The sequence below is a fragment of the Lissotriton helveticus genome, chromosome 5_1, assembly GCF_964261635.1.
Source record: "Lissotriton helveticus chromosome 5_1, aLisHel1.1, whole genome shotgun sequence".
Lineage (NCBI taxonomy): Eukaryota > Metazoa > Chordata > Amphibia > Caudata > Salamandridae > Lissotriton > Lissotriton helveticus.
In genome coordinates this window covers 1,496,040,772-1,496,112,860 of record NC_136065.1, presented here as the reverse complement: position 1 = coordinate 1,496,112,860, position 72,089 = coordinate 1,496,040,772, and positions in this window count along the sequence as shown.

Below are 72,089 nucleotides of genomic sequence, written 5' to 3'. Positions count from 1 at the left end.
TGGGTAGCAAATGGAAGGCAGATTGGACATCGCATTTAGCCATTTCTGCTCCCTCGCCCATCTTTGTAACTTAATCCATCGCCTCATCCACTGTCGTGTACGACACTGAGGTATCTAAAGCTGATATGAAATCATTGATGGAACACCCTTCGGGCCAGGAGAGATGTTGTATCATCCTATATTCATCGGTAGCCTTTTTGGGAATGACACCGAGAGGGGACACTATCAAATTCGGCAAAGGACAATGCTGAAAGGGGCCCGCGATCCTGCCTCTTGATCTCTGCGTCTAATATTTTACGGACCACCTCCGGCAATGCCTTAGCCGAACGCAAGTTATCCGCCCACCTCTGTTGTCGGGGGCCCTGATATCCCAACTTAAAGCCCTCTCGAAACCCCCAAAACAAACAAGCTGCTGCGTCAGTGTCAGGATATTTATCTAACCAAGGTGTCAGACTTGCTAATTTAACTGGAGTAGGCGCCTTTTGGAAAAGTAGGGAAAGATGCGCCCCTTCCCCTAACTGCCCAGCCACCCTGTTCCTGAAATCTGTGTGGATTGCTGAATCTGTGGCCGCTAAAACCACCCGCTGAGGAACCACATTGCGTGAGCGGATGACGCCCCCCGCACTGGGAACAATAGTACTTAAATCGGCACATAGGTCTAGTGCACATTCCCCGGTTGTAGTTCCAACAGGCTCCTGTACTCGAGGTGACAATTCTTCCCCCTGCACCTGCTCCAAAATGAGCGGGACGCCACAGAAAGGGCCGGTAAGGTTCTGGCAAACCACTTGCCGTGTGCGTTGTAGCCGATGGGTGAGACGTGGACATCCATTGGAGCCAAAGTTCGGAATCCACTTCCCCCCACGGCTTCTCAGCACAGATGCTGATTTGGGCTCGAAATTCCTCGTCATAGTTCAACCATGAGTATCCCCCAAAGTGCAGCTGCGTCTTCATGACGATATCCATGTACTTATATAGGGCAACAGACCTCTCCGGATATCTTTCGCAATAAATACTTGCATATATCAGGAAGGCTGAGGTCCAATTCTCAATTGTACGAGGCACCCTGGGATGTCGCGCTAACTCCCATTCCTCCTCCTTTGAGCCCTCTTTGGCTTGCACATCACGGTGAAGTAATTTGAAGATGTCAACAAACTCATGGTTCCATATACGTTGCTTGGTCTAATCTGATAAGTGTGACCCCAAAGGCATCGCCAGGCCCATGCAAGGAAGGCGTTGTCTAACATTAATAGAGACTATCTGATCTGACACCGCATCCTGTTTACGCCCTCCCTCCAGAGTGCCTAACCCCTGAGGGGACTCTCCTGCACCTAGTGCACAAAGCGGTGTCAGCACTCCAGATAGTATTGAATTGTCTAACGACACACTCTTCCTACCTTCCCTCTCCCCTACTATTTTAACCACAGGTAAATTTCAGACATTCGTCCCTCTATCCCGTCCATCATCCCACACTGCCCACCAATGAGGCTTACCGCATGGTAGCTGTACCGCTCGTTGCTGCAACTCCGTCGGAGACATCCGCTCTTGATAATCTCTTGGATGCAGCTACACAGCAGAAGAGTCCGCACTTGACCTCTGAAACAATAAAGAAGAATTTGTTGCCCCCCCCTGCCCTTTTCTGCGCTTTACCAGCTGTACCCAAGACGGTTTGTTTATTCTGCGCAATTTTCTTGCCCTTTATCGGTTTTCCAGCCTGACCTTTTTTAGCCTGACTAAAATCACCCCTCACCTCTGACCCCCCCACTAGTACCAGGACAAGCCCCATCCCAAACCCCGCCATCAAAGGTTGACCAAACCAGATCAGAACTCCGCTCTAGAGGTCTGTCTGACCGCGGAAAATCCGCTCTGGATTCGCTAGGATATACCTTACCAAGCCCCTCAACGTACGATGATACTGTAGAGGCAGCCGCGCGAACAGATGGTACATTCTGGAACCCAACCATCTGCGCATCAGCCATGTCGCGAGCACCTCGCGAAAAAGTGGAGTCTTCTGCGGAATTATGTCTCTCTGAGTGGTTGTCCGCGGAGCTTGGGTGCTCAACCCAAACCCACTGACCTTTGCCACTCCTGTTGCGCGTGCTCCTCATGTTTGTTGCGGCATACGGTGAAGGGCGAGCACGTGGAAATAAATACTCGGTATCCCATCTCCTGATCTCCTGACCTGAAAAGAATGTGTCATTTCTTTGCTCAGGTTCGCCGTCGTCCTCTCTTTCCTCCTCACCGTCAGAATCGTCGTCGAACTACGAATCACTCTCCTCCTGCGTCTCCTGAGGTACACCAACTAGCTGATTGGCCCGGGGCCCTCCCTGCGTAGACAAGGGTGGCTTTCCAAGCTAAACTCTGCTGCTCGCACTAACCCGCTACTATTCTGAGGTAATTGGCTGGGTATCGCGAGGTGTGGGGTAACCTGGGGGGTCTGCACTTCAAAATCTTCCTCATCGTCACTGTCACTGGAATAAGCCACCAAAGAGCCCGTCCGCCCCCTCACGATAAATTTCTGACTGACATTGGGTTGCCCATTGTCCATGCAAGAGTCATCAAAAACGGGCAAAACGCTCATTGGTGGGGGCAGCAAAGGTAATCCCTGGCTGCCCAGCCTATCTTGAGTAACTGCCAGATTCTTTACGACCTTTTCTTTTCCTTTTCTTTTGAGGGCAACCTGCGTAGTACCCTTAGAGGCCCCCATGTTTGCGCCCATGACCTGCATATCCACCTCAGAAATGTTTTGTCTACTATCAATATCACTCACCGCTTGTGGACGGGTGAGGGAGGTAGCCCTGCGTACAGCCGCGACTTTTCCTGTCACGCCAGGTCTCAATGCCTTGTCAACACCAGCGCTCAAAGAGCGAGCTCTCCTGCTCCCCTTTTTGATTGAAGCCGGCTGACGAGCCTCAATGGCATACTTCACCCCCTTTGCCGCTTTCCTCTGCGGGGGGCGCTTAGGTGGAAGCATTTCTTGAAGCGCCGACTGCGTCAGCATATCTTCTCTCCCTTCTTGCTGAATAACTCGCAAAACTGCCAACAGCTGCTCACTCATTTCCATTTTTTAACACTTCACTACTAAAACTAACCTCTATCTGAAACAAACCACTCGTAAATAGCCCTGCCTTGTGATGTATTCCTATAGGTTCTGTATCGATCCCCCTATTCCTGACCCTATTCTGGTTAACAAGTTAACTAGCAGCCATCCCATGAGGCAGAAAACCCCCATGATGCAGGAACCGTTATCTGATAAAGCCACACTACGGCACAGGAACGTGTTATCTGATTAGGTCATAACGCTTGCCATCTAATTAGACAAGCGATATTCCTCTAGCCCCTGATAAGGCATACGGAGTTCTCAAAACAAATCAAACCTATGACAGACCTGGGAAAAACCCTGCGGCCATTGTTTTGATTTCACCGAGAACTTCAGCAAAAGAATGTGCTAACGACCAGGTCGTATGACATCCTTATTGACGTATCTATGTCCATCCTTACGTCAATCTCGGCACCTTAAAGGTATAAATATTACCGATATTGCCCTATGCAAACACACGCGGTGGTGACGAGATCGGAGCAGCCAGACTTGCCGAAGCCCAGAGCAGAGCAGACCCCGCTGGCGCAGCCCCGCCTTCCTGACGCGCTGAGAACGAGACGCTGCTTTTCTCCTGCCGAGAAAATCCAGCTCCGGCGCTTCCGGGTAGCCCTCGCAGGCCGCCTGGAATATCGAGACCAGAGACGAGAGATACCATCCCTCATTCATCCTAGATTCCAGGTACAGAACTGAATAACCCCTCACAGAGAATTCTCTAGTCAGTCACTTGGCAAACCAAACTTAACTTAAACTGTAACTTTCTATTCCCGCCCACGTATTAGGCTTAGGTCAGGTACACGGGGTAGGCATAGTTAGAAACACCAGTTGAGTACGATTAGTCAAATGTATATGTGTATGTATTCATTTTATTCATTTTAAACCATCATATGGCTTAGAAACCATATCAATGTTTTTACAGTATTATTTTATACTTCTGCTTTTATTGTATGCAATTTACTTAACCATAAGTATTGCAATAATATCGATCTATTTCTCTTGTATGAGAAAAGAGACTGATCAATAAATAACATCTTTTATTGAACACGCCCGTCTCTTCCTTTCTCTACAATCTGGTGAGACTAAGAATGCACGTACTGACTGAGTAAAATAAGTCGTCTTTTGTTTTCACACGACTCTAGAGATACACTCTTGATTAGGGGAGAGCAAAGTTGTCATGTTCTATGGTTGTCAGAAACTAAATCCCTTCTTGTCTATCCAGGGAGGTTCAACTCCTCCTTGCCTATTCGAGAAAGTTTCTAGTGAACTCTGAGCTAGCTGGCAAAACCCAAAACTTTAAGTCAAGTTCAAGTTCAAGTTCAAAAGTGCTTTATTCGAGTATTACTCATAAAAGCAGACATACATACATGTAATAAAAAACAATTAAATTTACAGTGTCAATTAGACATAAGCACATTGATGATGTTTAAAAAACGATACACATATAAAATGTCAGGTGCAAGTTCATTATAAAAAAGTGCCTAATTGATAATCACAAAAGGCAATTTGTAAAAACATTCGTATCATAAAATTTCATACCGATGATACATTAAATTAGTATGTTACATTAAGAAAGTAAAATAGACACAAGTCTAGCAGTCTCTGGCCTACTAATCAACATCTACAGAGAATAAACAATAGTCTAGCAGTCTCTGAATTTACATTGAATTGTTACAGAGAATAGACATGTATCTAACAATTACTGTCAGCTAAGCGATAAATAGTTATCCTGCCAGCAATCTCTGTCTTATAATCCAGGCCCACCCCAGGTACTTTGCAGTAGCAATTATAATCCAATTAACAGAAGTAGATCTTACAATCCGCAATGCTACCATACTATTTTTTGTACCTAGGTTCCTGCACATGGGAGCCAACCATGCTCGCCTTGGTGCGGAATACATTGGACAAGAGAACAGAAAATGACCAAGAGTCTCGTTACCGACCCCACAGACTGGACAGATTGGTACACCCCCTGCTTTCCATTTAGATGTTAAGTTACAGAGGGGGAGGGAACCTACCCTCAATTGGAATAGCAATTTCCTGTCCATGGGGTTTAATATGTAATCCCAATACATTTCATACATTGGGTACAATTTGATCTCCAAGTAACTAGTGGTCATAGACCCACTGTTTGTGCTAAGCATACTCTTATTAACAACATGTTCCCAGTAAATGTTTTTTAGGGTGGACTTGGAAGGAAATAAAGCCCCAGCTGGATCAAACCATAGAGCATTAAGTCCTAATTCAAACAAAGCAATCTTTAATGATTTAAACCATTTTATTTTGTTATAGCAGTCGGCCTTGACAACATCTTTAAACCCATTCGCGTAGTGAGAGAGCTCTGGCGTGGTCCAAAGCCTGCGCCAGTATAAAATCGGGCGCAGTTTGGCTTTATCAGAGATCGCTCTCCTACCTAATTCGTATCTTAGGGGCAATAGCGGGCTGCTCTGGGGGGCACCTATCAGTGTCCTGTAAAATTTGTTTTCTGAGGTTTGGAGTTCCTGAAGGTTTTCATGCCCCCATAACTCCGCACCATACAAGGCAGACCCTATTGCTTTTGCCTCATAGATTATCAGTGGTGGTTTAATGGGCTTAGTGAGCGATTTCCTTTGCTCCTTAATAATTGTGCCAGCTAATTGCTTGTGCCTTAAAGTAGCAATATTAAGATGTAGCTGCCACCTGTTGTCATTAGAGATATGGATCCCTAGATAAGTGAAGGATTTTACAACCTCCAGGGTGCGACCACTCAGGGAAAATTTAGGGTTAAAATTTCTGTGGGGATTGAAGGCCATGAGTTTTGTCTTGGACCCATTTACCTCCAGTCCATGAACTACACAGAAATCATCAAATATTGCCAATGCTTTTTGCAACCCAGCTGGTGTTTTGGATAAAATTAAGGTATCATCGGCGAACATTAAAATTGGAACTTTTTCACCTGCAAGAGAGGGAGCATCCACTGCCTGAGATTGCATACAAGAAACCACACCATTAATAAAAAGGGTGAACAGAGTAGGGGCCATTGAACAACCCTGCCGAACCCCACGCTCAACTGGGAATTCGGCAGTGTCATTACCGTACCCACCCCAGCGAATTTTGGCGTAATTGCCCTCATGTAAACGCATAATTAAGGACAACAGTTCCTCAGGGACCCCAAGAGTCGCAAGAACTTCCCACAATTTTGCCCTCGGTACCAGGTCGAAGGCAGCCCGCAAATCAACAAATGCTGCATACAGGCTGCCTCCGCCTAGCACCACGGTCCTCCACTGAATCAGTTGGAGACGGAAGACTTGGTCCACAGTACTGGTTGCCCTGCGAAAACCAGCCTGATAGGGGGATAAGATGTTGTTATCCTCAGCCCAATCAAGCAACCTATTAACGATTACACGCCCCACTATTTTTTGGATAGTGTCGATCAAACTAATTGGGCGGTAATTACTAGGCTGAGCGCGGTCTCCTTTCTTATATATCGGGATAATAACAGCACCCCGCCATGTTTCTGGAATATCTACACCTCTGGCAATATGGTTTATTAACAGATGAATATATTTACACCATCTAGCAGTGTCGTTTAAAAAAACGTCTGCAGGAACTCCGTCAATGCCGGGGGCACGACCACTATGAACAGTTTTGAGTGCAATCAGTATTTCACACTGCATAAAAATGTCATCTTCTATCAAAGAAGAGGGTGGGCGTACACCTTCAATGGTCTGGTCACTAGAAGCGTATTGTTCGCGAAAGAATTTTACCCAGGCATCCTGGGGGACATTATTTGTAGTGGCGTCTTCAAGCCTGTCATGACCCCATTTGACTATATGCCAGAATAACCTGGAATGATTTTGGTCACAAGCACTCTGTAGCAAATTCCAATGGGCTTCATCCCAGTCTTTTTTCGCTTTTGCTATGGAACGTTTATATTGATTCCTAGCTATCCTAGTGGCCTCCTTATTTTTGTTCTTGATTGCATCACCCAAGCGGGCCCTGGCCCCCTTACAGTCCTGATTGTACCATTTAGCAGGCCTATAGACCCCGGGCTTCTTTTTATTTGCTGGTTTTAAGAAATGGCATTTTATTTCTTTAAAAAGATCATTATGGACCTTGGTAACATTATTTTGGGTAGGAGAATGCCCAGCCTCTCCTTCAAGGGTCAGTATAGCCTTATCAGCTGCCATACTTATTTTTTCTAAGACCAGCGGGTCAGTTCTAACACTAGTCCACCTCAGCCTGCGCATATCATTGGTGGGTACAGTCAACGGTGGAAGAGATTCAACACAAGTACTTGAAACAACATCAGACAGCCACCATTTATGGAAAACACATAAAGGATTATGGTCACTCTCGAGCCTTTCCAGAACAACCATATCAGTGACTGTTGGCCATAGGGGCATACTACATATAACGTAGTCAATACGGCTCTTATTTCTCCCATTATTGAATGTCATGGCTGGTACTCTGTCAGACTTTGTCCGACCGTTCAAGGCCCTTAACCCATGTTCGAGGCACATGGCGTTTAGGCCAAGAATATCCTCAGTCCAGCGTGTTATTGGGGTTGTATTAAGAGCGGGAATATCCCATAACATATCTTCCACCGAGCCCAAATGTGCATCACCAATGCCCAAAGGTTCGAAAGAGCGATTTAGGTCGCCAGCTATTAGTGTATTTTTCCCAGATGAGTGAGTTTCTAACAATTTATACAAAGACAAAAGGACCTCAGATTTTCCTACACTACCCCCTCTAGCATATACATTATAAATATCTATGGAGGTAGATGGGTTACCTTTTAGTCGTATGAGCTGGATGTGTTTTTGATAAAGCTCAATGTTTCTCACATCAAACCTAAGAGACTGGCGCACCCATATAGTGAGTCCGCCCATCGGTCGCCCCTTTGGGCCCTTGGTGGCTGGAAGATAAAAGTTCAAATAGACCAATGCAAATACAGGGTCACAGGCCCAGGTCTCTTGAAAAACACAAACATCATACAGGCTGACAAAACCAAACAATTCTCCACAATCCATTTTGGAACAAAGCCCAGCAATATTCCAAGATAATAAATTCCCGGTAGCATTTACCATTATTGGATAATTACTGTGAGCTGGCCCTGTTGGCGTTGAATCAACAATACCAATTTCATTTATATTTACTGCAGTTAATCCAGCTCTAGGTACATTAATAACTGTCACATTTTGTAAAAGTGTTGCACAACTAGACACCTCTGTAGAACATGCAGCCGTAGGAATTTGCAGCAAGGTGGAGGGGATAGATGGTAGTCAATCGCATGCGTCTAGGTTGGAAAGAGCGGAAAATCTGTTTACCAAACCTAGACCCCACTCACCAGGATCAGGGTTCTTGCTGCCCCTCTTAGTTACAACGTTCCATTTTGTTCTTAGTGTGCTGCAATTAGGGCCTCTGCCTTTTCTAGGATAGAAGAAATCTAGGGTCAATGGGACAATTGGGGTAAATCTTTTCTGAGGTGGGTGAAGATTGGGCAGGATGTTTGGCAAAACCTCAGGGTCAGAGAAGTTAAGCACAACACAGTCCCCCTTGAATTTTTTTACCCTATTCCCAATCCACTCAACCCTTCTTGCATTCACCAGTTCTTCAGCTAATTGCTCTTTGCCCCAGGAAGTTATGGCCATGTTGTTGGTTAGCCATGATAAAGATTTGTTTAACAATAATGAAGTTGATTCAACATCACCTGGGGCTAGTGGGGGTACATTTGCAAGAACAAGGACTAATGGTGAAGCTTCCACAACAAGCTCCGATGATCCTTTCAGGGAGTTAGGTTCCCCGTGAAGTAAAGCAGATGGTACGTCACTGGAGGGCCTATCAGATAAGTTTGTCAATGAAGTCAATGGGGGGTTTGGTGCAACAACAGGAGTCGGTCCGTTAAATTTGCCAGATTGGATTTCACTCATCAATGGCTGGACACTTGTTGTAATGACTTCTGGAAGTTTTCTCACTTCCCCCAGAGTTTTTCCTAATAGACCTTCCAGTTTGCTTACCTCAGCAGTTAATTTATCAATTTTACTAATCAGGGGTTTTACCATCCCTTTAATTTTTGTGTCCATCAGGCAACAAAGTTTCTGTAATAGATCATCGGAAAGAGTCACGTAGGTTTCCCCAGTCAAGTCTTCCTCGTCATCATCGGTAGATTTCCTTGGTGGCGTAGCAGCTTTATTTTTGGATGATCTTAGGCCTCCACGCTTTTGAATGGCTTTTTTTTTACCCCCTGAAACCCGTGGAGCGGGGATGGGGGGAGCGATGGAGACGATAGAGTCGCTATTTGTAGAAAGCACAGTAAAAGCGTCAATGTCACTATTTTCTTCAGTGTTGGCTACTGTGCCACTGGGCTGAATGCTATTTATGTCCTGGAGGGAGTCCTGTGCCCCACCCAGGAGGCTATTATTTAGCAAAGCGAATGAATCCTCGTTCTCGATATCTACCAGAGGTGATTGTATAGGGGATTCTAATCCCAAAGAAGTCCTTCTATCAGTGTTAATTTTTGTCACAACTTGAACAAGATAGTTCTCCATTGTGTTTGAGACAGAGGTTATCTTTTTAGCAGGCATTGCTCAGCAAAAGTGCACTTGAAACAAAAAGTTAATAAACGCAGGAGAAATGAGATTTATGTTTACCTGGAGTTCAGTGGGCCTGGTATACTTTATCCAAGGGAGAGTGTGTAGTAAAAAAGGCAGAATCCCTGGCCCAACCCGACCTTGTCCGACCTCGGACGGCCTCAGACGGCCCGCCCTTTGCCCGGGCTTAGCCCCGGGCGTCCCGCTCGCGTCCTGCGATGCGGGTCACCTCCTCCCTTTATGCGGCTCTCTGCGCTCTGCCGGCGCGTTCCTCGTCACTTTCACACACCGCCGCGATGCCTGCCGGGAGTTGTGGTCCTCCCGGAGCGGCGACGCGGTTTCCAATGGCCTGTGATGACTCTCGGCGGTGGCGGCTTAGGCGTCGGCTCTGTCAACGACTGTTCGTGGGCTGGAATGACTCTCGGCGGTGGCGGCAGGTAAGTGCGTGTCCCCCCGCTCTGCCGGTCACCTCCTCCCTTTATGCGGCTCTCTGCGCTCTGCCGGCGCGTTCCTCGTCACTTTCACGCGCCGCCGCGATGCCTGCCGGGAGTTGTGGTCCTCCCGGAGCGGCGACGCGGTTTCCAATGGCCTGTGATGACTCTCGGTGGTGGCGGCGTAGGCGTCGGCTCTGTCAACGACTGTTCGTGGGCTGGAATGACTCTCGGCGGTGGCGGCAGGTAAGTGCGTGTCGACAGTAGTAGACCTAGTTAACGTCTGGTCTAGGCCTATACTATTGAAGGTATTATTCCAATGCGCAGAGCCTATTGGGATAATAGGAACTACACTACATGGCGCCCAACGCGTTTGGAAGGGCGATAAAACTAACGTAAGACATTTAGAGTAACTCAGTCGTGCTTTTTCACTCAGACCCCCTTTTCCCATAATACTCCAAAGACGTCTGGAGTGGGTAAAAGGTAATATCCGCCAGACCTCGCAGGAGGAAACTCCTATGTATGGTTCTTGGTTTAGTCAACGTTGAAGGATACACTGTTCCAAAATATTGTGCATCTAATCTTTGTTTCCATAAGAAACCTGATCTACAAACAAACTAAATAACCTTCCTGTCGGTAAAATGGGAGACAGTGATGAAGAAAGAGAGACAGTTAGGATAGCAACTGAACTCGCAGCAGCTGATAATGCACTGCAAGACACAGACTTGCAGTATAATACTCATCCCGGTCATCAAGAGGAAATCTATAACTTTAAAACTTATAGAAAATGGACTGACACCTAGAGGTGGCACAGTCATATTCGTGATTGAGGCACATGAATATCGGCAGACAGAGGTATATTATTCATGGATACATTTTCCAGCAGCAAATGCTGTAACAAAGTACTTCCACTATTACAAAACAGAGGACCCTCCTAATGAGTACACTCCTTTCGAGGGGGTGGAAGTACCACTTAAATTTCAAGAGCATCTGCTCTTATTTAATGGCGCCCTAAAACATAATAATCACATCACCAGGCTCGGTCCACTAGGTAGACCAGGAGCAACGTGGCCGGTCCTAGCCGGATACACACCACATCCAGACATCGAAAAAATGCCTGCACCAGAGCTTTTAATACAGCTAAAACAATTAATAAAATTACATAGACAATTAGTCCAATATGTGATGCGGACTTCAACAATTCAACCAGCAATTAAAATTCCACAGCTGACCCCTCACCAGGGGAACACAAATAAAATTACACCACAGAACATACAATCCTGCCTAGGTAAAGTACCAGCTAAACGGGAACAAATACCATTCTGGTTAGCACAAAAAATCACCCAAATAGAGGCGGTGTTTCCAGACACCACCCCGTTAGAAAAACACAGGATTCTGACTATCTGTCTTCCAATGGGAATCGCACCACACGTGGAGGACTGTGCCACTTGGGGTACAGTCTTTGCGTCCATCTACACAAAAACGCACGGTGTTCCATCCATTTCGGTAATACCAGATGTGCTAAAACAAATTCAAGACGAATACGGTCCAGAACCCGCTTTAACTCTTGGTATGAAATTACTAAAAGACTTCAAGCAGGTCTCGGCTATATTATTAGCCAACATAAAGGGAGAAGCAGCAAACGTGGCGATCCGCCAGAGGTTAAAGGAGACAGATATAGCAGACCAACCAGCTGAAATTGCCAGAATTATAGAAAAATCCTATGAGGAACTAGGTAGAGATAGTTTAGGTGGAATACCAGTAAAACCGCAACTGATTGAAAGTCCTGAAAAAATATTTTTTAATAATAATTCAACATCACAAAAGAAGAGCTGGGATGGAAACAAACAATCCAATCCTAAAGAAAAGAAATTCCAGTCCAGAGGAAGGTCTCCTCGGCGAAGAGAAAAATCTCCGAACCAGAGACACAGGTCACCCCAAAGTGACCCCTCTGGGAAAAGATATAACCTTAGAAATAGGGATAATATAAAGAAGCCTGATAGATATCAAGATTTTGATACACGTCCCTCTCAATCTTTTCAGACTTCCTCGCAGAAATCGGAAAGAAGAGGACGATCAGAACAAAGAGAAGAGCACGCCAAGTCCAAAGACAAGGAACCTGCTCATCTAAAAAAGAAACTACAATTTCCAAAAAAGAAGGTAGCCAGTATCAAGGTAGTTAACAATGCCGAGAATACTGAGGACACAACTGAAAAACGGAGAATGGGCTCAGACAATGCTCGACAGCGCAGCAGAAGTGAGCATAGCTCGCAAAGTCCTTATGAATCTTCTGGAGATAGTGGAGACGAATGAATATCTTCAAGTGGAAACTGCAGACACCAGAGTTAGCAAACCTCACAAAATATATGAAATAACTTTACGTATAGAAGGGGATAAGACTAGAAAAATAAGGGGACTATTTGGGGATAATCTCTCCAAGGGCTATGACATCCTTCTAGCTGAAAAAGACTGGCCACCAGAGTTTGCCAGGGAGTGCCCTCATGGACGAAGAAATAATTATGCCTGCCTTCTCAAATCATATCCCAATTCATAAAAAATACACACTTGCCAGAAAGTGGGCAGTAGCTCAAGCTCCTGCTTTATATAAAAATCATGTAGGATGGGATGAGGACTCTCCTCCTCACAAAATCCAGTTAAAATCACAACCTACTGCACAAAGGCAGTACCCAATTAAGCAAGAAGCTAAAAAACAGGTAAAAGAAATCCTAGATCAACTAGAATACCAGGGGGTGATTGAAACTTGCACCTCACAAATGAACAACCCTTTGTTTCCGGTCTCCAAACCAGACAATTCATATCGTCTAGTTTTGGATTACCGACACCTTAACTCATGTTGCAAAACCTTTGCAGTACAAAACTCGCACAGTGCTGCACTAATAAAAAACATAGTGCGCAAAAAATACAAAACAACATTAGACATCTCTAATGGATTCTTTTGTCAAAACATAGCACCAGAGAGCAGATATTTGTCTGCATTCTCAATAAATGGCACTCAAAAACAATTCTGTCGGTTAGCCCAGGGGTACAAGAATAGCCCAGGGGTATTCTCAGCGAGAGTAACAGAATTACTACAAACATATGATGACGAAGCATTATCTTATGTCGACGACATATACTTAACAGATGATGACTTGGATACTCACTTGAAGAGGGTGAACACCATAATACTTGGGTTCGCAGCAGAGGGTTAGAAATTCAACTTTAAAAAATCTAGAATTGCCCATCTAACAGTCCTGTTCTTAGGATACGAATTATCAAGTGAAGGCAAAAGCCTGGCTGACAATTTTCTAGAGAAATGTGCCGTACTCCAAGCACCTAGAACACTAAAAAATCTACAGTCAATTCTAGGCTTCCTAAATTTCGGAAGAACATACATTGTAAATTACGCAGAAAGGGTCAAACCCCTTTATGATCTAATAAAACCAGATTTAAAAAAAACCAATTGGACTCAAATACACACAGAAATTTTGAGATCCTTACAAACAGACATGTTAATTAAAACAAAATTGGAAACACGTGATAACACACGCAACCTTGTGATTCGAGTCATCCCAGGAAGATGCGGATTCACATACCTGACCTCTAATGAGGGAGAAAAGGTACCAATTGCATTCAAATCACACTTGTACACTAAGGCTGAAATGAAATTTAGCCCAACGGAAAAAATTCTTACAGCAACACAGACAGCTATAGCAAAAGAACGAGCCCTGGCACAAGGTAAACGAATAATAATCGTGACACCAATACCAGCCCTGGAGGCTGTAACAAAAGCAAGCATTCCAAATGCTAAAGCACTCCATCCGAGATGGATACAATGGGCTAATTCTCTTGCTGCAACAGACGTGGCATACGAATTTGATCCTAACTTAAAAACACAAGAATTTCTCCAATATGAATTTGAATGTCCTCCGCCGACCAAAATTCTGCCTCTAGAACATTACGGCTGGATAATATATACAGACGGATCAGCACAACCCGCAGTAGGGGGTAAACAAGCTTACAGTGCTGCGTGCGCGATTGTTAAAGGTCGCTGGCACGAAGGAAAATTCAACCCAGCTATCACTAAGACACAATCTCTAGGAGATTGTACAGCTCAGCGAGCTGAACTACTGGCGTTTAAGATGGCGCTTGAAAATACCGATCGAGAATTCCCCACACTCATAGTGTGCGATTCGTATTACTTCGTTCAGTCTTACAATGAATACTTGCAGATCTGGCTTCAGAATGGCTTTAAGGATGCAAAAGGAGGCACAATCAAGCATAAGATGCTCTGGGAACAAGTAGTTCCATTACAAAAAGAACTACCAAAGACTCACGTGATACATACGCTGAGTCATCAACGTGATGGCGTTCACGTTGCAGGGAATTCATTGGCTGATGAGGCCGCGAAGGCAGCTGTGCAAACGGCTTCCGTAGCTGCCATCACACGGTCAAAAACAAAAATAGACAGCGAAATATTACAGGCTGTCAGCGCTACAGAAAAGGATTCGATAGAAACACTCCCGAAAGGCTTTCCAGTAAAATACTCATACATAACTGATGCAAACAATGTTCCTTTTGCTCGAATCCCTGGAGTGGGGGATAGGGCAATTCCAAACATGGAACATAGGTTAGGACTGATAATAGCGGCACACGAAGGGCTTGCTTCTATACATGCTGGCGTCTCAGCCACAGTATCATTATTAAAACAGAGATACTGGTGGCCACAAATGAGAAGACAAACAAGGAACTATGTTTTAGAATGTGAAATATGTCAAAGAATGAAAGTATCAACGGTGAGACGTCCAGCGCAGACGCCCCTTCTAATCTCGGATAAACCATTAGCCTGTGTTTATCTAGACCACTGTGGTCCCTTACAAAGGGATGGTAACTATAAATACATCTTGGTCGCAGTGGACTCATGCACGAGATTCATATGGATGTGGCCCCAGCAAACGGCTGACGCCAGAACTGTTATAAAAGATTTGCGAGTCTTTATCGGCACATACGCAATTGGCATGCTGCATTCGGACCATGGTCCTGCTTTTAGCTCTAGAGCTTATAAAGAGGCCATGGTCAGCATGGGCGTTACATTGCGGTACTCTTGTCCATTTCACCCTGAGGGGAACGGAATTGTTGAAAGAAAAAACCGTGACATAAAGCAATCTATAACGGCAAAGGTATTAGGTTCGGGAGCTGGGTGGGTCAAACATCTAATAAGTGTCCAACGTAGTCTAAATAACTTGCCAAGAAATTCTCTGAAGGGATTCAGTCCGTAAGAATTATTGTTTGGAACTAGGATGTTAGTCTTAGATCTTGACAGTCAGACTTCAGTGGTGAAGGAAAAAAGCTTTGATATCAAAGATCGTTTGGCTATTTTGCAGGACTTAAACAAAACAAGAAAAGACCTGAGCAACATAAAGTTGAAACAGCAGCCAACAACCACTGAAGAACCACCACCTGTCCCAGCAAGACCTGTCTGGATTCCAAAAGTCGGGGATCTAGTCAGAGAAAAGATCGCGGTAAAGAAGGAATTTGGGCCTTCTTACAGAAAAGCAGTTCCTGTCTTGTCTGTCAACGGGACAAGATCAGTTGTACTACCGCCGCTTGCTGGTAAAAAGGAGAACCGAGTTGTATCCATCGACCTGGTAAAACCACAATATGTGGCCGATAACAAATAGTAGGCCAAGTGGACTCCCGAGAAGTAGTAGAACACCAAGATTTACTACTAACACAGAGGTTCAATCTAAGAGGCTAATCACATTCGAAACGCCTACAGAACTACAACAAGGACTATGCAACAATGCAATGGAACTTAGACCTCTGAAAACCCAAATAAAAACATTTAGCAGAGACACACCAATCTATAATGAAGTAACAAACGACTATGTAAGAAACAGTAATCCTGAAGCAATTGGAACAATTGACAGAACTGCATCCGGCAACTTCATAAACTTCGATGATTCCTCTGAAGACCCAAGTGAATCAAAAACACAGCCATCAACAAAAACCTTTAAAGATAAAGTTAAAGTACTTTTGAAACAACTGAAAGAAACATATCTGATTTCTCCATGGGTTGAATTTTGGGTGGGATTTGGTGCATTTATCCTCATACTTTGGCTCATCATGATACTAACTTTGGGACGCTTTATTGAGGGAAAATATGCTAAAATGGACACAGCAAGTCAGAAAATCAACTTGATCCTCAAACCACACACATCTTCACACGTCGAGAAAAGAGAACTTTCTTCAGTCAACTTCACAGCCAATCCTATACCGGGTGGGGTAGCATGGGACAAAACTGACTACGAAATTTATGGTCCGGTTGAAATCCTGAAATATCCACACCAAATTAAGATCTCGTTGAGTGACTTTGTAAAACCAAGCTCATTTTCTGATGATTGGGACTTTGAAAGTATAAATAATATGATGTCTGACTTAGTAATGTCTGCTAAATTTACCAAACATGATTATTTGCAGGGTTCGACAAATTATGATAGTATGTACTGTTATAACCACTATGGTAACCATTTTCTACATAGATCAGCACAACCTAGAAATGTTTTAAATTATAATCAATGGGAACATTGTGCAACCCCTCCAAAAGGAAGCTCAAGAACCGTTTATGACAAATATTCATACTTTTCAGGTTTTAACACAAGTGCCGAAACATTTTATTTCAAAATGTCAAATAAGACAGGGACAAAGACCATGATAACAAACACGAAATTGATATATTCAGACTCATTCTTTGAACAAATGAATACTTTTGGTTTTGATTATTGGGACAAAAATGTTGAAGTAAAAAGTGTTTGGGGTACAAAAGAATGGCAAGTACAGGGTATAGAATCTTTGTTTAGAGCCTGCATGATCCCAGAACAAATTATATTTTTAAATGACACTGTTCAACAAACTACCTGTCTTGGCTTAGCCAAAATCAAAGACTTAAATAAACCGTCTATTCCAAAACCAACAATGAACAGCAATAGCTCCACAGATTAAGAGATAGACGTAAATTATGTATTAAACCAAAACAGAACACATCCTGATTGGAAACAGTGGTTGATCTGGCCCAAAGATACTAATAACTGTCAAAACAGGTTCCTGAACAAAACACAGGGGTTCAAAATGACCAGTCCAGACCCTAGATATTCCCAAAGACAACACCCAGGAATAATAACCACCTACAGTGTGGGCAAATTATGCCTTCAGTGGCTACAAACTTCCACACTGGCAGAAATTAAGCAACACCTAACTTTACTTACTGATGGTGCTGACTTGCGTGATTTCATTATGGGACCGCGCAAACAGCGTCAGAAACGTTTCATAGCAGCCTCTGTATATGCAGCATACAACGAGGCCTGGAAGGTGACTCAAATTGAGACAGCAGAAAGAATACGGGAAATTGACCGTATTCATTTGGAAAAATCACTTTCTGTAGTGGACAATGGGTTAATGACTCTGTCCTCCAGAATTTTTTCTCTGGACAGCATTGTGTCTTCAGCAATCGACATAATATCGCAAGACTTACTGTTGTTACAACACGGTCAGTCTCAATTGCGTTCTATTGTACAGCTTGGCTGGACGTTACAAAATCTGCGTTCAGGCTATGTGCCTTGGCGTTTAATCAACACAACGTCACTATTCAATATCTTTAACCTTACTGATAAACAAATCAGTATGGCCCAGAAGGGTGCTGATTATACAATCCTGAGCATTGAGAAACTTGAGAGATTACCAGTGACAATGTCAGAACGACCTGTCAGTGAATGGATAATACATGGGGTAATTAATATTCCAATATCAACCTTCAGGTTTCAATACTGCCAAAAATATATACAGGCTGGCATGTACGAAAAATTGGGAAAGGGGTACATTAAAGCAACATGGAACTTGCCCTATTCACATGCATGTGTCAGTAATAAAGGACAGAAAGTGTTTCTTAGTGGCAATAATTGTGCAATGCCACTAAGCGGTACACTTCTGTGTAATGGAATTAGTTTGCATGGAGCCTGTGAAGGGAACTCAAATAACCTTTCTTGTCACCAGCTAGGCGCACCTGCAACAGAGATAGAACCATTCTCTCAAAGACTCTATAATGGGAGTTACATTCTAATTGTAGATCGCAGATGCTGTAGTCTTATGCCCGGGACTCCTTATCTCGTAACTACGACTGCGAAGGTCAAGTGCTGTGGACGCTTATTGTTCCCCAGCTCCCTTCCAGACAGGGAGGCAAGGGCATGGCCCAACTTGAAAATTACTTCTATTCGAATAGATACTTTGAGCAGAATGAAAACAGTGCTTCTTCAGACGCCGACCAGACTCACGTCATCAAAAGAAACGTATGATCTCCTAGTCGCAAGGACGACTGCAGAGATTCATTCCTTATTATCAACTAATTCCCCCATACATTTCGCAGAAATCCTGAATGAAATCTTAAATATTTCTGATACCAGTGGAGTCTCAAAAGTATTTAAGACAGTATTTTCGATGGCATTAACACCATTCAAAGCCATACTGGGTATTTTTCCAGATTTCGTCCATTCGATTTTTGGCGGACTTCCCCTCATTTTGGGACTAATTGCAGGAATCCTATTCTTAGTCCTCATATTTCGTTATGGCAAACCATGTCACAGACAAAACACCTGCGACAAGGGAAGAAACAATCCTAGCCATTGGATACCGGGACCGGATATCAAAAATCCTGGGACTCTCCCGGCTTAGAGACCTGAACATGACTTGGTTTCTTTCATTTCGACCAATGTGGCATCGATGTGTTTTACCTGTATTGCGGTGCTTGCTATGCGGAGAAGAATGCGTGTTAGACACCTGTCTGACTCTACAATCAGATGCGCCAATGGATGCAGAAACATTGTTGAGTCCAATAAAGGCTCATACTTTGTGCTGCCCTCAACGGCTACCAATCCTGATGACGGCATTCGTGGAAGCTTCACCACTATGATTAAGGGGTAGTGAAGTTCAAGATGAAAGCAGCATTGATCAGGTACGACCTTCTGTCAGCAATTATAATCAAAACGTCAATGGAGACAATCATGCGCACGAATGCATGGTTACACCTTTTTCCGAGTTAGTGGAACTCTCCCAGGAAGCTGTTGACAACTTTTTCGAGAGTCTAAATGATATGATGTTCTCACCAGAGCAGAAATAGAGACTTTTGAGCAAGCTCGCACATGGCGTTCCCTGAATTTGGCCTTCAACTAGAATAGCAAAATACCATGAACAATTTTCCCTCCAGTTCACGGACAGCAATTTTTTCAGCAGCCCCAAAATATTTTTTACATATTTTTCGGGACACTTATCTTCTGCTTAAAGTAAGAACTATTCTTAGAGAACTAAAATGTCTATTTTTAGATACTTTATAGACGTTAGCTGCCCGCTGGTATGTTCATAATTATTTTATTCTGTGATGGAATGGTCTCGAAACTTTTTTCTGTATTAAGAGCCATTTCATGTGTAAATTCTCATATACAAATTAGTGATAATGTATAGATATGCGTGATTACTTTAGCATTATTCTACAGCTTGAGTGCATATATTACATGTGACTGTTTTTTCCGTATATTTGATAAATTCAAAATGCATTTATGTATTTTGGGGTGGTAAGGTATACACGATACTCTACAGTATGTTTTACTATGCATAGATTCGTAAATATGTCCATAGTTAGCGTGGAGTGGGTGTGATGTATTCCTATAGGTTCTGTATCGATCCCCCTATTCCTGACCCTATTCTGGTTAACAAGTTAACTAGCAGCCATCCCATGAGGCAGAAAACCCCCATGATGCAGGAACCGTTTTCTGATAAAGCCACACTACGGCACAGGAACGTGTTATCTGATTAGGTCATAACGCTTGCCATCTATTTAGACAAGCGATATTCCTCCAGCCCCTGATAAGGCATACGGAGTTCTCAAAACAAATCAAACCTATGACAGACCTGGGAAAAACCCTGCGGCCATTGTTTTGATTTCACCGAGAACTTCAGCAAAAGAATGTGCTAACGACCAGGTCGTATGACATCCTTATTGACGTATCTATGTCCATCCTTACGTCAATCTCGGCACCTTAAAGGTATAAATATTACCGATATTGCCCTATGCAAACACACGCGGTGGTGACGAGATCGGAGCAGCCAGACTTGCCGAAGCCCAGAGCAGAGCAGACCCCGCTGGCGCAGCCCCGCCTTCCTGACGCGCTGAGAACGAGACGCTGCTTTTCTCCTGCCGAGAAAATCCAGCTCCGGCGCTTCCGGGTAGCCCTCGCAGGCCGCCTGGAATATCGAGACCAGAGACGAGAGATACCATCCCTCATTCATCCTAGATTCCAGGTACAGAACTGAATAACCCCTCACAGAGAATTCTCTAGTCAGTCACTTGGCAAACCAAACTTAACTTAAACTGTAACTTTCTATTCCCGCCCACGTATTAGGCTTAGGTCAGGTACACGGGGTAGGCGTAGTTAGAAACACCAGTTGAGTACGATTAGTCAAATGTATATGTGTATGTATTCATTTTATTCATTTTAAACCATCATATGGCTTAGAAACCATATCAATGTTTTTACAGTATTATTTTATACTTCTGCTTTTATTGTATGCACTTTACTTAACCATAAGTATTGCAATAATATCGATCTATTTCTCTTGTATGAGAAAAGAGACTGATCAATAAATAACATCTTTTATTGAACACGCCCGTCTCTTCCTTTCTCTACAATCTGGTGAGACTAAGAATGCACGTACTGACTGAGTAAAATAAGTCGTCTTTTGTTTTCACACGACTCTAGAGATACACTCTTGATTAGGGGAGAGCAAAGTTGTCATGTTCTATGGTTGTCAGAAACTAAATCCCTTCTTGTCTATCCAGGGAGGTTCAACTCCTCCTTGCCTATTCGAGAAAGTTTCTAGTGAACTCTGAGCTAGCTGGCAAAACCCAAAACTTTAAGTCTAATATCGACAGTAGTAGACCTAGTTAACGTCTGGTCTAGGCCTATACTATTGAAGGTATTATTCCAATGCGCAGAGCCTATTGGGATAATAGGAACTACACTACAGCCTGACACTCGATTTCGCTAGAAGAGCAAAATCCCCTACTCTAACCTGCCTGCGCCTAATCTCCTCACAACCTACGCGCTAAGAACCTGCCCTGACGCTCGCTCCCTATCTTGCGCCTGGGCTCTACCACTGTGCGCGAAAACCGCAGGGGGAGACGTCGAGCGCCGCTCCCCCTGCGGGGTCATTCTACGCTTGTGATGTAACGGGCGTAGTACGTCAGGACACGTGATGTTATACAATAAAAAGGGACTCCGCCCCTGCGTACGCCAGTTGGTGACGCCGGGCAGACCAGTGACCAGTTGCCCTGTGTCCGTGCCATTATTGTGGATCTCCACGTGTAGGGCCTAGCGTCAATAGTGTGTCGCCCACCCACGACACAACACTCTACTGTAATTTGCATTGTCAGTCAATTGGGAAGGTTATGCAAGGCTTGTGAACTTGAAGAGAGCGTGCGAGTGATCAGCTCAACTTGGAATTCCCAGTAGAAAAAGTTAAGCAAGCTAGGTACTCCCAAACAAAATAAAATGCTCTCAAATTACTCACATTACTGTTTCAGAATATACAGCCACCAGAGACTAGTGACATCTGAGTGAGTGTGCAAGAATAAGAAAAACTGGAAACTGGAAAACTATGGGTGGGCCTATAACCAGATCCTGCGCCTTTCTTAATGACATGTTTGTGAAAAATCTTGTGACAACAACAACACTTGTACGGCTGCCAGTGAACAACTGAGTGCTTATGGTGCGTCGATAAGCAGTTGCCCAGCAGTACTTGGTTGTTTTACAGATGTAGTCAGCCTGCCCTAATCAGAGGAAAACCAAAAAACTCTCAAGCCTCCTTCATTTAAAAAATGCGATACTCTGCATGTGATTGGTTAACAACGTTTCCTGTTCAAGTGGAAATAAAGGAGCGTGTCTGCCTCACACCCGGCAATATACAGATTAATTAAGAATAAGCTCCCCCACAGCCCTAAACAAATTAGGAAAAAAAAACTTTGGGCGAAGGGACAAATGCATCCCAGAATAGGTTGCAGAGATTCGACTAATTAAAAAAAAATCTCATTTCCAGATAGCTAATGGGTTGTACGCCTCTGTAAAGCATTAAAACGCAAACATTTATCTGAAGCTGGGGCCGCTACTGATTATGGCTCAATTAGTTTTGATTCAATTCACTGCAGAAAAATGTCTATTTCATTAGCGCAAAGAGATAACCATTGGACCAATGCATTAATTTCCTCACGTCACTATGGTAACAAAGATGACTCCGCAAACAGTTTAGAATGTTAATGGCTTTCCATTTTGAGCACTGTCATATCTGAAGCAGGTTCAGCCGGAAGCCACAGCGCAGCGGGCAAGTCGGTTACCCTTCTGGAAATTACCTCCTGAGCATTGACTTTGTGGTGACTTTGCAGGCTAGAAGCAGGTCTTGCTGCTTTCCATAAGAGCGTTAAGATTACAGAAGTTGTGCCTGTCTTTTCATTACTTCATCTTTCCAACACAGCAGCGATTATTTAGCATCTAATTACCAGTGGCCCAGGAAAGGGGCTAGTATTCCCTCCACTCCCCCCAAATTCACTGATGTCAGGCTTACTGGTAAATCGCGGGGTTGGGGAAATCCAGTTCATTGTGAGTTTGAACATGAGAGTCCACTAAGAAATAAGGTATTATTAGGGGAATGTATGATGAGAAAAGAAGGGCTCCACATGGAGCCAACTTTGTTGGCATAACATGACCTTCACAATCATCCACAGAACCATTTTGGTTTCAGGATGACCACCAGAATGCTCACCCTAGCACCGCGTCACACAGTACTTGCTTCAAGCCTGAATATGAACCACTTAGTTGATATTTTAGATGCTAAATTTACCTTACCCCACTATGTCACAGCCCAGCCAGTGATGGGCATAGGTGCTGGAAGTACGGGTGCCAGGAGTGCTACAGCACCACCTAAATAATCATGCTGGAGTTCAAAGGTAAATGAGCAATAAAAAGGACTCTAATGTAGTGTTTATCTTGTTAATATGTTATGTTAAGATATTTTTATATATCGCTTGACATCCGAAGGTGTCTTGGCGCTGCTTTGGAAGGAGCGAAAAAACAGAGAGTAACACTATAAATAACGTGGCTAGTGATTGAAAAGACCGTTCTGAAATTAAAGAGGTTTTTTGACTATTTAGGGTGAAGAGGAAGGGAAATCCAAGTCTTTGCAGTGCTGGTTACAAAGCTTCTGCCACCCCATCGGGGCTACTGAAGATTGGAAGTATCGCGTTGTTGGAGCGAAGGGATCAAAAAGGCATGTACCATAGACTTTTCCGGACAAAAAAGTCCAGTCCAGAGTTATGCAAGGCCTTAAAGGCAATTCTCAGTGCTTTAAAGTTGATTCTTGTTCTTATCGGCAACCAGTGGAGTTCACGCGATGCCGAAGAGGCTGATTGATGTTTGGTGAGACCAATGAACAAACGTCCCGCTGCATTCTGCAGTATTTGGCGTTTAGCCAATAGTTTCTGCTGCTAATTGACATAAAGTCCATTGCAGTAATACAGTTTGGACAGAAATAGTGCTGTGACAAGAGACATTTAGATAGGCTGGGATATATGGGAGGATCTTTCTGATGATCTTTGAGAGATAGAACACTGTAGAGACAATTTAGCTCACTTAATTTTCAAAAGTGAGCCTTATGTCAAATATGACTCCAAGGTTTCTTACTTTATCCACTGGAGTGGAAAGAGGGCATATATCCTGTGGCCACCAATCTCGGGGCCATATGGTGACATTATTGCCAAATAGAACATCAGTTATTCCCAAGTTAAGTCTTAGGCAGTTTTCACTCATCCAGATGCTGATGCTCTCCATACATCTTGTCATATTTTGTTGGGCTTTCATAGAAAGAGGTCAAATGCCCAGCTGTGTCTACTGACAAATTGCTGCTTATTCTTTTAACATGAGATTTGTATTTACTTTTTTATTCTATGACCGCAAAGTGAGAGTATTTTATAAAGTGAACTATGTGACAATCTTGTTGATGAGAAAGAAGAAGCTATAAGGTGCCATTTCTTTTCTAACACAACAAGATGTAAATACTTATAAATAAACTGTACGAATATTTCAAAATATAATAGCAATTAGGAATGTTAGGCTGCTGAACAGGCGTGGCTCATTTTCTGGACTTTGTTTGATGATTGGATTTTTCAGAATACGTATGAGTTCTGTCATGTAACATTGATGGCAGTATCCCTACTCTGAAATTTGTTGCAGCACAGCTGATGAACAGCCGCCCAGTGAAGAGACTGACTTGTTCTACTTTGCAGCTGTAACTCTCCGCAGTCACAGAGTTTTGTCAACTCTGAAGTTCTCAAAAAGATGAATCTGAAAAATATTTGAAAAAGCTCATCAGCACTTCGTCTAACAGATATGTATCAGTGAAACTGTCTCACCACCCTGAGCTCAGGAACACCTCTGCCGAATGAATCAGCAGAGAAGCCTTATTACATCTCATGGTGTAACAAAATTACCATGTTATCATGCCAGCTCTTTTACGAGCTTGACTGTGTTGTAGCTACGCATCCACACAGCCCATCATCCAGGCAAGAGAACACATGTGTAAAGGCATTTAGGCAAAGTGGTCTTGCAAAGCAGGAGCCAGCCATTATAGCTCAGCCAACACTAGCCACCACTAAGGCACCCATGGCATAAGGGCACAAAATTGGTGACAATAAAAAAAGCTTGATCCCAACTGCACTTGGTCTAGCATGGTGGGTGTGAGGTAGTAATACACAAACCTTCATCTGGAAGGGAAGAAATGCAATCCTGTCTGCCTTAGCTTAAATGCAGGGTAAGAGAAAAAAGAGAAAACAGGTTAGCAGCTTCTGAGGCCCTGCTCCTACGAAACAATCCATGCTCAAGCCCTACTGTCATTAAGAGCAAAACACAGATTGACAGCTGGAGAAAAGAAGAGGAGAAAAAGAACCATGCATAAGCTTCATGTAAACACTGCGAGCTACCAGTTGCATATCTCTGCCTTCCTATTTAGACAAAGGATCTGCTATAAAGGGTGAGTGATGCTCACAACGGCAGACAAGACTGAAAGAAGCACAAAGTAAAAGTTGAACTAAAAAGGGAAAAAAGAACAATGCCATCCTGTATCATTCTGCTAAATCACATTACCTCCTTGTTTGTCTTCCTCGTCCGTTGGGATTTGAGCGATTCCCCAGTCTCACAGACATTCGTTACCTAGCCAAGCTACAATAAAACATACTTGAATACAGCACCCTCTGCACGCTGCTTGACCCCACCTATCATACAATGGGAAGAAGTAGTCACTACATCTTCCTGTTCTTTTCTTTTCTGTTCTGTTCTTTTCTGTTCTTTCCTGGTATGTGCTTAAGCCCTGCTCTAGCATGGCCAGCAATATGAACATTTTGAATCTTGATCTCAGGCAACTGTTGTTGCAGAGTAGAGTGTATCATCAGATGCCCATCTTCTCTTGAGAATTTCGATGGAGACTGATTTCTGGCCTCCTGTTTTCCTGCGAGCCTGATCTTGTAATGCAGGGTGTCAAGGGTGTTTGGGCTTTGTACAGGAGGATCAAGCCAGTTATTGTATCATCTTTCTCCAGCATTGCTCAAATGAATTTATAGAAACTTTGTGGATAGCAATGAATAAGCACTGTCACAGTGTTTATCCTGATGCTGATTCCTCAGAGGCACCAGAGGCATCACCATCAATGCCGATGATTAAAAATTTATGGAATCTGCAGTGACAGCATTCTTGGATGCAAGGCACCAGCCTCCTAACCAACAGATGCCTAGAGGGATCTGGATGAAGACATCATGTTTGATCCTGATGATGACAATGTAAGGGGTGTTTGGTCCAGGTTCACAAGCTTTTCAAGCTCCATCTGCTTAACTTAAGGATAATTCAGCCTTCTCGTGTTTGTCTCAACATGGAGAATAGGATGATATTTTCATTCAATATCAAAGCAAAGCACCTGAATCCCTGTGCTTACATTGAGCTGTCTAGAAGGTACTGACACTGCAGTGGGAGGAGGCAGAGAGGCCGTCCTGCCTCTATTTTCCACCAGTTGTCAAAAAAGATTCCCTAAGAGCTGGCCCATCATATCTTGACACAATTGTTTCTGATGATACCTCTTCTGCAGACCCTGCTGGCAAAGAGGAGCTAGTTGCTATTAAGCGTTCCAATGGGTGTCTAGAAGAACACTATGGGCCAGATGTAGGTAATACTGAAATGCAGAGTCCTTAATAGCGATTTTTACCAAATCGCTATTAAGAACTCTGTATTTCAGATGTAGGTAAAAAATCGATACGGTAATAATTGCTACAAATTTGCGAATCGGAAAGAATCGGTAAAAATAAATACCGAATTCCCAATACTGATTCGTTAGCACCGAATCCTTAATACCGATTCGGTAAATAGCGATTCAGTAATTTAAAAAATCGGTAATTGTGGAATCAGCCAATACTGTGCATCCTCATTACCTCTCAACCAGGAAGTGGCCACACCCATGCAGCTGCACTGATCCTGGAGCTGTTTGGGAGGCAGGGAGCAGAGTAAACCAGCCAAGAGCAACTCTACCTACAATTTGCAGCCAAAAATGAGAAAGAAAAAGGAAGCACAAATTCAGCGAGAGGGAGCTGGAGGTCATTATTGAGGATGTCACAAAGGACCATGGAAAACGTTTTGGAAATCAGTCTCTGCATGTGCCAGAATCACAGAAGAGGCAGATTAGGCTTGGCATAGAAGAAAAGATCAATGCCATTGGAGTCACCTAGCGCTCCATTGAGGAACTAAAACAACGCTGGTATGACCTGAGGAAGGGTGCTAAAGAGAGGATAGCAGGGAGGAGGAAGCAAGCCAACCTTACAGGTGGAGGGAGGAACACAGCACCTCCACCAACTGCCCTGGATCTCCTGGTCGAGTCCACTCTCAAGCCGGAGAGTGTGAGTGGAATTGGGGATGCGGACATCTCTGCCAGAGCTGGAAACAAACAAGGTAAGATGCTTGCACTGCATGCTGTGCCCCCACTCCCTAACCCCAATCCCGATGTGGCATTGTGAATCCCACTCCAGTACATGTTTTACTTAAAACCAGCAATGCATTATGGGAGATGTAGCCAGAAGTTACACATGTCAGAACAGTCAGTCCACTGAACCCTAAGGCATGTGACACACATCAGCAATTAGCAAGCAGAAGACAGCCAGTTTGTTTGGCTTGCATGAAATGTATTATTATGCAATGCTGTCAGATAAGTGAGCAAATGTACATTCTGTCTTCACAGGCGAGCCATCGTGCAGGGCAGCAGAGGGGAGCAAAGGAAAGGCACCCAGGACAGAGAGGACCCAGGAGTAGGAGGTCCTGTCACCTGCAGGGCACACCACCCCATCACCACCACCACCGTCACCATCTCCACCACCACCACCATCACCACCACCATCACCACCATCATCAACGCCACCAGCACCCAGAGCCAGGAGGCATGCAGAGGCCAGCCTCCAGCAGATGGAGATGTCCGAGGAGGACAGCATAGGAGGACAACAGTCCACGGTGGCTGAGGATGCCGACGGTGCAGGCTCGCAATCCCCCACAGAGCGCGCCCACACACATGCCAGACCCTGCAGGGCAAGGGCAGCCAGTGCTCCTTCACAGGGCGAGGATGAGAGTGTGTTCGCCGGACTTGAGGGCAACATGCTCAAGGTACAGCGCCTCCATGGCAAAGCCAAATGTTCAGTACAGCGGCAGAGGGTGAAGATGAATGGGCACATGCCGCGAATTGAGGAGGGCATGTGTTCCACGAACAGTACTGTTGCTGAGGGCATGAGGGACATGTCCGAGGCAGTGAGGCTGCTGTGCAACAAATTGGATGAGGACCGTTTGGCAAGGCGCAGGGAGAGGCAGAAAATTGACAACTACACCAAGGCGCTGAACCGCCTCTTCACTGCCACCTCTCTGCTCTGAAGGCGCTCGGTGGCCATGCAGGAGGAGATGTCCCACTGCAACCGTGATGTGGAGAGGGGGCTGGTCACAGTGACCAGTGCACTAGAAGTGCTACAAACCGACACGTTAGCCTCTACAGGTGATGGTGGTGAAAGTGAAGAGGCTACTAGCCACAGTAGCATCACGCCCCCTCCCACAGAGTCCAGGAGTTGCAGCGAACATCACAGCACTGCCACAGGACAGACTGGCAGTGAGGACAGTGGGGCCAAGGAATGCAGCAGTGCAGCGCATGGGTGCAGGAAGTGATGCCAACCGTCACATTATTTATCAAACTGGGTGATGTAACCCGTGTTTGTTTTGGAAACTGGCTCAGAATTAGGCCTGGCACGTGAAGCACGTCATATAGTGGTGGTGTGCTATGATAATTAAACACCGTCACTCGCTTACAGTAACTGCCTATGTCTCCTTACTTACTCAGAAGTAGTTGCGTCTCCCATTTGGTGCTACTGCCACACCTGCTGCGCTGTGCTCTGGCTGTGGACAGTCCTCACCCTCGTCCTCAGAGTCAGTTAGTTCCACTGCTGTTCCTTTCCTTGTGGCAAGGTTATGCAGCACATGTTGCTATTATTTTGCAGCAGATGATGGGGCGGTACTGATGTGCACCTCCACTTTTGTGTAGGCAACGGAACCTGCTTTTTAGAAGTCCAAAGGTGCGCTCCACAATGTGCGCTTGATTTTATGCGACACATTGTATCTTTTCTCAATTGGGGTGGAAAGGTTGAGGTATGGGGTTAGGATTAATGCCTGCACGGCATATGCGCTGTCACCTAAATGGGAAAGGAAGTGTCATTAATAAGAGTGACCAACACATTCATCAAAGGTATACATCAGAGTGTGTCACATTGATTTACCTAGGTATGCTTCTCCAAATTCACCACCAGCCGGACGTGTGTAGATCCCACTATTCCTGAATATGTAGGAGTCATGGGTACTCCCTGGAAATTTGGCCACGATGTCAGTGATGATGTTGTCCACATCGCATATCACCTGCACGTTGATGGAATGCATAGATTTGCGGTTCCGGTATATGTATTCTGTAACTGCAGGTGGGCAGATTGGTATGTGGGTCCCATCAATGCACCCTATTACATATGGGAACTGTGCCTTTTGGTAGAAATCCAGCTTTGTCTTCTGCAGTTCCGCCTGTGTGCTGGGGAAGCATATGTAGTGATGCTTTCTCTGCATCATGGCATCCAAGAAGGAGTTGAAGAAACAGGATTTGCAACTCTGTGACACACCACCTGCCACAGCTATCACCCCCTGGTAACTTCCTGATGCAAGTAGGTGCAGGCTACAGAGCACCTGTACATGTGTTTGTATGGCATGCACCCTTGGTGTCTGATGCTCCAGGAGTGGGTGCAGGTCCCGTATCAGGTCTAGGATGGTTTGGGGGTGTAGCCTGTACCTCTCATGTATTTCAGCCTCAGTAATTTGGAACAGTGTAACATGCAGTCTGTACACGCGCTCCTCCCGTCTCCAGATCCTCAGTCCTGCTGCTTGCAAACGTAGCCGCCTTGCTATTACGTAGAGGGCTGCCATTGAGTTTACACTGTTGCATTTTGGGGCTGTTTGTATGCAGTGCACTTGATTACCACCTGCTTGTAGTCAGTGGTAATTAGCGACTCTTAAATATCGAAAAATCGTAAATTCGGTATTACCGATTTTTTGTACATTGCATTAGCGATTACTTAACGATTTCTTATTTACCGATTCGGTATTAGGGGTTTCGGTGTTTGGAGGCTGGTTTTCAACGTAGCAGTCAGGTTGAGTGCAGAATCCCTGACAGCCATGCCCAATTTTTTCTGGTCCTTCAGTGCCAGAGGGTTGGATTTTGTGGTCACCCTTTATTTGCTCCATTATGGGTGCTGGTGTTTTGCCTAGTGCGCCTCTGTGGACTGTGTAGACCAGTCTGGGCTGATTTGTTAAACTGACTGCATCTGTTGGACTTTTGAGGATGTGTGGATATCCTGGTTCCTTTGCAGGGCTGATGGTGATCCCCCACTGTTTGAAGATGTCAGGGTGTTCCAGGATTTTCATTGCTAATTCCGTGGTCCGCCAGGTTACCTTAGCTGTTTTGTTATTCTGGCCAAGCCCAGGCACAATGTAGTCAATGGATACGATCTCATGTGATGTAACTTCTCTCAGTGTGGAGGGCAGGTGTTGCCAGTGGCAGGTGATTCACTGCCAGTTCCAGAGACTGGCATTGTGGCATGGAGAGGAAGCAGACCTTGAGGCACATCACAGCAGTATTGTATGGTTAGCACTGGGGAAGGGCAGTGGGGTTTTCTGCAGAGCTGGGAGCCCATAGGTAGCAGGTTGGCATGCAACCCCTTTGTGCAAGCAACAGAAAGTAAGGAGCTGAGTAGATGTCGAGGCTTAAATTTAAAAGGAGCAGGCAAACCATGTGGGACCTATAGGTGCTTGAAAACAGAAGTGGGAGCTTTCTCGCTTCCAGCTACCTACGGCATTTTAGGACAGCCCCACAATGTGTGAAGTTATAATTTTCCAAGACCCATATCAAGTTTGTCGTCAGGTTCCCAGTGCTTAAATAGCGCCGGTGGTTGTAGGTGGGGTCCACTGGCACTCTTCTTTGGGGATTAGAACTTATTTTTCCATTGTTGACCCAGAGCAAGAAAGTGAAAAAAACACACATGGGGAAAGAAGAAGGAGGGGAAAGATGTGCAAATGGCGACTAAGGATGAAGCAGGGATGAAAGAAGAAAGAGGTGGAATAAGAAATGTGAAGCCATGGTATTTAATTCCAACATTCAACAATGTTGGCTGTAGGCATGTGACCAAAAGCTTGTGTCCAGCACTTATTATTATGCAAATGGAGCACTGCAGGTCTCAAGAGATGGATGGCACTTGGGAAAGGGAAGGATGTCCAATACCCTGCCTTTCTGCTTCACAGGCAAGTTGAATAAGATATTAGGCAGTGAAGTAGAGAGGGGAAAATACTGATTGGGGAGAGAACGGATGTTGGATTCCCTGCCTATAGAAATTTCATTAATATTGGGGGTGGACAACTACACACTGCAAGAAATATTCACAACCCATGCAGGGTAAAGCTTCAAAGTCACTAAATTAAACTGAGCTCAATCCCCTTGTAGCTATAGCACAGAGTAGACAGTCGTACCTTAGGGCAATGTTTGTAAAGAGATAATGCAGTATCAAAACAGTAATAAAGCCAAAACACCATGTAATAAAAACCCCAAACATATTTAGTAAAATGTAATAAACAAAATCTCACCAAAACGATCAAAATTCAACAATAAGGGGAACCGGAGATATGATTTTGTTTTAACGTTTTAAGTAGAAATAGCACCAAAAAGTACAAATTGCCAATGATTGTCACTAGGAGCTTTAGACCAGGACCTAGGCTTGATGTCTTGCAGGTCTGTTACACCAACCAGGTTTATCCCGGTCAAAGATTTTACTTTCTGACTTAGGGTCTGATTCATAGTCTGGCTGAGAGGTTTTGCAATTGTAAATGTGAGAGAGTACTCGCTCTGCGAAACTTAAGGCCTGCCTGCTTCATTTAGAGTCAATAGAGACATACCTCGTAGTAAGGGCCATTTGTCTAGAGAGGGCAAACAAATGGCAATTTTTCATTGCACATCACTACCAAGTAAAATTTGGCAGTCAGGAGCAGTGAAAACTGCATAATGACCCTCTTTTCATGGAAGAAAACTCCCATGGTGATGGGGTTACTTATTTATTTATTTTCAAAAACAAAATCCCACTTTGGGATTTGTTTGCTGTATAGGTCTATCATGTTGACGGAGCTGTCCGCTAAACCTTTAATACATTGACAGAAATTGCCATGACGGTGGTTTTTGCAAATGCAAGAGATGTCTACTTGGCTAACAGACATCCCTAAATTTAATGGGTGGGTACTCCCTCAGGGCGACAGAGTACTTTTTCCATCAGCCGTATACAGTAAATCCTTTTCACCTAAATGTAGATCAGGCCCGTAGTCTTTTATGTTCCACTTTTCAGGGTTTCTGGAGCAGCTCATCTTCTAGGTCATTTCTAAGGCTCCCAGGACGTCAGAGGCAGAACATAGGGTCTGAGACGCACCCTAAAAGAGGCCAACAGCAATATCCAGTCCAGGGCCAGTTGCTACTGGTCACCTGGGCACTCCAGGGAAAAGGCCTCTTTAAGTTAAATGTGCTCATCAGAAATAAGCCATTTAATAATTTTTAAATGGGGAGTACAGGCATTTTACTCCTGCCTAGCAGAGGTGGAGACCACACAGTTCTGAAACCAGTAAAAATAGTGTTCAGAAAAAGGCAAAAAATTCTGGGGTGACCATGCACAAAAGGCAGATTTTCTACATTACCTTTCTGCCTCACAGGACCCTTCATCCTATCAAGACATGTGAAAATACAAATGAAAAGATTGTGCAAATGTCAACCCTGAGAGGAATGATCAAAGAACTGATAGTTGACCCCAGAGAGAGAAAAGTGGGGGGGAGACTAAAATATATGAAGTAATATTCCCTCAAGCAAAGAATTCTATCAAGCAAGATGTGAAAAAGATAAAAGGTCCTGTCACCCTAAAGGGCCAATTAGGATGGCGGTTGGAAAATCACTCTGACCGCCATGGAAGCGGAAAACAACCGCACACCGGGACCGTGGAAAAAACGACGGTCAAATTAGGAACAACCGACAAAAAAGACCAACCGCGGTGGAAGTGGGCAAAGAAAAAACGCCTGTCGCGGGTGATGATGTCTAAAATCCGAACGCGGTGGTTGGAAACGCAGTGGAGAATCTACAACCCACCGCAAGCATAGCGGAGACACCGCATGAGAAAATTAGGATATCCCCGATGGTCCCACGGTACGATCCACACACTGCAGTGAATGGGAGAGCCAGCAGAAGAGTTGCTGCAAGTCACCGCAGCAGTCGATCCATAGAAAACATGGCAGACGATGCAAAAAATAATGCCAAACATTGCACAAATCAAAGGAGACATGCCCCTCAACGACACAAAAAACATTCCAATTAAACAAATACATGCCAAACTGAAACATACAATTTCCAGGACAACACCCACAACACACCTGACAGCAAAACCCCATTTGGACACACCCACATTGCTGAATATAAAACCAGCCCCTTCACTGACAACAATCCTTTGCAACACCCCAATAGAGAAGGGCATACACCAGATCTGAGAGGAGAGGCAAACAAACACAGCATACACACATTACCATCACCACCACCATCACACCAGCACCAACAAGGCCCCAACACATAGCACACCTCAGACACCAACTTCACACACCCACCACCCACACCCCTGCACCCACAAACACTTTGCACCCCACACACCATGTCCACACATAAAATGCCAAAATTCTCAGAGAGTTAGTTGACAGTCATGGTGAATAAGATAGTCAGTGTGGAACCACAACTGTTTGTTAGCCTGGTCCAACAGACACCAATAGCCACAAGGACGCAAATGTGGGAAAGGATAGTACATGGGGTCAATGCAGTGGGGACCACCCCGCGATCCAAGAAGGAGATCATGAAGTGGTGGCATGACAGCAAGAGGGTTGTCAAAGAGAGGAGGAGCAAGAACTGAGAGCTGGCTAACCGGACTGGCAGTGGCCCTCCCATCCCACCGAAAACAATTATACCATGGGAGGAGAAGGTGCTTGCCATACTGCATCCTGCGAGTCTCACAGGAGTCTCACAGGAGTATCCGGGGAGGGGAGGCTGGTAAGTACAAACAAATGTTAACCAACACACTGATATGTACTGTCTTGCACAACCAAAAAACCACACCACCCAAGACAAATCCCATACATTTGCACCATACACCCACAAAAACCTGTCTCACAGATCCAACAGTCACTCACTACCATTTACCCTAAACGTAGCTACCAACATTACCATGGGAGAATGAGCAAAGTCAGCCTGCACAACTACTCCCACCATGCCCCCTGTCCCAGCCCCCAGCAGGATGGAGTACTCCTACCACCCACAAGCAGTAATAAGCCATTGCATTGTTCACCAGCGAACTAACAGGCAGGTAGCCATCTTGAATGGTTTGGGGTGGGTGGCCTGTACCACTACTCCCACCAAGCCCACTGGCCCACAGCCCAGCATGATGGAGCACACTCCCATCCCACCCAGAAAGATGTGTCAGCCATCACACTACCCTCATCAAACTCACAGGTAGGTATCCATCTTCTCTGGGAGGGCTGTCTCGGGGTGGGAGGCCTGCACTACCACTCTCACCATGCCCACTGGCCCACACCCCAGCAGGATGGAGTACTCCTTCCCACCCACAAGCATGTGGCAGCCATTGCAATGTTCACCTTTACCTAACAGGTAGGTAGCTATCTGCCCAGGTTGTGTTGTTTGGGGTTGGGAGGCCTACACTACTACTACCACCATGCCCCCTGTCCCACACCCCATTAGGATGGAGCACTCACTCCCACCCACAAGAAGTTGAAAGCTATTGCATTGTTCACCAAACGAACTAATAAGTAGGTAGCCTTCTTGCCTGGGAGGGTGTTCGGGGGTGGGAGGCCTGTACCACTACTCCCACCATGCCCACTGGCCCACACCCCAGCATGATGGAGCATTCCCCCACCCCATCGAGAAGCACGTGTCAGCCATCACACTACCCTTATCAAACTCACAGGTAGGTATCCATCTTCTCTGGGAGTGCTGTCTGGGGGTGGGAGGCCTGCACTAATACTCCCACCATGCCCCCTGGCCCACACCCCAGCAGGATGGAGTATTCCCTCCCACACACAAACATGTGGCAGCCATTGCAGTGTTCACCTTTACCTAACAGGTAGGTAGCCAACTTCCCAGGTTGTGCTGTTTGGGGGTGGGAGGCCTGCACTATTACTCCCACTATGCCCCCTGGCCCATACCCCAGCAGGATGGAGCACTCCCTCTTACCCACAAGCATGTGGCAGCCATCACACTACCCTCATCAAACACACAGGTAGGTAGCCATCTTCTCTGGGAGGGCTGCCTGGGGGTGAGAGGCCTGCACTACTACTCCCACCATGCCCCCTGGCCCATACCCCAGTAGCATGGAGCACTCCCTCCCACCCATAAGCAGTTGGAAGCCATTGCATTGTTCACCTTCACATAACAGGAGGTAGCTAGTGCGTCCACCCACACATTTGTCAGTAATGAAATGCTGCCATATGGCAACACCAGCCCTCTCATTGCACAAAAATGTACACCTACGCCCACTTGACACGTACAGTGTGCACACAGGTAAGCAAAGGGAACTGTCACAGATACCAAAGAGTCACACACCAATGTACATGCACAATAAAGACTGGGCACAACCATGCACAGCACACACTGATGAGTGCATTGTCATGTGGTCCAATCAGCAAGGACCATTTCCATATTTATTAAGCATGTGTGGGCTTATGAATCAAAATATGTACATGACATGAAAAAGTCATGCAGTACAATACAATGCCCAGTCCATGGCCAGATGTGACATCTGCCAGGTTCGACAAAACAACAAGCAGACAACAATGACAAGATGTTGTGCTGGTCCCTACATTGCAAAAGGTCCCGGTGAACATGATTCCATTACGATTTGCATGGTATGCATTGATACCTCACAACATGTACAAGTAATGTATGTACCTCTGCACAATGTTAGGAGGCACAGTAGTACACATAGAAAACAATGTGATGATCTGTCAATTGTGTAGTGTACAGACAGTGGATGACACACAGCTAACAGAATGCCTACAGAGTGCACAACAATTACCATTCACCATCTAATCCACATGTGACCAAGAACTTACTGCTGAGGACAACACCAACGGGCAGCAGAGCCAGTCTCTCCCCCCCCCCCCCGGTACATGGACTCTCGGATATAGACTGCAAGGATTTTCAGGACAATGAGGTCGAGGCCGGCCCATCTGGTGTGGCAGGGAGCAACAGTTCCCAGGACACCATCCTCCCCACCACCACGTCTGCTGCAATATCAACTGCACAGCACACCCCTGCTGTTATGGCCTGTGCGTCCACCGCCACCACCACCACCACTACCAGTGCCACCTGCAACACCCTCCCTGTCCGAGGGGATGTCCACCCCACACCAACAACTGAGGGTGGCAGGGAGAGTGTGCGGGGACCCACAGTGGTGAGGCGACAGGTCTGTGGCGGCAGGGCAGGTGGGATGGCCAGGGTCACCCTCCGACACCAGAAGGCTAGGACCCCATCCCTGGAACACATCACCAGAGTCCTTGGGGCATACAAACAGGCCCAGGGACAAACTGGCCGGTTGGACGATCTTCTACACGAGCTCATCCTGCTGATGAGGTCCATCGACACATACTGTGGACAAATGGTAGAACTTATGGGCCTGCAAGTGGCGTTATTGAGGGACAGCCCTGCGTCCCAACCAACACCTCCACCCGCTCTGTTTTGCCGTAGGGTGATAGTTCACCGTCCTCTCCTGCGGCCACAGAGAGGGGTGAGTCCTCAGACACAACTGGCACCACAGCAGGGCCCACCCAAGCCAAGCAACCAAGGGGCCTCGGAAGAAGAACCTGGGAATCTCTGGAGGCAAAGCACCAGCCAAACGCTAGTCACGGAGCCAGCCCTGATGGCAACCCTCTTCCCCACTGCACTGACTGTTTGGACTGTTCTTCCCCACACTGCCTTGTGAATATCAACTGTCTGTTGGACTGGGTCACCACATCAAAGTGGTATCTACACTAACATCTCATTTACCATGACTGTCAACTCACTGCACCTTTATCACCTCCATGTAAATGAGCTCACCCCCCTCACATGTCAACTTTGTAAATAAAATACCTTGCACACTGTTTCTGTGTCAGATCTGTCTTTAGTGCAGGATGTACAGTCTTCAAAATGTCCATAATGTATCTGAAGTATGTACTGTATGTAGGCAAGGATAAGTCTGAGGCACCTAGGGAAACACAACAGAACAACATTCACTGGTGTGAGTGTGGCATCACAGACATTACACTACACCAACCATCTACCTAAACCAATACGCAGACAACACAATGGTCAAAAAGTGTCAACATACCCATTCTGTATACGTTCACAGATGACATGTCATAGTCACATATCCACACAAAGGTGACTCTACATCAGTCTGTGTAAAACATTCGTACATAGCTCTTCACGGCAACAGCAATCTCACCAGACAATGTATATGTTGGACTTCGTTACCCACCTTCAAGTGAAGTAGTGGGTGATGAGCTGTTGACACATGTCACCACCTTGTTCCTCTCCACTGTCCTCATCGCTAGACTCAGATTGTTGTGCAGGCGGGGGCCTTGGGTCCTCATCATCAACCAGGAGCAAGGGAATCTGCTTGTGAATCACCAGGTTGTGGAGAATGCAGCATGCCACTACGATCTGAGACACCTTCTTGGGCGAGTATGCCATTGCGCCTACGGTTTTGCCCAGGCAGCAGAAATGTGACTTCAGCACACCAAAAGTATGCTCCACCACCCGACGTGTCTTCCCATGGGACTCATTGTATCGGATATCAGCCGGAGTACTGGGATTCCACAATGGGCTCAGCAGCCATAGACGGCTGGGATATGCAGAGTCACCTAGGAATGACAAATATACATTGCAATGTTGCATAGGCAGAGGGCAGCAGGTCACACACCCAGCACACCATACGACTAGGCATACTCACCCACAATCCATGCTCGCTCGGGAAGCAGATTAGCCATCAGCCGGGGCACAATGCTGTTCCTCTGGACGTAGGAGTCATGGGCTGATCCAGGGAATCTGGCACACACATGCGAGATGATCATATTTGCCAGGCACACCACCTGCACATTGATGGAGTGGTAATGTTTTGGATTACGAAACATGTGCTCCCCTGCCTGTGATGGCACAAGACCGACATGTGTGCAATCTATGGCACCAACAACATGGGGGATGTGCCCAAGGGGATAGAAGTCTCCCTTCACAGCTAGCAATTCAGCACCCCTGGGGAAATGTATATATTTGTCCTTGTAGAACATCATGGCGGACAGAACATCACGCAGCACCAAGCTGAACATAGGTTGAGACATCCCACCAGCACTGGCCACGGTCTCCTGGAACGATCCAGTGGCAAAAAACTGGAGGGTTGCCATCACTTTATGAGTTGGGGTGAAAGCTGTTGGATATGTCCGGCGAGGCTGCAGGTGGGGCTCCAACATATCACAAAGGGACTTCATGGTGGCTCTATCTAGACCGAATTTGTGAATGATCGCCACATCCTCCATGTCCTCCAGCAATGTCAAGTGACAAATCAGATTTGGCCTCCTCCTAGTTGAGATGAAAGTGGACACATGTCAATGATATCCATCAGGAGATGGCCCACAGCATATCCCATACAGGATGACACAGAATAAACAAAGACTGACTTGACAAATGAGTGACACACTGGGTCACATGGGAGACGTTTGATCCACACAAAGGGCACACCTCTCTATTTTCAATACACAAGTACCTCAAACACCACATAGGTCAATGTGAATGCACATAGTTTCAGTGCCACATTTCACATGTGCATGCCTGGGAGTGTGGCATCCAGCCAATGTGCAACAAATCAACACCACTGTCTCATACTCATCTACTGTACCTGTCACACCTCAATTGATCATTCAAACTTGGCAAACATCACAACACAATGAGCACAGTTGGCGGTGAACTTTCAATTGTGTGTATGAGCGGACAGAAAAGCACAATTAAGTAACTACATCATACAGTGAGACAAGCCTTGCTGAGGTCATCACTGCCTCACAACAAATTGGTATGGGTACACATTGTAGAGTCCACTACAACACTGTCCTGCCTCATCAACCATCTAATGCCTTTTTGACATTTTAGGGACTACAGACCAATGTACGTCACACATACACAAACATGGCCCACGTAGGCACCTGTGGAGTCAATGGAACATTGGCATTGTATGCATGATGGTATGCCCTTCACCATGTGGCCACTGTGCACTGTTAAAGTGTTCCAGATGGACATTGCCATTGTATGTGCCCCAAAACACGGTAGCTACCGCCTGGCCCCAGCAGTGTCTCACTGACACCCCCCCTGACACCGGTGCGGTAGTCATTGTCATGGAGACATGCCCAAATGGTGCTTGGCATGCTCCGCCACCCAAATCGTGGTGCCTAATGCAATTGTATCAATCAATCAATCAATAGATTTGTAAAGCACGCTGCTCACCCGCTAGGGTCTCAAGGCGCTGGGGGGAGGGGGAGTCACTACTGCTCAAACAGCCAGGTCTTGAGGTGCTTCCTGAAGGAGAGATGACCCATCGTAGGTGGGTGGGGAGGGAGTTCCATGTCTTGGCCGCCAGGTAGGAGAAGGATCTTCCTCCGGCGGTGGATCTGCGAATTCGTGGGACGTGGCGAGGGCGAGGCTGGCGGATCGGAGCTGGCGGGTGGGTGTGTAGAATGCGAGGAGGCTGTTGAGGTATTTGGGGCCCGTGTCGTGGAGAGCCTTGTGTGCGTGGGTGAGGAGTCTGAACATGATCCTCTTGCTGACGGGGAGCCAGTGCAGGTCTCTCAGGTGGTCAGAGATATGGCCGTGACGGGGGATGTCCAGGATGAGTCGTGCCCCAAATTGCGGTCGCCTCCTCCTGTCCCCGCCGGTGTCTTACCGGCAGCCCCCCTGACACAGGTGCGGTAGTCATTGGCATGGAGACATACACAAATAGCGCTTGGCATACTCTGCCACCCAAATCACGGTGCCTCATGCCACTGTATGTACCCAAATCGTGGTAGCTACCGCCAGGCCCCGGCGGTGTCTCACCGGCACATCCCTGACACAGGTGCGGTCGTCATTGTCATGAAGACATGCTGAAATGGCGCTTGGCACGGTCCGCCACCCAAATTGCGGTCCCTCATGCCATTGCATGTGCCCCAGATCGCGGTAGGTACCGCCTGGCCCCGGCAGTGTCTCACCGGCAACACCCCGACACAGGTGCGGTACTCATTGGCATGGAGACATGCCCAAATTGTAATTCCGAATGAGGTCGCACACTGCTCGTCCCATCAGCGTGTGACCCCAGAGCATGATGGTCGATGTAGTAGGTATCAGCGGGTACGCTTCTAACCGAGTCTTGAGTCTTGAAGGTATTCACTTGGTGTGCTTGCCGTCCCTGGACACGTGTTTTGCGGTTATTACCGCTCGTCAGCAGGGATTAGGCGTGTGCACGGGGTTGCTGCGTGGGTTGCCGAAAATATTCATAGGTCCAGATACCTTTTGTGGCGCGCAGGTGCGTTATCTCGAGGTCGTCACCCCCACCGGCTCAAGGGAGCCTGTATAAATAGTAATTCCGAATGAGGTCGCACACTGCTCGTCCCATCAGCGTATGACCCTGGAGCATGATGGTCGATGTAGTAGGTATCAGCGGGTGCGCTTCTACCCGAGTCTTAAGTCTTGAAGGTATTCACTTGGTGTGCTTGCCATCCCTGGACACGTGTTTCGATGTTATTACCGCTCGCCAGCAGGGATTAGGCGTGTGCACGGAGTTGCTGCGTGGGCTGCCGAAAATATTCATAGGTCCAGATACCTTTTTGTGGCGCGCAGGTGCGTTATCTCGAGGTCGTCACCCCCACCGGCTCAAGGGAGCCTGTATAAATAGTAATTCCGAATGAGGTCGCACACTTCTCGTCCCATCAGTGTGTGAGCCCGGAGTATGATGGTCGATGTAGTAGGTATCAGCCGGTGCGCTTCTACCGGAGTCTTGAGTCTTGAAGGTATTCACTTGGAGTGCTTGCCATCCCTGGACACGTGTTTCGCGGTTATTACCGCTCGTCAGCAGGGATTAGGCGTGTGCACGGGGTTGCTGCGTGGGCTGCCGAAAATATTCATAGGTCCAGATAACTTTTTGTGGCGCGCAGGTGCGTTATCTCGAGGTCGTCACCCCCACCGGCTCAAGGGAGCCTGTATAAATAGTAATTCCGAATGAGATCGCACACTGCTCGTCCCATCAGTGTGTGACCCCGGAGAATGATGGTAACAACCTCGAAACACGTGACCAGGGATGGCCAACGCGACAGTGATTTTTTGTTCTAGACCCTGGCAGAGGCGCACCGGCTGATGCTTACTTCATGGACCACAATGCTTTGGGGCAACATGCTGATAGGACAAGCAGTGTGCGACCAATTTGACTTTCTTTAGTATTCAAGCTCACTTGAGCTGGTGGGATTGACGAGCCCAGGATACGCACCTGCGTGCCACGAGTGGTACCGGACCTGAGGATATTTTTTGGCAGCCTACGCAGCACCCCTACATATATGCCTATTCCCTGCTGACGAGAGGTAACAACCTCGAAACACGTGTCCAGGGATGGCCAACGCAACAGTGATTTTTTGTTCAAGACCCTGGCAGAGGCGCACCGGCTGATGCTTACTTCATGGACCACAATGCTTTGGGGCAACACGCTGATAGGACAAGCAGTGTGCGACAAATTGGATTTTCTTTTGTATTCAAGCTCCCTTGAGCTGGTGGGGCTGACGAGCCCAGGTTACGCACCTGCGTGCCACGAGTGGTACCGGACCTGAGGATATTTTTTGGCAGCCTACGCAGCACCCCTACATATATGCCTATTCCCTGCTGACGAGAGGTAACAACCTCGAAACACGTGTCCAGGGATGGCCAACGCGACAGTGATTTTTTGTTCAAGACCCTGGCAGAGGCGCACCGGCGATGCTTACTTCATGGACCACAATGCTTTGGGGCAACACGCTGATAGGACAAGCAGTGTGCGACCAATTGGACTTTCTTTTGTATTCAAGCTCCCTTGAGCTGGTGGGACTGACGAGCCAAGGTTACGCACCTGCGTGCCACGAGTGGTACCGGATCTGAGGATATTTTCTGGCAGCCTACGCAGCACCCCTACATATATGCCTATTCCCTGCTGACGAGAGGTAACAACCTCGAAACACGTGTCCAGGGATGGCCAACGCGACAGTGATTTTTTGTTCAAGACCCTGGCAGAGGCACACCGGCTGATGCTTACTTCATGGACCACAATGCTTTGGGGCAACACGCTGATAGGACAAGCAGTGTGCGACCAATTGGACTTTCTTTTATATTCAAGCTCCCTTGAGCTGGTGGGGCTGACAAGCCCAGGTTACGCACCTGCATGCCACGAGTGGTACCGGACCTGAGGATATTTTTTGGCAGCGTACGCAGCACCCCTACATATATGCCTATTCCCTGCTGACGAGAGGTAACAACCTAAAAACACGTGTCCAGGAGCTGGCCAACGCGACAGTGATTTTTTGTTCAAGACCCTGGCAGAGGCGCACCGGATGATGCTTACTTCATGGACCACAATGCTTTGGGGCAACACGCTGATAGGACAAGCAGTGTGCGACCAATTGGACTTTCTTTTTTATTCAAGCTCCCTTGAGCTGGTGGGGCTGACGAGCCCAGGTTACGCACCTGCGTGCCACGAGTGGTACCGGACCTGAGGATATTTTTTGGCAGCCTACGCAGCACCCCTACATATATGCCTATTCCCTGCTGACGAGAGGTAACAACCTTGAAACACGTGTCCAGGGATGGCCAACGCGACAGTGATTTTTTGTTCAAGACCCTGGCAGAGGCGCACCGGCAGATGCTTACTTCATGGACCACAATGCTTTGGGGCAACACGCTGATAGGACAAGCAGTGTGCGACCAATTGGACTTTCTTTTGTATTCAAGCTCCCTTGAGCTGGTGGGGCTGGCGAGCCCAGGTTACGCACCTGCATGCCACGAGTGGTACCGGACCTGAGGATATTTTTTGGCAGCGTACGCAGCACCCCTACATATATGCCTATTCCCTGCTGACGAGAGGTAACAACCTAAAAACCGTGTCCAGGAGCTGGCCAACGCGACAGTGATTTTTTGTTCAAGACCCTGGCAGAGGCGCACCGGCTGATGCTTACTTCATGGACCACAATGCTTTGGGGCAACACGCTGATAGGACAAGCAGTGTGCGACCAATTGGACTTCCTTTTGTATTCAAGCTCCCTTGAGCCGGTGGGGCTGACGAGCCCAGGTTACGTACCTGCGTGCCACGAGTGGTACCGGACCTGAGGATATTTTGTGGCAGCCTACGCAGCACCCCTACATATATGCCTATTCCCTGCTGACGAGAGGTAACAACCTCGAAACACGTGTCCAGGGATGGCCAACGCGACAGTGATTTTTTGTTCAAGACCCAGGCAGAGGCGCACCGGCTGATGCTTACTTCATGGACCACAATGCTTTGGGGCAACACGCTGATAGGACAAGCAGTGTGCGACCAATTGGACTTTCTTTTGTATTCAAGCTCCCTTGAGCTGGTGGGGCTGAGGAGCCCAGGTTACGCACCTGCGTGCCACGAGTGGTACCGGACCTGAGGATATTTTTTGGGAGCGTATGCAGCACCCCTACATATATGCCTATTCCCTACTGACGAGAGGTAACAACCTCGAAACACGTGTCCAGGGATGGCCAACGCGACAGTGATTTTTTGTTCAAGACCCTGGCAGAGGCGCGCAGGCTGATACTTACTTCATGGACCACAATGCTTTGGTGCAACACGCTGATAGGGCAAGACGTGTGCGACCAATTGGACTTTCTTTTGTATTCAAGCTCCCTTGAGCTGGTGGGGCTGACGAGCCCAGGTTACGCACCTGCGTGCCACGAGTGGTACCGGACCTGAGGATATTTTTTGGCAGCCTACGCAGCACCCCTACATATATGCCTATTCCCTGCTGACGAGAGGTAACAACCTCCAAACATGTGTCCAGGGATGGCCAACGCGACAGTGATTTTTTGTTCAAGACCCTGGCAGAGGCGCACCGGCTGACGCTTTCTTCATGGACCACAATGCTTTGGGGCAACACGCTGATAGGACAAGCAGTGTGCGACCAATTGGACTTTCTTTTGTATTCAAGCTCCCTTGAGCTGGTGGGGCTGGCGAGCCCAGGTTACGCACCTGCGTGCCACGAGTGGTACCAGACCTGAGGATATTTTTTGGCAGCGTACGCAGCACCCCTACATATATGCCTATTCCCAGCTGACGAGAGGTAACAACCTCGAAACACGTGTCCAGGGATGGCCAACGCGACAGTGATTTTTTGTTTAAGACCTTGGCAGAGGCGCACCGGCTGATGCTTACTTCATGGACCACAATGCTTTGGGGCAACACACTGATAGGACAAGCAGTGTGCGACCAATTGGACTTTCTTTTGTATTCAAGCTCCCTTGAGCTGGTGGGGCTGACGAGCCCAGGTTACGCACCAGCGTGCCACGAGTGGTACCAGACCTGAGGATATTTTTTGGCAGCCTACGCAGCACCCCTACATATATGCCTATTCCCTACTGACGACAGGTAACGACCTCAAAACACGTGTCCAGGGATGGCCAACGCGACAGTGATTTTTTTGTTCAAGACCCTGGCAGAGGCGCACCGGCTGATGCTTACTTCATGGACCACAATGCTTTGGGGCAACACGCTGATAGGACAAGCAGTGTGCGACCAATTGGACTTTCTTTTGTATTCAAGCTCCCTTGAGCTGGTGGGGTTGACGAGCCCAGGTTACGCACCTGCGTGCCACGAGTGGTACCGGACCTGAGGATATTTTTTTTGCAGCCTACGCAGCACCCCTACATATATGCCTATTCCCTGCTGACGAGAGGTAACAACCTCGAAACACGTGTCCAGGGATGGCCAACGCGACAGTGATTTTTTGTTCAAGACCCTGGCAGAGGCGCACCAGCTGATGCTTACTTCATGGACCACAATGCTTTGGGGCAACCCGCTGATAGGACAAGCAGTGTGCGACCAATTGGACTTTCTTTTGTATTCAAGCTCCCTTGAGCTGGTGGGGCTGACGAGCCCAGGTTACGCACCGGCGTGCCACGAGTGGTACCGGACCTGAGGATATTTTTTGGCAGCCTACGCAGCACCCCTACATATATGCCTATTCCCTGCTGACGAGAGTTAACAACCTCGAAACACGTGTCCAGGGATGGCCAACGCGACAGTGATTTTTTGTTCAAGACCCTGGCAGAGGCGCACCGGCTGATGCTTGCTTCATGGACCACAATGCTTTGGGGCAACACGCTGATAGGACAAGCAGTGTGCGACCAATTGGATTTTCTTTTGTATTCAAGCTCCCTTGAGCTGGTGGGGCTGACGAGCCCAGGTTATGCACCTGCGTTCCACGAGTGGTACCGAACCTGAGGATATTTTTTGGCAGCGTACGCAGTACCCCTACATATATGCCTATTCCCTGCTGACGAGAGGTAACAACCTCAAAACACATGTCCAGGAGCTGGGCAATGCGACAGTGATTTTTCGTTCAAGACCCTGGCAGAGGCGCACCGGCTGATGCTTACTTCATGGACCACAATGCTTTGGGGCGACACACTGATAGGACAAGCAGTGTGCGACCAATTGGACTTTCTTTTGTATTCAAGCTCCCTATAGCTGGTGGGGCTGACGAGCCCAGGATACGCACCTGCGAGCCACGAGTGGTACCGGACCTAAGGATATTTTTTGGCAGCGTACGCAGCACCCCTACATATATGCCTATTCCCTGCTGACGAGAGGTAACAACCTCGAAACACGTGTCCGGGGATGGCCAACGCGATAGTGATTTTTTGTTCAAGACCCTGGCAGAGGCGCACAGGCTGATGCTTACTTCATGGACCACAATGCTTTGGGGCAACACGCTGATAGGACAAGACGTGTGCGACCAATTGGACTTTCTTTTGTATTCAAGCTCCCTTGAACTGGTGGGGCTGATGAGCCCAGGTTACGCACCTGTGTGCCACGAGAGGTACCGGACCTGAGGATATTTTTTGGCAGCCTACGCAGCACCCCTACATATATGCCTATTCCCTGCTGACGAGAGGTAACAACCTCGAAACACGTGTCCAGGGATGGCCAAAGCGACAATGATTTTTTGTTCAAGACCCTGGCAGAGGCGCACCGGCTGATGCTTATTACTTCATGGACCACAATGCTTTGGGGCAACACGCTGATAGGACAAGCAGTGTGCAACCAATTTGACTTTCTTTTGTATTCAAGCTCCCTTGAGCTGGTGGGGCTGATGAGCCCAGGTTACGCACCTGCGTGCCACGAGTGGTACCGGACCTGAGGATATATTTTGGCAGCGTACGCAGCACCCCTACATATATGCCTATTCCCTGCTGACGAGAGGTAACAACCTCGAAACACGTGTCATGGGATGGCCAATGCGACAGTGATTTTTTGTTTAAGACCCTGGCAGAGGCGCACCGGCTAATGCTTACTTCATGGACCACAATGCTTTGGGGCAACACGCTGATAGGACAAGCAGTGTGCGACCAATTGGACTTTCTTTTGTATTCAAGCTCCCTTGAGCTGGTGGGGCTGACGAGCCCAGGTTACGCACCTGCGTGCCACGAGTGGTACCGGACCTGAGGTTGTTTTTTGGCAGCCTACGCAGCACCCCAACATATATGCCTATTCCCTGCTGACGAGAGGTAACAACCTCGAAACACCTGTCCAGGGATGGCCAACGCAATAGTGATTTTTTGTTCAAGACCCTGGCAGAGGCGCACCGGTAATGCTTACTTCATGGACCACAATGCTTTGGGGCAACACGCTGATAGGACAAGCAGTGTGCGACCAATTGGACTTTCTTTTGTATTCAAGCTCCCTTGAGCTGGTGGGGCTGACGAGCCCAGGTTACGCACCTGTGTGCCACGAGTGGTACCGGACCTGAGGGTATTTTTTAGCAGCCTACGCAGCACCCCTACATATATGCCTATTCCCTGCTGACGAGAGGTAACAACCTCGAAACACGTGTCCAGGGATGGCCAATGCGACAATGATTTTTTGTTCAAGACCCTGGCAGAGGCGCACCGGCTGATGCTTACTTCATGGACCACAATGCTTTGGGGCAATATGCTGATAGGACAAGCAGTGTGCGACCAATTGGACTTTCTTTAGTATTCAAGCTCACTTGAGCTGGTGGGGTTGACGAGCCCAGGTTACGCACATGTGTGCCACGAGTGGTACCGGACCTGAGGATATTTTTTGGCAGCGTACGCAGCACCCCTACATATATGCCTATTCCCTGCTGACGAGAGGTAACAACCTCGAAACACGTGTCCGGTGATGGCCAACGCAATAGTGATTTTTTGTTCAAGACCCTGGCAGAGGCGCACAGGCTGATGCTTACTTCATGGACCACAATGCTTTGGGACAACACGCTGATAGGACAAGACGTGTGCGACCAATTGGACTTTCTTTTGTATTCAAGCTCCCTTGAGCTGGTGGGGCTGACGAGCCCAGGTTACGCACATGCGTGCCACGAGTGGTACCGGACCTGAGGATATTTTTTGGCAGCGTACGCAGCACCCCTACATATATGCCTATTCCCTGCTGACGAGAGGTAACAACCTCGAAACACGTGTCCAGGGATGGCCAACGCGACAGTGATTTTTTTGTTCAAGACCCTGGCAGAGGCGCACCGGCTGATGCTTACTTCATGGACCACAATGCTTTGGGGCAACACGCTGATAGGACAAGCAGTGTGCGACCAATTGGACTTTCTTTTGTATTCAAGCTCCCTTGAGCTGGTGGGGTTGACGAGCCCAGGTTACGCACCTGCGTGCCACGAGTGGTACCGGACCTGAGGATATTTTTTTGCAGCCTACGCAGCACCCCTACATATATGCCTATTCCCTGCTGACGAGAGGTAACAACCTCGAAACACGTGTCCAGGGATGGCCAACGCGACAGTGATTTTTTGTTCAAGACCCTGGCAGAGGCGCTCCAGCTGATGCTTACTTCATGGACCACAATGCTTTGGGGCAACCCGCTGATAGGACAAGCAGTGTGCGACCAATTGGACTTTCTTTTGTATTCAAGCTCCCTTGAGCTGGTGGGGCTGACGAGCCCAGGTTACGCACCGGCGTGCCACGAGTGGTACCGGACCTGAGGATATTTTTTGGCAGCCTTCGCAGCACCCCTACATATATGCCTATTCCCTGCTGACGAGAGGTAACAACCTCGAAACCCTGTGTCCAGGGATGGCCAACCAGACAGTGATTTTTTGTTCAAGACCCTGGCAGAGGCGCACCGGCTGATGCTTGCTTCATGGACCACAATGCTTTGGGGCAACACGCTGATAGGACAAGCAGTGTGCGACCAATTGGATTTTCTTTTGTATTCAAGCTCCCTTGAGCAGGTGGGGCTGACGAGCCCAGGTTATGCACCTGCGTGCCACGAGTGGTACCGAACCTGAGGATATTTTTTGGCAGCGTACGCAGCACCCCTACATATATGCCTATTCCCTGCTGACGAGAGGTAACAACCTCAAAACACATGTCCTGGAGCTGGGCAAAGCGACAGTGATTTTTCGTTCAAGACCCTGGCAGAGGCGCACCGGCTGATGCTTACTTCATGGACCACAATGCTTTGGGGCGACACACTGATAGGACAAGCAGTGTGCGACCAATTGGACTTTCTTTTGTATTCAATCTCCCTATAGCTGGTGGGGCTGACGAGCCCAGGATACGCACATGCGAGCCACGAGTGGTACCGGACCTGAGGATATTTTTTGGCAGCGTACGCAGCACCCCTACATATATGCCTATTCCCTGCTGACGAGAGGTAACAACCTCTAAACACGTGTCCGGGGATGGCCAACGCGATAGTGATTTTTTGTTCAAGACCCTGGCAGAGGCGCACCGACTGATGCTTACTTCATGGACCACAATGCTTTGGGGCAACACGGTGATAGGACAAGACGTGTGCGACCAATTGGACTTTCTTTTGTATTCAAGCTCCCTTGAGCTGGTGGGGCTGACGAGCCCAGGTTACACACCTGCGTGCCACAAGTGGTACCGGACCTGAGGATATTTTTTGGCAGCCTACGCAGCACCCCTACATATATGCCTATTCCCTGCTGACGAGAGGTAACAACCTCGAAACACGTGTCCAGGGATGGCCAAAGTGACAATGATTTTTTGTTCAAGACCCTGGCAGAGGCGCACCGGCTGATGCTTACTTCATGGACCACAATGCTTTGGGGCAACACGCTGATAGGACAAGCAGTGTGCAACCAATTTGACTTTCTTTTGTATTCAAGCTCCCTTGAGCTGGTGGGGCTGACGAGCCCAGGTTACGCACCTGCGTGCCACGAGTGGTACCGGACCTGAGGATATTTTTTGGCAGCGTACGCAGCACCCCTACATATATGCCTATTCCCTGCTGACGAGAGGTAACAACCTCGAAACACGTGTCATGGGATGGCCAATGCGACAGTGATTTTTTGTTTAAGACCCTGGCAGAGGCGCACCGGCTGATGCTTACTTCATGGACCACAATGCTTTGGGGCAACACGCTGATAGGACAAGCAGTGTGCGACCAATTGGACTTTCTTTTGTATTCAAGCTCCCTTGAGCTGGTGGGGCTGACGAGCCCAGGTTACGCACCTGCGTGCCACTAGTGGTACCGGACCTGAGGTTGTTTTTTGGCAGCCTACGCAGCACCCCTACATATATGCGTATTCCCTACTGACGAGAGGTAACAACCTCGAAACACGTGTCCAGGGATGGCCAACGCGACAATGATTTTTTGTTCAAGACCCTGGCAGAGGCGCACCGGTAATGCTTACTTCATGGACCACAATGCTTTGGGGCAACACGCTGATAGGACAAGCAGTGTGCGACCAATTGGACTTTCTTTTGTATTCAAGCTCCCTTGAGCTGGTGGGGCTGACGAGCCCAGGTTACGCACCTGTGTGCCACGAGTGGTACCGGACCTGAGGATATTTTTTGGCAGCGTACGCAGCACCCCTACATATATGCCTATTCCATGCTGACGAGAGGTAACAACCTCGAAACACGTGTCCAGGGATGGCCAACGCAATAGTGATTTTTTGTTCAAGACCCTGGCAGAGGCGCACAGGCTGATGCTTACCTCATGGACCACAATGCTTTGGGGCAACACGCTGATAGGACAAGACGTGTGCGACCAATTGGACTTTCTTTTGTATTCAAGCTCCCTTGAGCTGGTGGGGCTGATGAGCCCAGGTTACGCACCTGTGTGCCACGAGTGGTACCGGACCTGAGGGTATTTTTTAGCAGCCTACGCAGCACCCCTACATATATGCCTATTCCCTGCTGACGAGAGGTAACAACCTCGAAACACGTGTCCAGGGATGGCCAATGCGACAATGATTTTTTGTTCAACACCCTGGCAGAGGCGCACCGGCTGATGCTTACTTCATGGACCACAATGCTTTGGGGCAACATGCTGATAGGACAAGCAGTGTGCGACCAATTGGACTTTCTTTAGTATTCAAGCTCACTTGAGCTGGTGGGGTTGACGAGCCCAGGTTACGCACATGTGTGCCACGAGTGGTACCGGACCTGAGGATAATTTTTTGGCAGCCTACGCAGCACCCCTACATATATGCCTATTACCTGCTGACGAGAGGTAACAACCTCGAAACACATGTCCAGGGATGGCCAACGCAATAGTGATTTTTTGTTCAAGACCCTGGCAGAGGCGCACAGGCTGATGCTTACCTCATGGACCACAATGCTTTGGGGCAACACGCTGATAGGACAAGACGTGTGCAACCAATTGGACTTTCTTTTGTATTCAAGCTCCCTTGAGTTGGTGGGGCTGACGAGCCCAGGTTACGCACCTGTGTGCCACGAGTGGTATCGGACCTGAGGGTATTTTTTAGCAGCCTACGCAGCACCCCTACATATATGCCTATTCCCTGCTGATGAGAGGTAACAACCTCGAAACACATGTCCAGGGATGGCCAATGCGACAATGATTTTTTGTTCAAGACCCTGGCAGAGGCGCACCGGCTGATGCTTACTTCATGGACCACAATGCTTTGGGGCAACATGCTGATAGGACAAGCAGTGTGCGACCAATTGGACTTTCTTTAGTATTCAAGCTCACTTGAGCTGGTGGGGTTGACGAGCCCAGGTTACGCACATGTGTGCCACGAGTGGTACCGGACCTGAGGATATTTTTTGGCAGCGTACGCAGCACCCCTACATATATGCCTATTCCCTGCTGGCGAGAGGTAACAACCTCGAAACACGTGTCCAGGGATGGCCAACGCAATAGTGATTTTTTGTTCAAGACCCTGGCAGAGGCGCACAGGCTGATGCTTACTTCATGGACCACAATGCTTTGGGGCAACACGCTGATAGGACAAGACGTGTGCGACCAATTGGACTTTCTTTTGTATTCAAGCTCCCTTGAGCTGGTGGGGCTGACGAGCCCAGGTAACGCACCTGCGTGCCACGAGTGGTACCGGACCTGAGGATATTTTTTGGCAGCGTACGCAGCACCCCTACATATTTGCCTATTCCCTGCTGACGAGAGGTAACAACCTCGAAACACGTGTCCAGGGATGGCCAACGCGACAGTGATTTTTTGTTTAAGACCCTGGCAGAGGCGCACCGACTGATGCTTACTTCATGGACCACAATGCTTTGGGGCAACACGCTGATAGGACAAGCAGTGTGCGACCAATTGGACTTTCTTTTGTATTCAAGCTCCCTTGAGCTGGTGGGGCTGACGAGCCCAGGTTACGCACCTGCGTGCCACGAGTGGTACCGGACCTGAGGATATTTTTTGGCAGCCTACGCAGCACCCCTACATATATGCCTATTCCCTACTGACGAGAGGTAACAACCTCGAAACACGTGTCCAGGTATGGCCAACGTGACAGTGATTTTTTGTTCAAGACCCTGGCAGAGGCGCACCGGTTGATGCTTACTTCATGGACCACAATGCTTTGGGGCAACACGCTGATAGGACAAGCAGTGTGCGACCAATTGGACTTTCTTTTGTACTCAAGCTCCCTTGAGCTGGTGGGGCTGACGAGCCCAGGTTATGCACCTGCGTGCCACGAGTGGTACCGGACCTGAGGATATTTTTTTGCAGCCTATGCAGCACCCCTACATATATGCCTATTACCTGCTGACGAGAGGTAACAACCTCGAAACACGTGTCCAGGGATGGCCAACGCGACAGTGATTTTTTGTTCAAGACCCTGGCAGAGGCGCACCAGCTGATGCTTACTTCATGGACCACAATGCTTTGGGGCAACACGCTGATAGGACAAGCAGTGTGCGACCAATTGGACTTTCTTTTGTATTCAAGCTCCCTTGAGCTGGTGGGGCTGACGAGCCCAGGTTACACACCTGCGTGCCACGAGTGGTACCGGACCTGAGGATATTTTTTGGCAGCCTACGCAGCACCCCTGCATATATACCTATTCCCTGCTGACGAGAGGTAACAACCTCGAAACACGTGTCCAGGGATGGCCAACGTGACAGTGATTTTTTGTTCAAGACCCTTGCAGAGGCGCACCGGCTGATGCTTACTTCATGGACCACAATGCGTTGGGGTGACACGCTGATAGGACAAGCAGTGTGCGACCAATTGGACTTTCTTTTGTACTCAAGCTCCCTTGAGCTGGTGGGGCTGACGAGCCCAGGTTATGCACCTGCGTGCCACGAGTGGTACCGGACCTGAGGATATTTTTTTGCAGCCTATGCAGCACCCCTACATATATGCCTATTACCTGCTGACGAGAGGTAACAACCTCGAAACACGTGTCCAGGGATGGCCAACGCGACAGTGATTTTTTGTTCAAGACCCTGGCAGAGGCGCACCAGCTGATGCTTACTTCATGGACCACAATGCTTTGGGGCAACACGCTGATAGGACAAGCAGTGTGCGACCAATTGGACTTTCTTTTGTATTCAAGCTCCCTTGAACTGGTGGGGCTGACGAGCCCAGGTTACACACCTGCGTGCCACGAGTGGTACCGGACCTGAGGATATTTTTTGGCAGCCTACGCAGCACCCCTACATATATACCTATTCCCTGCTGACGAGAGGTAACAACCTCGAAACACGTGTCCAGGGATGGCCAACGTGACAGTGATTTTTTGTTCAAGACCCTTGCAGAGGCGCACCGGCTGATGCTTACTTCATGGACCACAATGCGTTGGGGTGACACGCTGATAGGACAAGCAGTGTGCGACCAATTGGACTTTCTTTTGTATTCAAGCTCCCTATAGCTGTTGGGGCTGACGAGCCCAGGTTACGCACCTGCGTGCCTTGAGTGGTACCAGACCTGAGGATATTTTTTGGCAGCGTACGCAGCACCCCTACATATATGCCTATTCCCTGCTGACGAGAGGTAACAACCTCGAAACACGTGTCCAGGGATGGCCAACGCGTCAGTGATTTTTTGTTCAAGACCCTGGCAGAGGCGCACAGGCTGATGCTTACTTCATGGACCACAATGCTTTGGGGCAACACGCTGATAGGACAAGACGTGTGCGACCAATTGGACTTTCTTTTGTATTCAAGCTCCCTTGAGCTGGTGGGGCTGACGAGCCCAGGTTACGCACCTGTGTGACACGAGTGGTACCGGACCTGAGGATATTTTTTGGCAGCCTACGCAGCACCCCTACATATATGCCTTTTCCCTGTTGACGAGATTTAACAACCTCGAAACACGTGTCCAGGGATGGCCAATGTGACAATGATTTTTTGTTCAAGACCCTGGCAGAGGCGCACCGGCTGATGCTTACTTCATGGACCACAATGCTTTGGGGCAACACAGTGATAGGACAAGCAGTGTGCGACCAATTGGACTTTCTTTTGTATTCAAGCTCCCTTGAGCTGGTGGGGCTGACGAGCCCAGGTTACGCACCTGCGTGCCACGAGTGGTACCGGACCTGAGGATATTTTTTGGCATCGTACGCAGCACCCCTACATAAATGCCTATTCCCTGCTGACGAGAGGTAACAACCTCGAAACACGTGTCCAGGGATGGCCAAGGTGACATTGATTTTTTGTTTAAGACCCTGGCAGAGGCACACCGGCTGATGCTTACTTCATGGACCACAATGCTTTGGGGCAACACGCTGATAGGACAAGCAGTGTGCGACCAATTGGACTTTCTTTTGTATTCAAGCTCCCTTGAGCTGGTGGGGCTGACGAGCCCAGGTTACGCACCTGCCTGCCACGAGTGGTACCGGACCTGAGGATATTTTTTGGCAGCCTACGCAGCACCCCTACATATATGCCTATTCCCTACTGACGAGAGGTAACAACCTCGAAACACGTGTCCAGGGATGGCCAATGCGACAGTGATTTTTTTGTTCAAGACCTTGGCAGAGGCGCACCGTCTGATGCTTACTTCATGGACCACAATGCTTTGGGGCAACACGCTGATAGGACAAGCAGTGTGCGACCAATTGGACTTTCTTTTGTATTCAAGCTCCCTTGAGCTGGTGGGGCTGACGAGCCCAGGTTACGTACCTGTGTGCCACGAGTGGTACCGGACCTGAGGATATTTTTTGGCAGCCTATGCAGCACCCCTACATATATGCCTATTTCCTGCTGACGAGAGGTAACAACCTCGAAACACATGTCCAGGGATGGCCAACGCGACAGTGATTTTTTGTTCAAGACCCTGGCAGAGGCGCACCGGCTGATGCTTACTTCATGGACCACAATGCTTTGGGGCAACACGCTGATAGGACAAGCAGTGTGCGACCAATTGGACTTTCTTTTGATTTCAAGCTCCCTTGAGCTGGTGGGGCTGACGAGCCCAGGTTACGCACCTGCGTGCCACGAGTGGTACCGGACCTGAGGATATTTTTTGGCAGCCCACGCAGCACCCCTACATATATGCCTATTCCCTGCTGACGAGAGGTAACAACCTCGAAACACGTGTCCAGGGATGGCCAATGCGACAATGATTTTTTGTTCAAGACCCTGGCAGAGGCGCACCGGCTGATGCTTACTTCATGGACCACAATGCTTTGGGGCAACACGCTGATAGGACAAGCAGTGTGCGACCAATTGGACTTTCTTTTGTATTCAAGCTCCCTTGAGCTGGTGGGGCTGACGAGCCCAGGTTACGCACCTGCGTGCCACGAGTGGTACCGGACCTGAGGATATTTTTTGGCAGCGTATGCAGCACCCCTACATATATGCCTATTCCCTGCTGACGAGAGGTAACAACCTCGAAACTTGTCTCCAGGGATGGCCAACGCGACATTGATTTTTTGTTCAAGACCCTGGCAGAGGCGCACCGGCTGATGCTTACTTCATGGACCACAATGCTTTGGGGCAACACGCTGATAGGACAAGCAGTGTGCGACCAATTGGACTTTCTTTTGTATTCAAGCTCCCTTGAGCTGGTGGGGCTGACGAGCCCAGGTTACGCACCTTCGTGCCACGAGTGGTACCGGACCTGAGGATATTTTTTGGCAGCCTACGCAGCACCCCTACATAAATGCCTATTCCCTGCTGACGAGAGGTAACAACCTCGAAACACGTGTCCAGGGATGGCCAATGCGACAATGATTTTTTGTTCAAGACCCTGGCAGAGGCGCACCGGCTGATGCTTACTTCATGGACCACAATGCTTTGGGGCAACACGCTGATAGGACAAGCAGTGTGCGACCAATTGGACTTTCTTTTGTATTCAAGCTCCCTTGAGCTGGTGGGGCTGACGAGCCCAGGTTACGCACCTGCGTGCCACGAGTGGTACCGGACCTGAGGATATTTTTGGGCAGCGTATGCAGCACCCCTACATATATGCCTATTCCCTGCTGACGAGAGGTAACAACCTCGAAACTTGTCTCCAGGGATGGCCAACGCGACATTGATTTTTTGTTTAAGACTTTGGCAGAGGCACACCGGCTGATGCTTACTTCATGGACCACAATGCTTTGGGGCAACACGCTGATAGGACAAGCAGTGTGCGACCAATTGGACTTTCTTTTGTATTCAAGCTCCCTTGAGCTGGTGGGGCTGACGAGCCCAGGTTACGCACCTGCGTGCCACGAGTGGTACCGGACCTGAGGATATTTTTTGGCAGCCTACGCAGCACCCCTACATATATGCCTATTCCCTGCTGACGAGAGGTAACAACCTCGAAACACGTGTCCAGGGATGGCCAATGCGACAGTGGTTTTTTGTTCAAGACCCTGGCAGAGGCGCACCGGCTGATGCTTACTTCATGGACCACAATGCTTTGGGGCAACACGCTGATAGGACAAGCAGTGTGCGACCAATTGGACTTTCTTTTGTATTCAAGCTCCCTTGAGCTGGTGGGGCTGACGAGCCCAGGTAGGTTACGCACCTGCGTGCCACGAGTGGTACCGGACCTGAGGAAATTTTTTGGCAGCCTACGCAGCACCCCTACATATATGCCTATTCCCTGCTGACGAGAGATAAAAACCTCGAAACACGTATCCAGGGATGGCCAACGCGACAGTGATTTTTTGTTCAAGACCCTGGCAGAGGCGCACCGGCTGATGCTTACTTCATGGACCACAATGCTTTGGGGCAACACGCTGATAGGACAAGCAGTGTGCGACCAATTGGACTTTCTTTTGTATTCAAGCTCCCTTGAGCTGGTGGGGCTGACGAGCCCAGGTTATGCACCTGCGTGCCACAAGTGGTACCGGACCTGATGATATTTTTTGGCAGCCTATGCAGCACCCCTACATATATGCCTATTCCTTACTGACGAGAGGGAACAAACTCGAAACACGTGTCTAGGGATGGCCAACGCGACAGTGATTTTTTGTTCAAGACCCTGGCAGAGGCGCACCGGCTGATGCTTACTTCATGGACCACAATGCTTTGGGGCAACACGCTGATTGGACAAGCAGTGTGCGGCCAATTGGACTTTTTTTTGTATTCAAGCTCCCTTGAGCTGGGGGGTCTGACGAGCCCAGGTTACGCACCTGCGTGCCACGAGTGGTACCGGACCTGAGGATATTTTTTGGCAGCCTACGCAGCACCCCTACATATATGCCTATTCCCTGCTGACGAGAGGTACAACCGCGAAACACGTGTCCAGGGATGGCCAACGCGACAGTGATTTTTTGTTCAAGACCCTGCACAGAGGCGCACTGGCTGATGCTTACTTCATGGACCACAATGCTTTAGGGCAACACGCTGATAGGACAAGCAGTGTGCGACCAATTGGACTTACATGCCCAAATTGTGTTTGGCATGCTCCACCACCCAAATCGCGGTGCCTCATTGCCATTGTATGTGCCCAAAATCGCGGTAGCTACCACCAAGCCAGGACAGTGTCTCACCGCCATGGAGCCTGCCCTAGAGCCAATGGGAAGGATGATTGCTGTGGCATGATGCAATTTTGAAAATCGCGGTAGGCGTGCACCGCCACCGCGGATGCGGTCATTGGATGCTGTTGAATGAGGCAGACCTGGACAACCCATTGTTGCAGCTTGGCACCTTAGACACGACCCCAGAGGGCTATATATGTGTGTGGGAGTGAGCCTCACATTTCCACTGCTCCCAGAGCCTGCTGCTAGAGACCCCTCATCTGCTGCTGCGTCCGGGACTTCTGCCTTAGACCCCTCATCTGCTGTTGCCTCCAGGGACTGCTGCCTGACACCCCTCATCTGCTACTGCCTCCAGGGACTGCTGCCAGAGACCCCTCATCTGCTGCTGCCTCCAGGGACTGCTGCCAGGGACCCCTCATCTACTGCTGCCTCCAGGGACTGCTGCCAGAGACCCCTCACCACCCAATTCCACCACAGGTGTTCCATGTCCACAGGGATGGCAAGGACAGAGAAGATCCTTGCCAGTCCATTCACAAGTGAGGAGCTGGAGGTCCTGGTGGAGGAGGTGCTCGCACAGTACCCAAGGCTGTATGGTGCCCCAAATGTTGTGGTAAGTAATCAAAAACGGAGGTGTAGGGCAGGGGGGCACACATGTAGTTGGACTGCTGCAGTATATGCCTAACAGTGTGGGGTTGTGTCAAGCACGGACAAACAAGCTGTCTCCAGGGGGAAGGAGTGTGTGTCCCATTGTCACATGTTTCCCTGTCTGAGTGAAGTGTGTTGCATTGTCAGCCAGACAGTGACACAGTATGTTGGCCATGAAGGTGCCAGGACAGTGATTGCTTGGCTGAATGTGTGCCCCTGTTGTCCAACTCAGTGTGAGCCCAGATGCTCGGCACAGTGCCCGCCCAACAAGACGAGATTACATCACTGCACTTACTTTATCCTTACTTTTTCACAGTGAAATCCAGCTATACACAATCTCAGCCCTATATAATTGCACACAACCACACTTGTGTAGTTCTATATTGTGTTTGTGAGTCCATGTCCATCAATGCCACACACATGACATACTGATATATTAACAGGGCATGCACATTGAGTGCTGCACAGTCTTGCACAGAGTGAGTCTACCCACAGACACAGCTCGATATGTGATGTATGATGTGCCCAGACATGCATAGGACTGGAGATGTGTGCTTGCCAAATAGGGGGTTCAGTGCTGTCATCCTGCATGTGTGTGAGATGTTCAGGGACTCTTTACCCTCTCATAAATGCATGCAATCACATGAGCTTAGCCCAGGCAGAGTGCCCATGTGAGATGTACCCCAGGGTGGGATGGACAGAGATTAGATTTGGTAATGAGTCTGTTTCTTGCAACTGTACTGATAGATGTTGGTACATGACACTGTGTCACTGATCATGTCCCCCTCTTGTCTCCCATGCCTGCAGCTCAAGGTACACCAGCGTAAGACCGTGTGGAGGGCCATTGCAGCAAAGGTGCGAGCTCTGTGGGTATCTAACCGACGGCACACCCACTGCCACAAGAGGTGGCACAGCGCAGCATGACACCACTGATGGGCTGCATCTTGACAGTGACTCATCCTGAGCTGGAAGCACGTCTGAAGGAGCATCAGCAACAAGGCAGGGGTGAGTATTTGGGGAGGGTGATTTTGGAAGGGAGCGGATAAATGCGTACAGGTCCTGTGCCAGCGGTGGCCTATGTGATGTTTGTGGAGTGGTGCAGTGCATTGTCATGCAAGTGGCTGCTGGAATGTGTGCCAGTGTCGTGCATTTGCCAAAACTGTTCTTACAAATGTGATCCTCCCTGTTGGAGATTCCTATTGCTGTATGTGTTATGCTCTTCATGGTTATTCGAACCACAAAAGGGGTTTGGCCCATTGACGGGAACCAGGTAGGGCCCAAGATACAAAATCTACACAAGAAAACCCGGTATCCCACTTTTCGATATAACGGTAACCACACTAAATTCCTTTGTTGGTTAGGCTATAATCATCAGCTGATGATTGTAGCCTAACCAACAAAGGAATTTAGTGTGGTTACCGTTATATCGAAAAGTGGGATACCGAGTTTTCTTGTGTATACTTCATGGTTATTCAGCATTGGAGTAGTCTGGGGAATCGCTTCGGGAGAGAACAGCAGTGTTCCAATCTGAAAACAATGTGCACTAGTCTTTGGGCCCCAGAGTACAACATGGTGTTTAGCATGGGCTATTAGCCATTGTGAACTGTCATGTCATAATAGGTGTCTGTGTTGTCCCCTCCTGTTCACTCAAGGTCTGTCAGGGGCAACAAGTGGTGTGCCCACATCATGTCCGTAGGTGTGGGCATAGCAAGTTGTGTGTCTGGTAGACTTCAGCCACGGGCAGGGTGTTGTGCTGTGTGGCCTAAACATGGCTCATTTTAATGAGAACAAGACGCACACCTATCTACTCGTCTTTTTACCCATTTATTCCATGTAATCCTTAGATGCGTGCAATTTACTGTAGTGCTATGCCCAAGAGCACAGGGGTACTAACATTGTTCAGAGTGGGACTGTCACCAGCCCCCAGAAATGCACAGCCTGAACGCCACTTTTGGCTGTTCCTTTAGAACCTTTTTATTTCCTCTTTTATCCAAAGTAATCCGTAACACTTAATCATTATTATTCCAAATCTTCTGAAAACGGGAACACGCACTCCGTGTAAACGTAATTTTTCAAGTTTCTACTGTTCCAATGGTGTCAATAAAAGACTTTTTCCAAGAACATGATCAAGACGTAAAATTCAATCCAAGCAGTGTTTATTCATATCTCATAATCCAATGCATTTCGGGCTTCACGCCCTTCTTCGGGGGTCACTGTAAATAATGATATTACAACATGATTATAAAACTGTTTACACTAGTATCAATATTTTGCAATGTCAAATCATATGCAGCAACAATTGTCTCAAATTATTTTAAAAAAAGGTTCTCAGTTGAAATGATTTACGCGAGTGAACCGATTAAGACAGCCTCAGATTCGAACCCATACCTATTCGCATTCCTTCCCACTGTTGAATCATGTTGAGCCACCCTCTTGTACTGACGACAAAACCCCCTTAATCCTAAAGCAACTTGTTTGTTCTATGCGCTTGTGTGTTTCTATATTCCACCATCAATTACATGTTCAAACGAACAAAGATCGACTCTAACGAAAATTCTCTACAGTATACATTATTTTTAGCACAATTTAACTAACGGTTAAAAAACCTGAGTGACCCCTTCGGTATCTCTAGCATTTTAAACAAACCCCGCACATATTCCAGCAGTCATCATGTAATTCCGTCCCCTGAGTAACACATACCTGCCGTTACAAGGTTAAAGGTCACATTGCCTCGCTTCTGGCTCCAACAACCCTCGTACATCCCACAATCCCTCTCCCTTTTGAATGCATGTCCAGTGATCTAATTGGCCCCAAGTCAGACAAGTTCCCGCTCTCTCCGTCTTGACTATTAATTACACCTGAGGACTTTTGCTAAAAAACTCCATCTCCCAACATCCACTTATCCCCTATGTAACTCATTATACTGAGAACACCTCTTGCTGCAAAACCAAATTATCCATGATCTATTAGTGCTTTTTCGAAAAGAGTTCTGGTGTTATGATCATCTCCAACAGTCTCATAATTCTACAGTTGCTTTTCTGCCTGTATCCTGAACCACGGTGTTGTTCAGTGCATGAACTTGTGTAGTCGTTCAAAATACCACTCTTCTTTTTGTGGGTGCTGTCCTTATAGTTGGGCTATAGTTATGATGCATTTTAATGAGAACAAGACGCACACCTATCTACTCGTCTTTTTACCCATTTAATCCATGTAATCCTTAGATGCGTGCAATTTACTGTAGTGCTATGCCCAAGAGCACAGGGGTACTAACATCGTTCAGAGTGGGACTGTCACCAGCCCCCAGAAATGCACAGCCTGAACGCCACTTTTGGCTGTTCCTTTAGAACCTTTTAATTTCCTCTTTTATCCAAAGTAATCCGTAACACTTAATCATTATTATTCCAAATCTTCTGAAAACGGGAACACGCACTCCGTGTAAACGTAATTTTTCAAGTTTCTACTGTTCCAATGGTGTCAATAAAAGACTTTTTCCAAGAACATGATCAAGACGTAAAATTCAATCCAAGCAGTGTTTATTCATATCTCATAACCCAATGCATTTCGGGCTTCACGCCCTTCTTCGGGGGTCACTGTAAATAATGATATTACAACATGATTATAAAACTGTTTACACCAGTATCAATATTTTGCAATGTCAAATCATATGCAGCAACAATTGTCTCAAATTATTTTAAAAAAAGGTTCTCAGTTGAATTGATTTACGCGAGTGAACCGATTAAGACAGCCTCAGATTCGAACCCATACCTATTCGCATTCCTTCCCACTGTTGAATCATGTTGAGCCACCCTCTTGTACTGACGACAAAACCCCCTTAATCCTAAAGCAACCTGTTTGTTCTATGCGCTTGTGTGTTTCTATATTCCACCATCAATTACATGTTCAAACGAACAAAGATCGACTCTAACGAAAATTCTCTACAGTATACATTATTTTTAGCACAATTTAACTAACGGTTAAAAAACCTGAGTGACCCCTTCGGTATCTCTAGCATTTTAAACAAACCCCGCACATATTCCAGCAGTCATCATGTAATTCCGTCCCCTGAGTAACACATACCTGCCATTACAAGGTTAAAGGTCACATTGCCTCGCTTCTGGCTCCAACAACCCTCGTACATCCCACAATCCCTCTCCCTTTTGAATGCATGTCCAGTGATCTAATTGGCCCCAAGTCAGACAAGTTCCCGCTCTCTCCGTCTTGACTATTAATTACACCTGAGGACTTTTGCTAAAAAACTCCATCTCCCAACATCCACTTATCCCCTATGTAACTCATTATACTGAGAACACCTCTTGCTGCAAAACCAAATTATCCATGATCTATTAGTGCTTTTTCGAAAAGAGTTCTAGTGTTATGATCATCTCCAACAGTCTCATAATTCTACGGTTGCTTTTCTGCCTGTATCCTGAACCACGGTGTTGTTCAATGCGTGAACTCGTGTAGTCGTTCAAAATACCACTCTTCTTTTTGTGGGTGCTGTCCTGATAGTTGGGCTATAGTTATGATGCATTTTAATGAGAACAAGACGCACACCTATCTACTCGTCTTTTTACCCATTTAATCCATGTAATCCTTAGATGCGTGCAATTTACTGTAGTGCTATGCCCAAGAGCACAGGGGTACTAACATCGTTCAGAGTGGGACTGTCACCAGCCCCCAGAAATGCACAGCCTGAACGCCACTTTTGGCTGTTCCTTTAGAACCTTTTTATTTCCTCTTTTATCCAAAGTAATCCGTAACACTTAATCATTATTATTCCAAATCTTCTGAAAACGGGAACACGCACTCCGTGTAAACGTAATTTTTCAAGTTTCTACTGTTCCAATGGTGTCAATAAAAGACTTTTTCCAAGAACATGATCAAGACGTAAAATTCAATCCAAGCAGTGTTTATTCATATCTCATAACCCAATGCATATCGGGCTTCACGCCCTTCTTCGGGGGTCACTGTAAATAATGATATTACAACATGATTATAAAACTGTTTACACCAGTATCAATATTTTGCAATGTCAAATCATATGCAGCAACAATTGTCTCAAATTATTTTAAAAAAAGGTTCTCAGTTGAATTGATTTACGCGAGTGAACCGATTAAGACAGCCTCAGATTCGAACCCATACCTATTCGCATTCCTTCCCACTGTTGAATCATGTTGAGCCACCCTCTTGTACTGACGACAAAACCCCCTTAATCCTAAAGCAACCTGTTTGTTCTATGCGCTTGTGTGTTTCTATATTCCACCATCAATTACATGTTCAAACGAACAAAGATCGACTCTAATGAAAATTCTCTACAGTATACATTATTTTTAGCACAATTTAACTAACGGTTAAAAAACCTGAGTGACCCCTTCGGTATCTCTAGCATTTTAAACAAACCCCGCACATATTCCAGCAGTCATCATGTAATTCCGTCCCCTGAGTAACACATACCTGCCGTTACAAGGTTAAAGGTCACATTGCCTCGCTTCTGGCTCCAACAACCCTCGTACATCCCACAATCCCTCTCCCTTTTGAATGCATGTCCAGTGATCTAATTGGCCCCAAGTCAGACAAGTTCCCGGTCTCTCCGCCTTGACTATTAATTACACCTGAGGACTTTTGCTAAAAAACTCCATCTCCCAACATCCACTTATCCCCTATGTAACTCATTATACTGAGAACACCTCTTGCTGCAAAACCAAATTATCCATGATCTATTAGTGCTTTTTCGAAAAGAGTTCTGGTGTTATGATCATCTCCAACAGTCTCATAATTCTACAGTTGCTTTTCTGCCTGTATCCTGAACCACGGTGTTGTTCAGTGCGTGAACTCGTGTAGTCATTCAAAATACCACTCTTCTTTTTGTGGGTGCTGTCCTGATAGTTGGGCTATAGTTATGATGCATTTTAATGAGAACATCATCATCATGGATGTTGGGAGATGGAGTTTTTTAGCAAAAGTCCTCAGGTGAAATTAATAGTCAAGACGGAGAGAGCGGGAACTTGTCTGACTTGGGGCCAATTAGATCACTGGACATGCATTCAAAAGGGAGAGGGATTGTGGGATGTACGAGGGTTGTTGGAGCCAGAAGCGAGGCAATGTGACCTTTAACCTTGTAACGGCAGGTATGTGTTACTCAGGGGACGGAATTGCATGATGGCTGCTGGAATATGTGCGGGGTTTGTTTAAAATGCTAGAGATACCGAAGGGGTCACTCAGGTTTTTTAACCGTTAGTTAAATTGTGCTAAAAATAATGTATACTGTAGAGAATTTTCGTTAGAGTCGATCTTTGTTCGTTTGAACATGTAATTGATGGTGGAATATAGAAACACACAAGCGCATAGAACAAACAGGTTGCTTTAGGATTAAGGGGGTTTTGTCGTCAGTACAAGAGGGTGGCTCAACATGATTCAACAGTGGGAAGGAATGCGAATAGGTATGGGTTCGAATCTGAGGCTGTCTTAATTGGTTCACTCGCGTAAATCAATTCAACTGAGAACCTTTTTTTAAAATAATTTGAGACAATTGTTGCTGCATATGATTTGACATTGCAAAATATTGATACTGGTGTAAACAGTTTTATAATCATGTTGTAATATCATTATTTACAGTGACCCCCGAAGAAGGGCGTGAAGCCCGAAATGCATTGGGTTATGAGATATGAATAAACACAGCTTGGATTGAATTTTACGTCTTGATCATGTTCTTGGAAAAAGTCTTTTATTGACACCATTGGAACAGTAGAAACTTGAAAAATTACGTTTACATGGAGTGCGTGTTCCCGTTTTCAGAAGATTTGGAATAATAATGATTAAGTGTTACGGATTACTTTGGATAAAAGAGGAAATAAAAAGGTTCTAAAGGAACAGCCAAAAGTGGCGTTCAGGCTGTGCACTTCTGGGGGCTGGTGACAGTCCCACTCTGAATGATGTTAGTACCCCTGTGCTCTTGGGCATAGCACTACAGTAAATGGCACGCATCTAAGGATTACATGGATTAAATGGGTAAAAAGACGAGTAGATAGGTGTGCGTCTTGTTCTCATTAAAATGCATCATAACTATAGCCCAACTATCAGGACATCACGCACAAAAAGAAGAGTGGTATTTTGAACGACTACACGAGGTCACGCACTGAACAACACCGTGGTTCAGGATACAGGCAGAAAAGCAACTGTAGAATTCTGAGACTGTTGGAGATGATCATAACACCAGAACTCTTTTCGAAAAAGCACTAATAGATCATGGATAATTTGGTTTTGCAGCAAAAGGTGTTCTCAGTATAATGAGTTACATAGGGGATAAGTGGATGTTGGGAGATGGAGTTTTTTAGCAAAAGTCCTCAGGTGTAAATAATAGTCAAGACGGAGAGAGCGGGAACTTGTCTGACTTGGGGCCAATTAGATCACTGGACATGCATTCAAAAGGGAGAGGGATTGTGGGATGTACGAGGGTTGTTGGAGCCAGAAGCGAGGCAATGTGACCTTTAACCTTGTAACGGCAGGTATGTGTTACTCAGGGGACGGAATTACATGATGACTGCTGGAATATGTGCGGGGTTTGTTTAAAATGCTAGAGATACCGAAGGGGTCACTCAGGTTTTTTAACCGTTAGTTAAATTGTGCTAAAAATAATGTATACTGTAGAGAATTTTCGTTAGAGTCGATCTTTGTTCGTTTGAACATGTAATTGATGGTGGAATATAGAAACACACAAGCGCATAGAACAAACAGGTTGCTTTAGGATTAAGGGGGTTTTGTCGTCAGTACAAGAGGGTGGCTCAACATGATTCAACAGTGGGAAGGAATGCGAATAGGTATGGGTTCGAATCTGAGGCTGTCTTAATCGGTTCACTCGCGTAAATCAATTCAACTGAGAACCTTTTTTAAAAATAATTTGAGACAATTGTTGCTGCATATGATTTGACATTGCAAAATATTGATACTGGTGTAAACAGTTTTATAATCATGTTGTAATATCATTATTTACAGTGACCCCCAAGAAGGGCGTGAAGCCCGAAATGCATTGAGTTATGAGATATGAATAAACACAGCTTGGATTGAATTTTACGTCTTGATCATGTTCTTGGAAAAAGTCTTTTATTGACACCATTGGAACAGTAGAAACTTGAAAAATTACGTTTACACGGAGTGCGTGTTCCCGTTTTCAGAAGATTTGGAATAATAATGGTTAAGTGTTACGGATTACTTTGGATAAAAGAGGAAATAAAAAGGTTCTAAAGCAACAGCCAAAAGTGGCGTTCAGGCTGTGCATTTCTGGGGGCTGGTGACAGTCCCACTCTGAATGATGTTAGTACCCCTGTGCTCTTGGGCATAGCACTATAGTAAATTGCACGCATCTAAGGATTACATGGATTAAATGGGTAAAATGACGAGTAGATAGGTGTGCGTCTTGTTCTCATTAAAATGCATCATAACTATAGCCCAACTATCAGGACAGCACCCAAAATAAGAAGAGTGGTATTTTGAACGACTACACGAGTTCACGCACTGAACAACACCGTGGTTCAGGATACAGGCAGAAAAGCAACTGTAGAATTATGAGACTGTTGGAGATGATCATAACACCAGAACTCTTTTCGAAAAAGCACTAATAGATCATGGATAATTTGGTTTTGCAGCAAGAGGTGTTCTCAGTATAATGAGTTACATAGGGGATAAGTGGATGTTGGGAGATGGAGTTTTTTAGCAAAAGTCCTCAGGTGTAATTAATAGTCAAGACGGAGAGAGCGGGAACTTGTCTGACTTGGGGCCAATTAAATCACTGGACATGCATTCAAAAGGGAGAGGGATTGTGGGATGTTCGAGGGTTGTTGGAGCCAGAAGCGAGGCAATGTGACCTTTAACCTTGTAACGGCAGGTATGTGTTACTCTGTCGTGTTTTGGCAGCTCCTGAGTTAGCGTTTAGCACAGCTACACGGTCTTTTCTGTTAACTTGACCAAAACGAACGGGGGCCATTTTGAATCCCTTTGACTTCCGTTTCAATGAACACGCTGCCTCGTGGTCAGTGTGCCCTTTCGTCCTTTCTCGATACCCATGGTCACTAGTTTGCTCGGCAACAGGCTATTTTTAGTACTGGTCAAGCGCACATGCGCATTACGCACTACTTGGTCACTCTTCAGGAATGTTCACGCTAACTGACCAGTGCTGTTGTAACTCCTCCCACGTGTTGGCTGTGTTCCAAAAATGACCTTATATGTACCTAAAATGTGTAACTTGTAACCGCCTATCTTTTTATTGCTATTAAACCATATAAAAAAGGTCGCGCACCGATGTTCGGTGTGCTACTTCTTACATTGCCGAAGGGTGCTGTAGGAATGTATCACCACCCCATGGGGTCTTAATAAAATTGTCTTTTACCTTTTCCAGTGTCCGTGCCAACTTCTATACTAAGGTGTTCGAGAGTTTAGCAGAGTATGTAGGCCTGATTTGAACCCAACACCACAATTGGCGACCACGAAGGGACTCATCGGCGACTCGGAGGCCCGAAGGAGAGGTCGTGACGAAGGTTAGGAAACTCGCCATGGACGCGATCGCTGCCATTGAGTGACCCGAGTCTCGGCACCCACGGTGTGTTTTCCCTTCCTTCCGATCTGACCTTCCAGGTGGCGCCGGTCCTCGACTGAGATTCTGATCTTGGATTGTCGTGATGTGCCGTTTTGGCTGATTCGACTACAGAACTTGGCAGTTGGACTTTGGACGTTTGAAAAGAAAATTGGTAAGCTTTTGAGTGGTGAGGTAGTCTACTGACACTTACTTTGAATTTTGAAACTTTGAATTTTGAAACTTTGAATTTTGAAACTTTGAATTTTGAATTTGAATCTGTTAGCTAACGGTTTGAATCTTTGAATTTTGAATTTGAATATTGAATTTGAATATGTGAAGTGCACCTCACATAGGCAGGCATGTAGGGATATTTCTCTGATTTATTTTGATTTGAATGAGTGCACCGTGTTAGGTGTCATTTTGTAGTATCGCGGTTTCGTGGTACTTTTTGAAACATGCCTGTTTTTAGCACACTCCGTAGGATGTGCTGTTCTGAAAATGGTACCAATTATCGATTGAGTGAAAAACAGCCGGCTCCCCCAGAGGGGACTCCAAATCGTGAAATGTATGTTAAATACGGTATTCCACCTATAATGTATAGTGCATTATGGCATAAGTATACTAAGACTGATCGTGAATTACAGTGGCCACTATATGGGTCATTTGACCTTCGAAAGGTACAGTATGTCGAGCAGTGTTTGTTTCAGCGAAGGTCTAGACAAGATATGTTTGATTGTGTGCGTACGTGGGAGAAAGAGGTGCGTGAACGAGCGAAGCGTGAGGAAGCCTTGGCGGAGAAAGTGCAGCGGAAGGCTGCACATGACAAAGCTTTACAGCTACAGGAGAAGGAATTACAGGAAAAGAAAGAGAGGGAGAGACGAGAACGCAATTTACAGGTTAATGGTCAATTCCCTATCAGGCGTCCTCTTTATCCAGTCCTTACTAATGAAACGGATGATTTTTCATTACTAGATCGTTGTCCGCCTCCGTACGTCGCACCTACGGCTCCGAACGAGGACTCGGACGAGGATAGTGATCGAACACAGCGTACCAGGTTATATACGGAACGAGCTACGGAATTGCGCTCGATTGCGCGAAAGCTAAATAGTAATACTGTTACTGTTTCTGATGTTACTAAACAAATGGAGCAGTGGTCTGATAAGGAACGACTGTATTTTTTAGATCATTTTGGAGATGAAGTTGTTGAGCGATATAGAAAATATTCTCTCGAGTTAGAACCTAAGGAGATATCTAAGACTCGTGAGAATTTTCGTAAAGGTCTTTTTGTTCTTTCAGATGCGGACGACTTCTTCAAGCGTTTGCTTGAACTGCGTAGTGAGACGACACGGCTACGGGAGTTGGAAAAATCGAAGAATTCGTCTACGTCCGGAGCGACGGGGATATCCAAAGAATGCCCTATCTTTGAAACAGATAAGATCGCTGCAATTAATGTTAGACCTATGCGAGAAGCTGCGCCTTTATATGTCCCTCATAAAGGGGATGGCACAGATGATGATAAAAGCTCCAAAGACGCGAAAGGGTATTTTGTATATAATTGGGTTTATACGCCTTGGAATAGAGCAGATGTTATGGCGCTTAAGAATGCGTTACCTGATCCCCGTAAAAACCCTGCGGCTTTTTATGAAAATGTTGAAAGTGCAATTTCTTCATGTATCATGACGTTAGTTGATATTGATCTATTTTTCGGGCTGATATTGCCCCCTGATATGTGGAGAGTAATTCGTAGGTTTGATGACCAGGCGACTCTCGGGGCCACTTGGAAAGATATTGTTCAGGCTGATTTAGATAGAGAACCAGCATGTAAACCGTGTAAATTAATATTAGATCTTCCAGGTGCCATACTAACAAAATTAAAGACTCTTGCTCCCGCTAAAAAGATTGATTGGACTATATTAGCCTCGTGTAAGCAGAAAGCGGATGAATCAGTTTCTGATTTTTTTTCCCGCTTCGAGGAAGCGTTCCATGATTACAGTGGTCAATTATTGACAGAAGATACTGGCAGGCATCTATTCGTTGATAAGTATGTAGCTAATCTCCTACCGGAGATCGCGAAACGATTAAAAGCGAGTGAAAGTTCATGGACCACAGCAACCCCTGCTTCTTTATTGACTATGGCTCAATATTACGAAAGACAGGAATTAGAGACGAAAGAAAGTAGTGATAAGAAGGCGAAGGATTTGAAGACGAAGGTAATGTTAGCTCAGGTTCAGGCTACGAGAGGGAACAATAGAGGAGGGCGAGGATCATACAGTAATGCTCCTCCCCCTCGTTCTGACATTTCTGTGAATCAATGTGCATACTGCAAACAGTTTGGGCATTGGATTACAGACTGTCCGGTGTTTCGAGAGCAGCGTAATTTGAGGGGACGAGGAAGTGGGAGATCTAGGAATTATTATGGAGGGTCGAGAGGAGGTTATGGCACGAATGATCGTGGAGGATATGGAGCAAGGGGTCGTGGTCAGTCAGATTATAATACGTTTGATAATCGCAATCAATATCAGATAAATGAGGGTGGTCCTGCTGAACTACAGGATGAGCATTACGCATAGGATTGCGTAGGATGGGGTGTGGAATCGGTTGAGGTACCAGTTGATCAGAGGGGTCCATACATAGAAGCACATGTTTTGGGTTCTACTGACCAATTTCTGGTCGATACAGGAGCTACTCGTAGCGCTTTGTCCAAATACTTGGTTCCAAGGGCTCCCCTGTCTGGCGAGGTAATTACAGCAATAGGGTTCGATGGAACACCTACTTCTAGCCCACTGTCTCAACCAGTTGCATTTCATGTTGATAAATTTGCTGCCCCTTGTCCCTTTTTGTTGTCCCCAAATACACCCGATAATATTATTGGACTCGATATGTTAAAACACTTTCGAGCTACTATTCGCTGTGCCCCAGAAGGAGTGCGAGTTGTGCTGAATGAGAATTACCCAGACTTTGAGCGAGTGTGTTTTCTCCATGAATCTGAAGTATTGGCCTCCTTACCAAATACGTTATGGGCCACTTCTGACACGGATGTGGGGCAGATGTTAATCCCTCCAGTACGAATTACTGTAAAGGAGGGAGTATCTTTACCACGTGTCCCACAATATAAGATTTCTAGAGAAGGGGAACTTGCATTAATACACATTGTCAATGATTTGATTTCTGCAGGAGTAGTTGAGGAAGTTTCTTATAATGTTTGCAATAGCCCAATTTTACCGATCCTTAAGAGAGACACAGATACTAAGGTTTATCGTTTCATTATTGATTTGAGGGAAATAAACAAGATAGTAGTGCCTCAGTACCCAGTGGTGTCTGACATCACCACGTTGCTTACGTTGGTTCCATCGACGGCAACTACTTTTACAGTTATCGATTTGAAGAATGCCTTCTTTTCGATCCCTGTACATCCTGACAGTCGATATCTATTCGGCTTTACATTAAATAATAAATCGTACAGATTCTGTCGAATTCCTCAAGGCTATACTGAAAGTCCTAGCATTTATAGTCAGGCATTAAAAAGACAGCTTGATTCTTTTGACTTACAGGAGGGAGTGGTTCTCATTCAATATGTAGACGATATTTTACTAGCTGCAGACACGCCAGAACAATGTGAGAAGAGTACCTTTTCTTTGCTTTCCTTCCTAGCCAAACATAATCATAAAGTTTCGAAGAAAAAGCTGCAATATTGTAGACCAAAGGTGACCTACCTCGGTCATCTTTTGTCTAAGGAGGGCCGTGCATTGACACCAGATCGAATTCAAGCAATCCTAGATACTCCAGTCCCTCGCACCCAGAAGGATGTTCGCGCCTTTATAGGTTTGACGTCTTTTTGTAGGCAATGGATATTGGGTTTTTCACATATCGTTAAACCATTGTTAGCATTGTTGTCTAAAGATACACCGATTCCCATTGAATGGACGGATGAATGTCAGAATGCTTTTGAGCAATTGAGACAGGCTCTTTGTTCTGCACCAGTGTTGGGTACACCTGATTACACGAAGATCTTTACATTATATGTACACGAGAAGGATGGGTGTGCATTGTCAATGTTAGTGCAGACACACGGAGACAAACAGAGGCCTTGTGCATACTTCTCGGCGGTACTTGACCCTGTGGCTCGAGGATTGCCTGGATGTTTTCGAGCAGTTGCAGCAACAGCAGTAGCAATACGACAAAGTGAGGGAATAGTTTTGTCACACAAATTGTTGGTGCTAGTTCCCCATGCAGTAGATGCGTTACTGAACCAAACGAAAACACAGCATCTAACCAGTGCCCGTCTGACAGGATATGAGCTAACGTTGTTGGCACCGCACATCACACTAAAACGATGTGCAGCACTAAATCCTGCTACTTTATTGCCGGATCCTGTTGCTGAGACCCAGAAGGAAGAACAACATGATTGTGTTTTTCTGACTGAGGAACAGACAAAGGGTCGTATTGATTTACAGGATACGCCATTTCCAGATGTGGATGGGGAACTGTGGGTTGATGGGTCATGTGTGAGGCTACCAGATGGTACGACTTCCGCAGCTTATGCGATCACGACAC